Source organism: Aythya fuligula, chromosome 1 (genome assembly GCF_009819795.1).
Source record: "Aythya fuligula isolate bAytFul2 chromosome 1, bAytFul2.pri, whole genome shotgun sequence".
Taxonomy (NCBI): domain Eukaryota; kingdom Metazoa; phylum Chordata; class Aves; order Anseriformes; family Anatidae; genus Aythya; species Aythya fuligula.
The window spans coordinates 11579088-11651176 of NC_045559.1; the positions used below are offsets into that span (position 1 = coordinate 11579088).

General features: G+C 37.5%; 1 protein-coding gene and 1 long non-coding RNA gene across 3 annotated transcripts; both read right to left on the reverse strand.

Moving 5' to 3' along the window:
• Positions 1–21053: 21053 nt before the first annotated feature.
• On the reverse strand, positions 21054–55568 carry LOC116495054 (guanine nucleotide-binding protein G(i) subunit alpha-1). 2 transcript variants are annotated; one of them, XM_032197255.1, is made up of 9 exons: positions 55408–55568; positions 35620–35662; positions 35370–35511; positions 31166–31323; positions 30007–30135; positions 24056–24185; positions 22624–22777; positions 21497–21711; positions 21054–21396 (listed from the first exon to the last, which is right to left on the reverse strand). In XM_032197255.1, the coding sequence occupies exons 1-8, from the start codon at positions 55523–55525 to the stop codon at positions 21521–21523; spliced, it is 1065 nt and encodes a 354-aa protein (XP_032053146.1). In that variant the 5' UTR covers positions 55526–55568; the 3' UTR covers positions 21054–21396; positions 21497–21520. The 2 variants fall into 2 exon arrangements, with proteins under 2 accessions (XP_032053146.1, XP_032053138.1); XM_032197247.1 differs by having other exon boundaries at positions 21054–21711.
• On the reverse strand, positions 24925–25888 carry LOC116495068. Its single transcript, XR_004253923.1, has 3 exons — positions 25777–25888; positions 25489–25490; positions 24925–25179 (listed from the first exon to the last, which is right to left on the reverse strand). It is a non-coding gene; the product is annotated as an uncharacterized LOC116495068 (long non-coding RNA).
• Positions 55569–72089: the final 16521 nt, after the last annotated feature.

Genomic DNA, 72089 nt, shown 5'->3' on the forward strand with positions numbered 1-72089 from the left:
AATTAAGCCAATGAAACCATGCTGATGTACTAAAAAAAAAATCCTGTTGGGTTTGTATTATCCTGAACTGCTGCTCCATATTTAATTACAAAAATCTTAAAGCAACACAAAAGCCTGCAGCAACAAAGTCAGTGCCTGCTGTGCACCAGCTGTCTGCAGTGATATAGCATGACGGATAGCCCCAGCCTCTGGTGGGGTCTGCAGACTAGAGCAGTCACTGAGCAACCAAAAATATCGCTGTCTTCACGCATTACAATCTTTGTTGCAAGAGTACTGTCCCACTGTGCCCACTTCCATCGCTGGGAAATAATTATCGTGGTCAGGACTTTGATCAACTCCAGTGGGAGGAAAAACAGGTTGCACACCATGAGAAAGATGCGATGGGGCTTGAATTTTAATCCTAATGCATCTCTGGGAAAAGCTGAAAAGCAAACTCCTCCAAGCTTCCAAGCGCTCTCCCTCTGGTGGGCAGTGCCTTGCATCCTGGCCCTAGATCTCTGTCACTGATCACAACGCTCAGCACAGATGTTGAAAGAACAAATGCGTACAACAGGCAGAAATCCTTCTTTTTTTCTTATTTCTTTTTTTTTTTTTATCTTCTCAAAATAATAATAATATTTAAAAAGCAGGACAAGGATCTAGTGTAAATGCAAGAGCTCACTGCTGCGGCAGCTGACTAGGGAGGGAGGCTGGTCTGTATTTCTCCCTAGACTCAGATTCACTCCTGAATTCTTGTTTCAGGGGCACAGAAAAAAAAAAAAAAAAAAAAAAAAAAAATTTAGAATGCTCTTTTTTGTCTCTTTCTGGACAAACTCAGTGAGTTTATTTCAGCAAGTTACTGTCATTAAATACATCTGAAAGCAGCTGTAAGTAGGGGAAAAAACAAAGAAAGTCATGCACAGAAGCATGCTGCAAGCACTTTGGCAGCAGTAGTTAATATTTTAGAGGAAGATGAAAGAAACGTATAATAATGCCAAATTATGAAATAACCAAGTCAGGAGAGATTTCTCTTGCTGCCTTCCACTGCTGAAGATGAATTCCTCAAACATAAGTCCCAAAGCATTATCCCTCCCTTTCTCCGTCACCATTCCCCATCCCACCCCTACCCACCCACCAAAAAAAAAATAATTTTCTGTGCATAAAGAGTCTGAGTACAAAGGAGATGAAGAGGGGGGTCCAGCACTGAATATCAGAATATCACTCGGAACTTGTCCATTTTATTTCCAGCCTCCCCTTCAGCTGTTTATCATATTTTCCATCTGTTTCAAGAGAGGCTCTCTCTGATTTTGGAAAATCAGACGTGTTAAAATCATGCTAAAAATATTTCAATTGCAAAATATGATGCTTCATAAAATACCAGAAGGCCAGAAATAATTCACAGGGAAGCTTTTGAAATGCTTCAAGAACACTTTTGTATAAAATTGCATGCTGAATCATAAAAACCCTAGGACAGAGAGGACTCCCCAAAGACATTTAAAGCTAACTGAAACTTTTTATACCTTAACATTTAGAAATCTGGAGAAAAAGACATTTTAAAATATGCTTTCCTAATGCACAGACTCCTGAGTGGATGTTTGTATATCCCATTCATATATTTTATTTCCTGCAGTTTTCAGGTAAAAGCAAGAAATTTCAGGGAATTTTTAAGGAACTTGTGCTGCCAGAGCAAACAGGCATGCTGCTGTGTCACCATGTGCCTGCTGAGCAAGGTGAAAGGACTCTGCTATGGCAGTGCTGATGCAAAGTGAAGCATGTTGAATGCAAACACCTCGGTGGCTTGTGCGACATCTCCACCTGGGTCATCACCCAGCTGGGCTGCTGGTGGCATCTCCTGCTGGCACCACCACTGCGCTGGCTGCATGTAGATGTGTGAAAGGGCACTTTCTGGTCTGCCTCTGCCAACCTGACTCATTGCTGTTTTGTAAAAATGCCCACCCCTTGTGTTTGTGACTAATTCACTAAATTGTAATTTTACAATATGCTTTAACGTGTTAATTCCTCCATGTCTTTGGAGAGGCTGCATTTTTCAGTAGATTTTAGTTGTCATATTTTGCAGCATCATTTCTTAAAGACAGGAAGAGGTCTGGTGCTCCTTCTCCCAAAACAGGGAGGGCAGTGAAGGGATATTACAAATGAGCTTGTAACACTTCAGTGTTTTATGCTTAAACCACTTCAGTGCCAGCTCTGACAGATACTGCAAAACCAAGAAAATCATGTGCCAAAAAAAGATTTCTGGCAGGCAGGAAACCAAGAATCATTAAGACCACTATAGATTGTATTATTTTTGACTGTTTATTCATGACTCAGTGACAATGCCTCTCCATTGTCTCCCTTTCATTGCATGTTATTTTAAATGACAACACATGGACAATATTGTACTGCAAGACTCAGCATGATAAAGGATTTTCAGCCAAATTCTCAGACAACAGGACCCAATAAATGTGCAATTATTTTAATGCAACCAGACCAAATTACCTGAGTGAGCAACTTGTATTTCATAGACCCACAATAATGAGCATAAAGTTAAAACTTGTAGTTTTAATCCCTTGCTACAATATCCACCAGTAATTCTGCACAGTGGTACGCACCATCCCAGGATGGTCAGCATGCCAGCATCACAGCCGCATTTAAATAGAGAGCAAACTGGGTAAAACCAAACAGAAATATAATGACTCACTAGCCTTCACTACCTGCGTTAGTTAGGATTGTGGAACGACCTTTTCCTTTCAGCATGGGTTCCCATCCTAGGTGGGAACCTCCAATCTTTACACTACAAATTTTCTACATGTGGTCTGTAACCAATTCTACATTGCCAAGGAAAGGTACTGTGCCAAAAGTCTCCTTGGTGCTTGTTCCTGGTAATTGTGCTGCTGTCCATGCTGTTATTCATCTAGAGCAGCCACGCTAGCTTCCTGTAATTCATAACAAATTCTAACAATAATGGGATTGTCTATGGATAATCAGCTGTAAGAACCGCTGACAGAGCAGCAGGAAAGTAGGCTCTCTGTTGTGTCCAGTCCAGCTTGGAGGAGCCCAGAAGGAGGGGGCAGTGCAGACCCACAGCCCTGGGTGCTGGCAAAGCACCTCCATGTTCAAAGCCCTGACATGCCCAAGCGGGGACCCAGCAGGGTCAAAGGCAGCCTGTTGTCCTGTTACAGCAGCTCTGTGTGTTGGGGTCTCTCCATTTAAGAAACAGCCTAGATGTGAAGAGAGGGATGGATCCCATCCATGAGTCCACCAGACCCCCCCCCCCCACACACAAAATAGAGGAAGACAGCAGCAAATATTTCTTCTATAATGTCACCTATGTCACGGAAATGTTTGTTTGGCTTATTGCAATGGCCAGTGTTTTCCCAGAAGCATTGAGAAGAGCAGTGTGCTTAGACCTACAGGGCAACATCTGGTTCTTGTAATTCTTACACTAATTTTCAGGGCCATGTCTCTAGCCCCAGCAAAGAGAGCAGCTCCATATTCCACACTGCTGCCTTGAGGAATGTTTTAGAATACCCTTTGTTCTAAACGTGTCCAGAGTACTCAGAGCAGAAAGGAAGTCTGTCATGAAGAATTACAGAAAATAAGAGAAGAGGAAAAAAAAAATCATTTGTTGCACTGAGTGGTGCAGAAGTTGTGCTATCTTGCTTCTGCCACATATTTGTGGTTGTTGTGAAATAAAATATCGATTGGAGAAAGTACAAAGTAGAAGCATTTATAAAAGCCTGAAACGTCAAAATTGTTAAGTATGCCAATTTTCAGGAATGTCTGATCTAGAATACTCTCAAGAGCACTTAATCTTTTTTTTTTTTTTTTTCCCCCTCACCTACAGACATAAGCAACTGCAAATTTAGATTTAAAAAAAAAAAAAAAAAAAAAAAAAAAAAAAAAAAAAAAACATATATATATGCTTACCCTGTATGGGTAAAATGAAGTAAACCAGCAAGAACATACTAGTCAGTGTAGTCATAAAATCTGTCTCCACTCCAACAGACAATTTGCCCTCCTTAAAATGTTAAACTTTAAATGGAAAATGTGTCTCTTGGCTACTGATGAAATTTCCATCTTTACTATAACATTGAGGTATGTCTTTAAACTTGCATATTCTAGTAGTTGTTCATGTTTTCCAAAGGTCACTTATATCACATTTCCAAATCTGTTGATGATTGAGCTTAAACACTAGGGGAATCATTCCTGTAATGACTTTGTCTCTCCCCACTTCCAGAAGCAAATCAAATGGTGAGGAATATTTAAGTCTCTGGTCACATAAATGTTTCAAACATGGATTCTGTAGTTAGTTCTTAAAAAAAATAAAAAGGTTTCATCACCTCTGAATTACTGTTTTTGAGTGTTACATTCAAAGCATACCAAAGTCAATTCAAGTCTTCTGAATAATGTTAATAGGCATAAAAACAGGCCTTGAAATTGTTTATTGGAGAACAAGGGTGTGTCTGTATGTCTTGTTTTGTTTGTTTGTTTGCTTTGTTTTGTGGTGCAACTACTGAACTAGTATATTATCAATATTATTATTTAATCATTTAATCATTATTTATTTTCACCTTTACTTTCAACTCCAGAAAATAAAAGAAAATATACACTTCAGAAAGATCTTGGAAGGTTCTTTCCTCATCCATCCTCTCACCTCCCTTATTGCTACATAATGTAGCCCAAAAAGACTGTCAAGTTTATACACAGCTAACTTAGGAAGTACACACAAAATTTGGATGCTCGTCAGGTATTTTCTTTATAGCTCATAGCAGTTTCCCTGAGCTGTTAAGGGAACTGTCTATGCACTATCTCAGACTGAAAAGCATCAAAAAGATCTCAAACCTGCAATTTAATATACTCAGCTTTAAAACATGTAACAGCTCATGGAGTTCAATCACAATTAATGCAGTTTTGAGGTCGTTTATTTAGAATCCCTTTTTTGAAAGTTTTGCAACATTTTAAAAGGTTTTGGGGTTTTATTGCTCTTGAGATAGAAAACAAGCAAACAAACAAACAAAAAATTTTATTCTTGTCTAAACAGATAAGCTGTTTCTTATTGCTTTCAAGGCAGTGTTATCTTTACAGAAGGAACATTCAGAAGACGTACCAGCTTGCATTGTTCAAGCAACATAAATATATTGCTGGAAATTATTCTTGCTAGACTTCAGCTGTGATAACTAAATAATGCAATATCCCCTTGAACTTATCTGAAAACGGCAATGTAATATTTTCAAGACAGAATTGTAAGCAAGCCTACCTGGAAGAAGAAAGGATGCCTGGCAGTGAAGAGCACATGTATTTACATCAGCTTTCATTGTATCTAGATTAGGTTGAACCTAACAGTTCTTTGGCTGAGTACATTCAGAGGGGGGGAAGCGTGGGGGCTGAGGTGAGGGATTATTGGATCCTAAATACCAAATGTTAAATCAGTCTTGGTGACTTAACCAAAAGCACCCTACATTAATAGCAACTCAGATCCATCAGCACACAGCAGCTCTCCCTGAACACTCATTATTCTACTAAGACTTAAACAGTGTAACCCTAGAAAATTCTTCCTCTCTCTCATTCCTGCAGTTTCTAAAAAAGTAAATCTTCATTTACTTTCAACACAGAGTCAATGTAGCTTATTAAACAAGAACAGAGCTGGTGTCAGACATGCAGGAACCGTGAGGGTCCTTGTGCTAGGCAGAACAAAGACAGAGCTTCAATGTCTACTACTTTTCAAGACAGAAAGGAAATAATATTACATATACTGAGATCTGACCATATTTGACACGACAAGATACAGACATCTTGAATTGCAGTATCTGACATACAAAAGACAAATATAGCTCATCCTAAGGAGGGAATCACACAGATACAGGGAACCTCAGGTTTTGGCTTTTTGTCTGCAAATTTTCAATAATCAACAAGATTTTTGTCTTTAGAGTAGTACAGTGACAGTGCTTAATATTTTAACATGTTATTTTTGCCTGTGGGTGCTGGACTTGTCCTGTATGGTAGGTACACATACCACCTATATGGATGGTATAGGATACATTGAAACAGGACAATCTTTCTGATTTTAACAGTGATATGTCAGCCTAGTGACACTTTTCAGTCTTCAGTTTCTCACTCATAGAAAGGGAATAACTTTTTTTAATAAAGCACTTTGAAAATATAAATTAATTATGTAACAAAAAAAAACTTGTAATGTTTATTTATAGAGAATATAAGGATGCCATTCCTATGAATCTTGATGGAATACTTGCACTAAGCTAAAATACCTGAGGTGAAAAGCATAATGTAAAAACATGGCTGAAGATTATTAATGCAATGAGGATGATCCCTCCTCTTATTGCCTCCTCTTAGATGTACTTATTGTCAAAGTAAATATGAACATCACTTTTCAGACAGAAAAAAAAAATATATATATATATATATATATATGTATAATTCAGTCGAAAGGAAAGTAAACAAGAAAAAAACATGGGATTCTTTAGTGATTAAATTTAATCTCTTCTATTAGGAGTCTAGTGTGTAGGCATCGACATACTTAAACAGACTTAAACAAGAAAGCAGAAAAAGTAAGAAAACACTGAAAATTGTAATATAGGTTAGAATTGCAAATCCTTCTATTATAAAAAAAATATCATTGGCTGCTAAAGTAGCCACTTAAATTGTCTCTGGGTTACAAGTTTCACTTGAAACCAGTACCTTTAGCTTGAGTCATGGCACTTGAAAGGAAAAAGTTTTCAACTGCTAAAACCATTATCATTGTTTTCTAAAAAGCAGGATCCTGAGTACCTCAAATTGAACAGACCCTGAATTTCCTTTATCAGGACAATAGAGTAATTTGCTCCCTCCTTCTCTCCCTCTCTGCTATTCTTACACAGAATTCTGACAGCCCAATTCAAATACTGACAAGTCACTCATATTATCAGGTGATTTTATTAAACTAACTGGGAAAATAAGGACCTGCAAAAGCACAGTTTTATTAGCTGTATTGGTAAAAGAAACACAACGTTAAATGTATGTGTTTCATCATTGGTTTTATCACTTGAGGAAAAAATGTATATGAATGCACATGCTTTTTTTCCAAGATGACAGTAGCTGCCCCAGAAGAAAGCTCAGACAACCCTGCCTTCCTATTCCTAACTGCTCAGCCCAATAGCTAAATGGAAATCATCTCATTCAAGTATAGGATTGTGGAGCAAAGAAAATGACTACCTTCATTCTTGGGACCTAATCCATCTTTTAGAAAGATGACATTATTACCAACTGCTTGTCAACAACTACGGCTGAAGTGATTTCCTGTTACTTATTACACTTCCCTTAAAGCTGCATTTTTGCAGTCCATATTCACAGCCTTGCAGGAAGAGGATGCATATTTTAGCAACACCCTTGAATGTTTCTGTCAGGGAGCAGAAGAAAACAGTGCAATTGCTAAATCCCATTGGTCTACCTGGTTATTTGCTACTGAAGAACAAAGTTAAACTAAAATGGTGGATTTATGTAAAGCAATTAAACACCAAAGACTGAAAAGAGCAATATAATCATGTATTTTTTTTTCTTTTTCTTTTTTTTTTTTTAATAGTGTTTTATTAAAAAAAAAAAAAAAAAAAAATTGGGGTCACAGCTTATTTATTTTATTTTAAACAGCATGTTTCACATTGGGAGTTATGAAAGCACAGCAAAATTCAGGATGTGCAATCATGTCCTGTAGCAGACATATAGACCTGCTTCACAAGGCTTGACTTCAGAAAGCTCCAGCAGGAAACCTGCCCTTTTCATTTTCTTCACACGTCTACAGCTTTTGTTCTGCCATATTATCCCCCATAAAATTCTTGACAGGATGTATGCACTATTTCACTGGCTTTTTCTTCACCCCAATCAGTTCCAAATATATATATACATATATATATATATATATATGTATATTTCTTCAATCAAGACAAGGGCAGAAATTGCAGATTTATTTGCAGATACTGCAATTCAAGATGTTTATAGCTCTTTGGCATGCCAAAATACCATAATCCACGTCTCCATGGTAGTTCCCCTTGGGTTTGGGAAATCCTAAATCTTCTATATTTTATGACTGCTCACTCTGAGAGTGCTAAGGCCATAGAGAGAAGTCCTTAAATACCACTGCATCACTCCTCATTCTGCCTCAGTCATAAACAGTTCATCCCCACATCCTTTATGGTAGGACAAAATGCAGGAACTAAGCCCTACTGCATGCCTTGCTTTGATTGTGCTCGCTTGGGGCAGGAGGAAATGTCAATATAGGCTACACATAAAGGACAGATCATATAGGACAGTCAGAAACTGTTAGCACCTAAACGGTGAGCATCCATCACAGGCTTAGGCCACAAACAGATCTACAGCCTCTTTACTTTAAGCTGATCCCTCACTGACCAGTGCAAGTGAAGGATTTCCAAATCCTGCAGAGGACAATGGTAAACCTCTCTAGAAGGAATAAAAAACCTTCCTCTAAACAGAATGAGTTCTCAGGAGATCATATGCTCCTTCAGCAGAGGTAAGAGCTCTGGGCATGGTAATTGCAGACCATGGGCATGCCTACCAGGCATAGGTAATTTTAGCAGGTTGATGCCTGCTGCTGTGCCAGCGATACACTGTGGCTGAGCAGCATGCACACCCTCTTACCTAGAGTGGATAGTGTAAGATGTGTCTACATTAAGAGTTTTGCTGTGGATCAAGAACGTGCTTCCAAAGCAAATTTCCCAGTCATACTTTCCCGTTCCCACCATGGACAAGTCCCACAAATTCTGAACCAGGAGTGCACCTACCATGTTCCAGCTGCTAAGGGGCACTTGATCCAAAAGAGCAGATCAGAGCTAGAAATCCCTTGAAACACACAGAACTTAGGCAATGCATCCTTAGCACCAGGGATTTTACCCCCCAAAAATCTGATCACTAGCTGACATAGCCACATAGACAAATGACCTAGGAACATAGGGAACATCAGAGACCTTCCAGAAGAAACAACAGTTCATGATGTCATCGATCCATGGTACAGCGCAGGCAAGCCACTGTGGAACACATAAAGTGAGGATAGTATGGTCACAGGGTAATCTACAGCACCTGGGGGAAGGATTTAAAGTGATGATGCCTATAAACAATAGCATAGACACAGCCTTGCTCAGCTGCTTCCTATATTTAAGGTGTATTTGGGGTGTTCTCTTCTGTTTTTCTCTAAGGCATATAAAATCATTCCAGGCTGGAATGGGTCTGGCAATTTCAGTTTCAGCTACAAACTCTTTTGGTATTAGCTTTTATGAATCCTTGAAAAGAGGTTCAGTTTTACTTTAATAGGATTACTGTCAGGTCGTATTGTAAGCAGTGTGAGTGCATAAGGTTTACCAACTTACCAGTGGACTGAAGAACCTAAATGTGAAGAGAAGCTATGGAATATATTTCTGAGAAATTAATCTGAAGTCAGCTATCTTTTGTGTCAGGGACGATAGGATAAAACAGATTAACATAAGATAAAGTTTAGGTGGACTTGCTTTCTAAATGGGCATATACATTTTCTGAGAAAAAGGTTATATACGTAATTTTCAAAGCAGTCCAAATCTGTGTCCTTGGAATGTTTGGACTACTTTTCTATTCTACGCCTCTACAAAGAAAGGCTCAGTACCATTCCAAGCCATATGAATTATTAAGCACTAAATACATTGTCTATATTACAGGTCAGAGAAACAGACATTAGAAATGACTGAGGAATAATAGTGCAATTTTGAAGACATCCTAAAGAGTAAGGCTGAAAGATTATCTCATATTCACTTGTTCTGCCACGGACTTTACAAGCAAGTTCTTATAATGAATTAGATATGCCAGAAAACGGTCTTTGAGAGATTCTATTGAAATCTGTTTCAGTCTTTGTTTTCAGTTATAGAATAATCACCCTATGTCGTTTCCATTAGCAGAGCAGAACTTTCATTTCTTTCTTCCAGAAAAATACCCTAGACACAAGACACCAAATTGCAATGCTGAGGGATGAAGTGTGATGAATGCTCTGATGTTTGTGTGCTTCTCTAAAGAGGTTTCCTATCCCGATCCAGACCAGGCTAACCCCTCAGATTCATTTACTGCAGGAAAGTCCTATTTGAGTGGGAAATCATGATGTCACCAAAAGAACTGCACATGTCCCAGCTACCCTAGCTGTGATTCTCATTGTGGAATGACTTCTTACACATAGTAATTAGCTGTGGATCTGGATCTTACCCATGTCTTGTCTCTATGAAACGCTATTCCAGATAGTTCACCTCAAATAATCATCTATGGAAACAAAGCCAAAAGGATTTTATATTCTTGGTTAGAGCAAGTAATCGGTCTAGGAAATGAGGCAACTCCAATTCAGGATGTTTGCTTGCTTTAAGCTAAAAGATTTACAAACAGGCTGATTTTGGCAGTCCTCTAAATCATCTCAAATCAGCTTGGTTTTCTATTTCACAGTCCACTGCCTTGGATCAGCTGTGACTACCACCATTAAACCGTCAGCAGAGAATTGAGAGGTGCCTTTCTCCATCAGCAGGGCCATGGTGACTGAGAACTGCACTTTTATAATTGCCAGGACTATGAAACCACATGATAGAGTTGATAGTTGTGCGCAAAACACTTAAAAATGCAACCTAGCAAGTACTCAAAAACACATGCCAAAACTTTCTTTGATCATACATGCAGCAAGGAGCTCAGGAGTTGCATGGAGGACAGCCAGAGGCTGCCCGTATGTCCATATGATCAGCATAGTGAGACCGTTACAGAAGAGAGATTTACAAGTAAGGATTATATATTGCTTTAAAAGGGTTCATTGTTTTCTTTCTGTGTTCCACAGAATCGTCAGTCTCTTTCCATCTGCTTCCTCTCCAGAGCATTAAAAATAGCATTCACAACAGAGACGTTCAAATCTTATTTTTCAGCTACAACAAATCCCACAGCCACTGGCATGCCCAGCTGCTTCCTCTTCCCCAAGATCCATTCACTGCCTTTCCTGTTACCTACCTCTGTTAATAATAATAAAAACAACAACAACAAAACACTAAATCAAATGCATTACTTGGCAAGTGCATTTATTGCCACAGTACATAAATAACTAGAGGGGAAAAAAAAAAAAAAGCCTCTAAAGAAGTAGAAAACGTACACTGGTTCACAGTTTCATTAATCTACTCAGCTTTTACCAAAGTCTGTGTTTCATGAGCTAATAGCCCAAGATAGGCTACAGAGGCATTTCAGGCAGCCTGCATTTAAAAATAATCTGAAAAAGGCCCCAAATCCTTCAGTAGAGTCCCAAAACAGAAAAAGAAAACATGAATATTTCTAAACTCTGGAGAAAACATTTAATAATTGTGGTCCAAAATAATCATTGTATCACCAAGATTGTTTAGCATCCGTGCTTTAGTCTTCCCAATATTGTTGCCATGTATCATGTATATAGTGACACAGAAAACAGATCAACAACAAAGAAGAATTTGGAAGAAAAAAAAAGGGGGGGAGGGGAGGGAGGAAGAACTCCTGTTAATTTATCCCATAAAATGTTTAAACCTAGAATATGGCCATGAGGACATACCTGGGGATGGAAGGATATTTGAGACATTTACCATAAAGAAGATCACAAATCTGGAAGAGAGACAGAGTTAGGATAAAACACTTTGCAACATAGGATGTTTTTTTTATTATTATTATTATTTCTTTTTTATTTTTATTTCATTTTTTTTCCCCCAAAGCATTTCAAAATACCAAGGCTACAAAATTAACTATCTACCTATTGAGCTGAAGATCCTCTAGTAAGCAGCAGACAGCCACTGCTAGCTGAGATCTATAGCAAAGATCCATTAAGCAAACCACTCAAGTGCTCCAAAAAAGCACTAAGTTCAGTCATTTGGCTTTTACTGCTCCGTTATTCATACCTGAAAACCAAATGAATCTTTATGACTCAACTTGCACGTTGATTATGCTGTTGCATGATTATGTGGCTCTGTGGCATGCTCTCCATGCTGTCTGACAGCGGAAAGAAAATCAGATTTAAAAGACTAATGGATGTAGGAAGATAAATGATGGCAGTTAGCTTCTCACCATAGCTCTGTATCTCTTTCAAATAATTCAGTGCAGAGGGGCAGAATGATGCACCACTGGAGACCTACAGAGAACACAAGTGAAGAAGAGCTGGGCTGATACAATGGCTAACAACATACCTTATTTTGATATAATGATATGCTAGAAACCTGTTTGCTGTGTTTAAAGCACAGAATCCTGTACAGACACTAACTACAGTATTTTCCCTGCAGAATACTCTTCCTAAGAAATATCTGCAGCAAAAGTCCACTCCTCCTGGGCCACTGCCCACCTATGAAAGTGCCCTGAGGAGCAATGAGAATTAAAGCTGAAAGAAACCAATTTCCTAGGAATTACCTTCTGAACCAAGTAGTAGAAACTCATGCCTCTGGAACTGAATCCCAGTACAAATGGTTGACAGTTGAGCATTGGGCAAAGTAATGCATTAGTGAAGATCTTTAGTCAAAATCAGATCAGGCAAGAGACTTGTGGAGAAGCAGCATGCCTTTGCAGAAATGTACTGTTCCGCTCTCTAGATAAACTCCTCATATTGACGGTCTTTCCTTGATATGAACGAGTTCTTGTAAAATGAATGCTGCATTCTGATTTTTATTTATCTTTCCTTGGTCTCATAGCATGGGGTAGATGGGGTTTGGGGTATTTTGGCCTATGGTAATATGTTTTTCTGTTTTCAAAAAAAAAAAAAGTATAGAAAATTGTTTAGCAATGTACAGTCCTCTGCAGTAATATTTAAGCTTTGGGAATGGAAAATTTTGAAGCCTCGTTGAGATGATTCAAACTGATATTTTTTGGTAAAACACTCATTTTGTATTCTTCTCCCATTCATCTTACAAAAAGGAAAATTCAAAAAAAAATGCTTTCCACTTTTAAACCCTTTTCACTTATAAATAGCCTTGCAATTCAAGATACTCAAGGAGAATTGGAAACTGATACAGGAAAGAATTGCAAGAATTATTGAAGGACTAAAAAACATATGTTGTAAAGAAAGTCTCATAGGCTGAATCCATGCAGCTCAACAAAGGAGAACTAGATTAGTCTTCAAGCAAGCTCTGTATGTAACTTTTTCCTGCTTGCTGGTAGTTCCAAAAATAGTTCATAAATTAATTTCAAACTGAATTACATGTTGTAAGCTGCTGTAAATAAGGTGCCATCTGGGAGGGAAAAAAAAAAAAAAAGTATAAAAGGTTGATTTTAAAAGGTTTTTTGATTACCATTTAAAGGTGAAGTGAGAAGGCAGCTGTAATGTTATGCAGCATAACACAGCTGGCTAGGACAATTGTTCAAGACATCAGCAAATAAATTTGGCATCTGCTTCGATTCAGAGCAAGAATCTGAGCAAACGTCTAACTCTCTGAGAACTTCTATCACACTTATTTTACTTGCAATAAAAATTGTTGTGAAAGAAAGCATGATTACGATTGGTAAACGATACATATAGATTCTAACCCTTGTGGAAATAAGAGAACTATTTCAGAGTACTTACTAGCCCAGACATGAAGGCACTTCTTTAATTCATTCGCCTCAGAAATCAGATTGTGTTTGAACTTTGGTACCCCAGTTGCCAGCTGAATAACCTTGCAGCAGGATTACACGTAACACTATTAGTGCCATCATCTCCTCAATTCTTTGTATAGTGCTATCACCAAAAATCCAGCATAAATCTACCTCATAAATTAGTTTTTGAAATGCAGGCATAACACCGTCATGCACTTAATTGTTATTGGAAGCATGCAAACCTTTGTCACCTAATCTTCATAATTTTAATCTTACAAATTATTTCCTTTTTGATCATTCCTTTGTTTCTTCTTAGATGTACAAGTTTCACTGTGTTTTAAATATGCCAAACTGCCTTGCAATTGCCATAGGCTAATGGCACATACTCATTACCACACGCCAGCTGGTAGGTGACCACACATGCCAACACAGGGCCATGAAGATAATGAAGGGACGGGAGCATCTCTCCTATAAAGAAAAGGCTAAGAAAAGGCTGAGAAAGACTGTTCAGCTTGGGGTGATATTATTAGTGTGTATAAATACCTGAAGGAAGGGGTGTCCAGGAGGACAGAGCTGGTCTCTTTTCAGTGGTGCCCACTGACAGGACAAGAAGCAATGGACACAAAATGAAGCACAGGAGGCTCTATTTGAACATCAGGTAGCACCTGATTATTGTGAGGATGACTGAGCTCTGGTACAGGTTGCCCACAGAGACTATAGGGTCTCCTCCTTGGAGATCTTCAGAAAATACCTGGATGTGGTCCTGGGCAATTGTCTCAGAGTGTCCCATTTGAGCAGGGGTATTGGTACAGATGCTGTCCAGAGGCCTCTTCCAACTTCAACCATTCTACGGTTCTGAGATTTGGGAAACTACTTTAACTCAAGATGCTGAACATTAAAGTGAGACAAACATTGTCAACAATGGCTCATTGTTTCCTAAAATCCTTTTGAAAGTGATTAAACAACTGCTTTTACAGCTTCACTGAAAGTCAGTTTATGCACACAAACCTTCTACAGCATTATCACAGTTTGGCCTCAAAGGACTTTAACACTTGCACTCTGGTAGTTTATTTACTTATTTATTTATTTTAATGTGACCATTTTTATGTCTGTTGTCTTCATCAAAGATGTCAACCGTAACAGATAAAAACACCAGACCTACCAGGAAGCACTACCTGTTCTTCATTGCAATCCCATGGAAGACTAAAATGCTTCATTCTGCTTCCATTACAGACTGTGGAAACATTGTATTTCAGCACTGATCGCAAAAAGGCTCACACCGAGCACTTGAATGCTCCATTAATCTTCCTTTCACAGATTTACCAGGGGGAAAATGAAGTTAAAAGCAATAACTTGTCCCTATCTCCACATTTTAATATTTAAAACACTATAAAACTCATTTAACAGCCTCAGGATTCATCTTTTAGATCATCTTTGAAATTCTATATCACTAAAAATTCTGGTTGTGAAGAAAAACTCATTTAAGACTAGCACACTGCAGCTATATTATCATTTTATTCTTTCTGGCATGGCTTTTAACTAGAGGAAAACAGATCTTCTAGGGTTAAGAGTCTACGTATGACAACGTGTTTCAGGATTCAGTGTACAACACACCAACTTTCCCCTGGTGCCATCACCTCTTCTAAAATTATACTAAATCTGAGAGCATTCAAATACAATATTAAGAAAGATCAGAGTAGCAGCTGCCCCCCACAACCTCTGTTCTGTCCTATGGTTCTCTCCTTTCTCTCCCCACCTCCTCAGCAGAATCTGGGGGCCTCTTCTGTATGGCTTTTTGCCAGGTTGCTTTTTATTCCTGCTTATGAAGTTCTGGCAGGCTGGAGTGAAGCCCTAAACGAGTATAATTGCCACCAGTGACATGTCCCTTACACGTAGCAGGCAGCTCCAAAGTTTTCAGGCTCAAAAATACCCCATGCGGAAAGGAGCACAGCTATTTTCCTCAGTATTTATAAGATCAGGCCTTCTGGGCTTTAAATACACATGCATCTCACAGCCTCATCTGGGAAACAGGTATGCAGCTGAGACTGTATGTACCTCAGTGTGCCTCCTCCCACTTGGAGCTCCACACAACAAAAACAGATGCAAGCACATACAGAAGACTTTATGCCACATCACTCTCCAAGAGCTGCTTTCTTTCAAATATTGGACACAGCTGTCAAGTTCATCACAGAGTATTCTCTTTAAAGCTTTCCCAGAACATCAATCTCATACGCCTCACTGACTACAAACATCTTGAAAATGTTTTTAGTCTCAGTAGATGATATAGTTTATGACTTTCTCTGATCCCTTCCTTAAACAGACTCAGAAGGCCAAGGACTGACAATTTCATACGGAATTAAGTTGTAAGTAGAAAAACAAGGCAAATTAATGATATTTAAGCTGAAGCAATGTAACTTGGCTAGGAAAGATACTGGCAGAATCTACAAGCAACAACTTCAGAATTTAACAAAATGTACTCACATTTCCATGAGCAGTATCTGACAAATTGGGCTTTTTTTTTTTTAAGTAACATTTTGTAATTATGAAGGAATAAAACTGTATTTTTGTTAAAGATTAAAAATACTGGAAAGATCACCAGAAGTTGGATGTGATGAACTACTCCTGTTATCTTACTCCAGATATCTTAAGATATCAAAAACAGGACAAATAATCACATCTTAAACACAAGTTAAAATATGCTTGCTACAATAAAGTATAAAAATGAATATAATTTGTATATACCTTTTCTGGTTGTTGGTGTTCCATTTAGTATTCTATAGTATGCACTGTTGAACCTCAATTTCTTCTTAATAAATACACATATACACAAGTATATAGAAATTTAACCTTTGTCAATTCACATCGAGTAAAATTTAATATTATTCTTTGTGGAAAATTATCTTGGTTTTATTAATAATGCTTTTGACAAAAGTTAAATTATTTCAAGTTTGTGATCTATGTAATCAAAATGGAAATAATTGCACCTTTGTTTTAATCCCCACACACACACACAAATCTGGCATGCAAAACAAGTATAACTTAGTTTCATAGTGATTTTAGAATAGATTTTTGTTTTCTTCAACTGATTTCAAAATAATCAGTATGTTGAAACAGGAATAGTCTGAAATTGTGACTACACCTCAAAATATTTTTTCATAATAAGACATTACAGTTCAAGTTAAATAATTACACCTTTGAGTACAAATTAGCTTTGAGTGCAAAGCTAATGGATTATTTGTTTCAGTTTAGGCAACTGCTACTATATGCTGACACATGGCCTAGACCTTCTGAACATGAAGTGGTATGATTTGAAACGTCTGTCCCACTCAGCTATTTGTACATTACAGTCTCACAGTGCCTTCTGATTCTTGCAGAAACAAGGACACTTATCTTTAAAAGGTGTGAGATGTGCCCTGCGTCACTGTGATCAGACTCTGGAAACTAAACTACACCTGCTCAGGTTTCTGGTTTGCTACTTTTCTTCATGCTTTCCAAAATACATCTGTACAGTTTTAAGTACACTTACTAAATCAGCCTGTATATTCCTACATTACTGATACAGACATTTGCATGATGTCTGTAAGCGGAATTAAATATCAGTATATTCCACAAGACTCAAAGTAGCCATTCTTGCGATGTCCGCATGCAGGACAGCCCAACCATGAGTGGGAAAGCACACTGGCAACACCTCTTCCCAAAATTCTCTATTAGTGAAGAGACAGACAGAGGAGATGGGAGGATAAAAAAGTGAGCTGGGAACAGGAAATTCTGTGGGGCTGCGATGACTTCCGCTGACAGCATATTTGGTCTTAACCATCTTTTGTTCCACCTACTGTCAAAGCAGCTTCTTTGCAAGAACTCTAGAATCAGAGCTGGAAATGGTTTTCTTGCATCTATGCAACTTGAATCTTAAGATTCCTGTTTTTCAGAGACCACAATACCAACTTTTTTTTTTTTTTTTGCAAAAACTTCAGGTACACCCTGGTATAGATAAGGACTGGTAATTAAGACACTCACGTGTGCGTGATATGTTCCCGTCAAACTTCCACTTCCTGTTTTGCCATCTCATCTTCCTCGTGAGTATAATCTCTTACAAGCTATGAACTATTCAAGCACAAGTTCCTTACAGCCTCTTGTTGCACCTCCTACTTTTTTCAAAATGAAATAGTCAAAGAATTGAAGTTTGCAATCCTGGCATTACTCTTTGACCCACAGGCTATTAGTTATTAAGATGAGGTATAACAACTTGAAGAGACATCCACGCCGTAGGATAGCTAGCGTCTTGGTAGGGTTTCCTTTTTGCTTGATTTGAAACAGGAACTTATTTTCATTCTTCCCAATTCTAAATGCATACTTGTTATCATGCTGTTCAGCATGCTACAGATTGATTTATTTCCTCCCCCCTAAGGTTTCACGTAGAATTTAAATAATGAAGCTGCTAATTGTGTACATCAAAACAGGAGCTGAAATCCAGCAAACACTACTCTTCCTATGCTATGAACCTGGACTCTGTCATTGAATGTAGTAACTACTTCATAGACAAAGTAATCTTCTATCAAATAGGTAGCATCGTAAAGCCACATACCAGATGTTCCAAACCCCATTTCCTCACAACTGATCTTCTTAAAAATAACAATGCTTAATGATGGCTGTGTTTTAGTTAGAGATTTCAACCATGGACAATAAGCTCACAAGACCCTGGAGGCTCGAGAAGCCTCCATCGAGCTACAATTCCCTAAACATACTAAATTGTTAATAACTTAAAATAGTCTGAAGGAATATCTTGATAGTAGAAGGAGCTGCCTTGTTTAATGCTAGAAAAAAAAGCAGTTTGCCTGGATACTTTTTTGTGGAAAAAATTCAAGGAGTGAAGAACTGGAAGAGAACAGAGGCTCAGACTGGTGAGGCTCAAGACTGTCCTCAGACCAGCAAGATTTACTCCTTTGTTTCTTTCTTTTGGACTCTTCAGACTGAGAAGGAGCTCACTGATGGAACAGAGATAGAGTGAAGCCCTATTATAACTGCAGTGAAAACTAAGCATGTAGCTCCCACCATTGCATGTAAGTCCTCTTATAGCTTTTCCTAGACCGGCAGGTTAAGACGATAAACAGCTTTCATCTTAGGACAAAGAATGATCAACTCCATTATTCAAGATACTCAAACAGTTTTGCCCAAAGTAGTTAAGACAAGTCCACTGCAGCATGTACCAACATCAAAAAAAAAAAAAAAAAAAAAGTATGTAGTTAAAATTTATGAAGCTCAGGCAAGTTCATATGATCAGTCAAATGTAAGTAATATTCGTATTGGCATTATTCTGTATCATCTAATTACAACCTAAAAAGGAGAAAGGATTTATATCAACAGTCTGCTTAGTTATTATTAAGATCCGTTGGGCTGAAAGACAAAGCTAGACAAATTCAGAACAGAATCAAAGTATTTGCTTTCAGTACAGATAATTATTAGAATATGTCATACAAAAAAAATATATAACTTTTTATCATATCACTATTGTTAACATATACAGGAGTTCTCAAATTAAATTTAACAAATTAATTTCTACCAAAAACCTAATTTTGGAAAGTTCTTGATGGATGTGATCAATTATATACTTGGCCTTTAATATTTGAATATGAACAATTTTTGTACAGTCATTTTATAAAACTAGACAAAGAACCACTACAGAGAGAACATCCATAAGGAAACATACCAGCTGTCAGCTCAGTAAGTCAAAAAAGACAAGCTCATCCTCCTGGACTCAAAAACAAATGTATTTCAGAATTTTGTTCTGTCTTAAGACACAAATATTGCAGAAAATACCAATTAGGAAATTCCCAAAATTCTCAAATTGAAGCTGTTAGGAACAGTAGTTGTGGAAAAATATTTAGAAACTAAACTGAAAATGACAATTTTATGCTCATTATTGTTTTTGTTTCTTGCAAAAACTTTTGCCTTTGTATCTTCTCATTTTTACTACCTAGTTATCTCCATAGGATGGATGCAGAAATATTTCTACCAGCATCTTTAAGGAAGAACATTTCTTTCAAGCAAGGCACAAAATTTAGATTTATTTATGCAATTTGATTAATCCCAATTTTTGTTTACATCAAGTACAAAAACCAACTTGAACGTAGGTGTAAATACAATTTCCACAAAGTAGTTCAATGAGATTTAAAATCAGTTACATATCCAGAACTGTAAAGCACAATTAAAAGCAGCCCAGGATATACAGATTGTTTACAATAACTGCTGAAAGATTTCAATGTATGAATATATTTAACAACCTCCAGTAATAAATTAGAAATTCCTTTCTAACCTTTCATTTGAAACACATGTAATAATTCTGTACCTAAGAAAGGAAACATCAAAGCATAAGAAGTGCAGTTTTACTTAAGCTGAGGCCTAAATGAAACATATGCACAATTAAAAATTAAATAACAGAACAATGAGTTGAATATTTTGGTTGAACATTTCTAAGAACATATAAGCTACGATAATATAGAAAAATAGCAACAGATTCAAAGACTTATTCTTCAGTGTACTGTAGCTGCCTGGAATATTCTAAACAAGTATAGAAAATCATACTTCCATGTTTGGTATGTTTGTATTTTCTAGATGACATACATTTGAGACAACCATCCATGAACTTATTTACAAATAGAAGCTTATTCCTTTTAAAATAGGTATAAAAATCAGTTTTGGCACTAACCATAAGGCAATGGATGACAAATACCTAAGATTGCAAGTCACATAATGAAAGCACAACCAGAAGAAAATCATAATCTTTAACTTATTATTTAAAGAGAGTATGAGACTTTAAATATCACTAAATTAAAAAAAATCAGTATCTGCAAAATCACCGAATCACCTTACTCAACATAATGAAGATTCTTTTTTATATGCAACAAGAAATTGCTTTAATTCTTGAAAACGTTGTGCCATGTCTAGTTGGAGAACTTAATATTTCTGTGGTGATTAAATTATCAAAATCGTTTTAGTTTTATTACCAGAAGATAGCAAAGAGTTAAAGGAGAACACAATTTTAATTCTCAATAATAATAATAATAAAAAAAATCATATTACTCTGAAGTCCTGCCTTTGTTAATGGCATTTTTTAAAGACCATTCACTCCAGTGAGTAAAGACCACAGTTTCTTTTTTTTTTTTTTTATTTCTACAAGTGTATTTGTGTATTTTTAACTTCCTTTTTGCATTTCCATGAGTTTCAATAATAGCTGAACCTTAAAATTCAATTTCTCAGTGTTGCCACGTTTGTGCTGCAATGACTGTAAACCCAGATTTCATAAGCTGTGAATTTAAGTTTTAAAAATATTTTTTTCATTTACCCTAAATTTATAAAAACGTTTTTTTCAAAACTTAAGGCAAAAAAACAAGTTTTATTGGTTAAGCTTCTTTAAATGTGAGCAGGTGTATGAGACTGTTTAAATATCAAAAAAGCTAACGCCATATACAGTATTACCAACAAAAGTAATAAGGCAGCATGCACCCTCAAGATGAAAAGAAAATTTAATTTTACAAGATGTTTAAATAATCCAAAGGCAAAAAGTGTCTGTCTCCTCTAACAGTATCTTCATAAACCATGGAAATTTTAGAGGACATCAAATTACTAAAATATTCCGTTCAACGTTTATACAAATACATTACTACAAGTTTACATACAGTCAAAAGACATCTCAGTGTTACCTAAGTAATTAAATTTACAAGACAAACATAAATAAAGCTGTTAAAACAGGCAAGTACAGTACTGATCTATCATTCAGCACAACATATTTTGTATTTCTTTCAACTTGAAACCAATCAGATTAGAATTGTGCGAAGTCATTCTTCAAACCTAAAAATAAAATAAAGAGAATTAAGTATATGTATGCAAGTTTCACACAACATTGGCATGTTCCAAATGCCTAAGTCCTTTTTTCAGGCATATAATTTACCATTTAACAACCTCTTCTCTGTTCTTAGAATAAGCCACAGTCTTTAAGGTTATTTTTAATAATGACATCAGTTACAGCATCGAAAACAAACTGCACATTTTTTGTATCTGTGGCACATGTGAAGTGAGTGTAGATTTCCTTTGTGTCTTTTCTCTTGTTAAGATCTTCAAACTGACATTGAATGTAAGCAGCTGCTTCTTCGTAAGTGTTTGATCCTAGAAGGAAAAAATTACTCAGGTTTCAAACAGGAAGAACAAGATGTATATTATATCTTTGAGGGAAGTTATTTCCAAAGCGTAACTTAAATAAATAGCTACTTAAACCTAAAAAGGAGTATGCTGATTTAAGTAACCTCACTTTACAACAAAGTGAGTAACCTGCTTTACAACAAAATGTATAGGAAACCCTCTGGACACATTTTTAATAATAATAGACTAAGGACTGCAGGAAGAGTATTTACTGCAGTGGTAGATGGAACAAATCATTACTGACTAAACGCTCTTCCCTAGACTAGGATATTTTATTTCCTTCACTTCCACTTTTTATATTTTTAACACGTTTGTTTATTTCCAGCCAACGTCCATTAAGTTACAAACAAATAGCATATATATTTCTCCTAAGCCTTTTTTTTTTTTTTTTTTTGACTCCAATCTAATATCTTCCGGACAATAGAACAGTCTGGAGTTACAATGAAAATGATACATAACTAGTCTAAGACTTATTAGATAAACTTTTGCTATGTATTTCCCGAACAAGCCAACTACTTCTAATATATACTCTCCCTCAAATAAACTCTGATGTATGCTTAGGGATTTCTGCTCAGTTAAAAAAAAAAAAGTACAACAGACAGGAGGACAACAGAATAAAAAATGGGCTAAATAGATTAGGTTGACAAGCACTGCAGCAGTAATGTAAATGTTACCAGTGGACCAGCATTATTTCATCTGGTTGAAAAGATTAATCATACTTCAGCACTATTTTATTTGTGATTCATAAAAAAAAAAAAAAAATCTACCAACTTAAACTGCATTTTACTGAAATAATTTAGACACCTAGAGTTATTAAATTCCTCCTAATCTGTGCATCAAAAATAAGGAAATTACTTGACATTTGCCCATTCCCAATACCTGCATATTCAGGGTAGCAAATAGTGAGAGGACTCCTCTTGATTTTTTCTTCAAAAAGATCTTTCTTGTTCAGGAAGAGAATAATAGAAGTGTCTGTGAACCATTTATTGTTGCAGATACTGTCAAACAACTTCATGCTTTCATGCATCCGATTCTGTAATTTGGAAAACAAAACACAAACAAACAAAAAAATCTTATTGTATTTTATCAGACTTCAGCAGTAAAAGCAGGATACATATGTTTTGTTAGCCACAAATTAACTAGGTAAGTTGTAAAACTAAATCTAAATTTCCAGCATGCAGAACCATATTTTACCAAGAGAAACACAGAAAGGCCAAAGAACACTTTCATGAACCTAACGATTTTTATTTTTTTTTCCAACATAAATGATTCCATGATACAATGAAGGTTTAAGCAACTGCTTTTTGATTTTTCTTTTCTCATTTCCAGGCTTAAGTTTTTTCTAATTTGATAGGAATTTTTAGTGTGGTTTGACATTTTGCAGTAAGGATATTATAGAAAGGTTTCCAAGTAACCTGAATTTGCCTTACACTTATTAGAGCTTTTGAAAATTGAAAATTAAATTCTGCATGTAGTCAAGATTCCAGCATAAGGAAAGGAGTAGTTCCAAAGAAGTAGAGAATTAAAAGAGCAGGTTGGTGGATTTAAAAATAAATAAATAAATAAAATAACTCTGTAGAAAAATTATCTAACGTAAGTAATTTGGCAATGCTTCCAGCCATTTACGTTGCAGGATAGCAGATATGACCTATTTTAACAACATTTGACTTGCTGTTTTTTTTTTCTTTTTTTTTTTTTTTCTTTTCTTTCCTCCTCCAACAGCATTTTGCAAGAAGCTACAGAACCCGAGGACTCTGTTAATGATTTACACACAACAGACTAGCATCACTTTCAACTACCCAGATAATAAAAAGCATACACTCTGTGCACATTCGAGATGTGACTCCTCCCACATCAAAGAAGAGAAAGCATAGAAAAGGAAAAAGAAAAAGAAAGATTTCTACAACTAAGGAAAAAGAACTGAGTAAAACATTTGGGAAGAAGAAAAACATGAAGACTGAAGAAATGAAACAAAACAGGAAAGTAGAAAGAGAAAAAGCCATCTCTTATTATATATTGCTAGCACCTTTAAAAATGCTAGGATATGTACTCCTGACATCCTCATTAATTTTTGCATCCTTTGAAATATGAAAAAATGCAACTGAAAGAATACTTGTCTTAATGTACGCCTGAGAATATGAGGAAGTATTTTTGAAACTTGAAAGCACAAACTATCATCATTTCTCTAAAACCTTTCACACAAAGACTATGTATTATAAAGGAGTACTACTGTAAGAGATACTGAGCTTTCCTTTCAAATTTATTCAGTTTCTATATAGCAACTACACTACTTCAACACCAAGGTACTTGCCATTTCCTCATCTTCAGCCAAAACCAAGTCATAATCACTTAACGCCACACAAAAAATAATTGCCGTAACACCCTCAAAACAATGAATCCACTTCTTCCGCTCTGATCTTTGGCCTCCAACATCAAACATTCTGTAAAACAGAAGTACAAAGCAGGAAATGAACTTTGGAATTTCCAGCTTTCTGAATGTTACGTGATAAACTCTGAAATCATCAGCTGTGCAAGCTTGATCAAGGAATTTTGAAAAACAGCATAAAATCTGCAACATTTATTTCAATTTAACATCTCAGCATAAAAACAACCTTAAAAAACACTTCGAAGTTTTACTATACATTTCCCAAAACGTAAGAGAGTGAGTTGAAAGGTATATAAAACTGCTTATTTATAAATAAATTGTACAATTACAAATAACTTTATTAATGAAATTAATTGTAATCTGTAGAAAAAAATACACAATGTTAGCTTAAAAAAGTGCAAACTATATGAAAGTTTTTCAATCTTTCTCCCAAATGAATGAAAAGTCTTAAGTAATAAAAGGTCAAGAATATAAAATTCTTTACAACTAAGGGCAGAGCTGCCTGTTTCAGTACTCAGGAGAAAAATGCTATACTAAGAAAGTTGGACACAAACAACACTTTATTATTGTTGTTATCTCAGTATTCTGAATCCAAATCTAAATGTAAAATATATTTCTCAGTTTTTCATATTTAACTTGGAATCTCTAAAAACTGATGATTTTCAACTCATCTCTACTAAAATCTATTACAACTTGATTTTTTCAGCTGACCATGTTTAAACAGGTTTTTTATTTTTTTATGAGACACTAAACATTATTTTAAAATTCTCTTCTTAAAAGACAAAATAGGCATCAAATAATAAGGAATAATGATAATTTCCCCTCAAATAAAGACACTTTTTGGAAATGCAGTTAGGTGGAAAAAATAAGATATAAAGGTGTTTTGTTTGTTTGTTTGGCTTTTAAGTTCTCAGCTTTACTGAAATAGAGTAAAAGGAAAAGACCACACTCCAGAAGTTAGCAGCAGATGATCAACAAATTACTACTCTATAACACTATTTGCTTTTCTCTGCCATCTACGTACTTTACTGGCCATTTCCTAACTGTTCCTGGTTTCAGTTAGAACAGAATTAATTTTCTTCCTAGTAGCTGGTGGAATGCTGTGTTTTGGCTTAGGATGAGAAGAGTGCTGATAACACCCCGATGTTTTAATTGTTGCAGAGCAGTGCTTATACCAAGCCAAGGACATCTCAGCCTTTTGCTCTGTCCTGCCAACAGGCAGGCTGGGGGTGCAGTAAGAGCTGGGAGGGGACAGACCCAGGACAGGTGACCCAAACTAGCCAAAGGGGTATTCCATACCATCTGACGTCATGCTAAACAATATATAGGGGTGGCTAGCCGGGGGGAGGGGGCCGGACTGCTCGGGGTTAAGCTGGGCATCGGTCAGCGGGTGGTGAGCAATTGCATTGTGCATCACTTGTTTGTACATATTATTATTACTTTCCTATTATCACCATTGTAACATTATTGTTATTATTGTTATTATTATTTTGTTATTATTATTTTCCTGTCCTGTCTTATTAAACTGTCTTTATCTCAACTCACGGGCTTCACTTTCCATTTCTCTCCCCCGTCCCAGAGAGGGAGGGGGGAGGGTGAGCGAACGGCTGCGTGGTGTTTAGCTGCCAGCCGGGTTAAACCACGACAGCTAGAGTGACTGAACTTCTCATATCATTATGTACTTCAAGTATTTTGGAGGCCAGATATAATGAACTAAACCAATAAAATAAATAACTTCATCAAAAAGAGGGTAACAGTGCTATCCTGAAACAAATGTACATAGATGAATCTTCTCAGTAGGACAGAGCACTGACTTTTTCACCTGTCTCTTTCCTGTCACAGAACAAGAAGTCTTGTTTAAAATTCTTGTGATTACTTACAGTTTCAAAACAATGTGAAAAGGTCACCATATGACTTCCCTGGCTTGCTTAACAAATACTCTATCATGCAAAAATTGAATTTTTCCTCCTAGTTACAAGGAAATGCAATTATTCCTTTTAAAAGAGACCTGACTTTTAATGTCCTCAGTTGATTTTTTCAAGTAATTTTAACTTCCTTCTAAGTTATCATGAAGAAGCAGAGAATTCAGTAGGTATAAAAATGTTAATATGGGAGGGAGAAGACAGAAGAGGAAGAACAGGACAGACCATTTCCTACAACTCCATCCAGTCTGCTCTAAGTAGAAAAATAGCCAGCATCTGAAAGGAAGTTGTCAGGAGCAGGGGGTCAGCCTCTTCTTGCAGGTAACTAATGACAGGACCAGAGGGAATGGCTTCAAGTTGGGCCAGGGGAGGTTCAGGTTGGAAATTAGGAGAAATTTCTTCTCAGAAAAAGCAGTCAGGGACTGGGACGGCTTGCCTGGTACAGGTGGAGTCCCTGTCCCTGGGGGTATTCAAGGAAAGGTTGGATGTGGTGCTTGGGGACATGGTTTAATGGGTGACATTGGTGGTAGTGGGATGGTTGGACCGAATGATCTTGGAGGGCTTTTCCAACCTTAATGATTCTATGAAAGCCTTATTTGGTTATAGAATGACATATGACCAGGGAAAGAAATCTAAAGTAATAACTGTTAAGATGCATAATTATAACTCCTGTAAAGGTATTCCAGCATGGACTGAATCATTTAGTATTATACCAGTAATAAGGCTACCACACTGAGGTCTTTTGGTAGTCAGCATGGCATGTAGGCTTGAACAACAACATATCTCATTGTTCATAGAACATACCAGAATATAAATAAGAAAGTAACTAAGAAATTAAGAAAATTGTTCCTTGTACATTTTCTGTGGATACTAGCTTTTAAGGAACATGATAAATTAGAAGCTTTATACCAATGGCAGAACTGTAATATCAAACTGCATGGATCTCAACTGGATTAAGCATATCACAAGGCACCACTCAATGCAAAAATATTATTACTAAGATGATAACTGAGATGTGTAAGGAAACATGGCACAAAATTGCACATGAATAAAGAACCGTGTTGAAAAAAAAACTCTTTCAAAGAACTGCAAAAATATGACATCCTCATGCACATCCTCGTGCATTTGGTGCTCTTACGGTATTTCATGGTCCTTATGCCAACCATCATTTTGACTTGTGCAGACTACATTGCCAGGATAGATTCTGGGAAGTGAGGGAAAATGCATAAGACTGAAGACTTTCAGAAGATAGAAGAAAGTGTAATTTTCAATTTATAAGAGCAGATGCTGATTTTCACCAGAAATCTTTGTTTCAATTCAGAATAGACTCTCCACCAGTGGCATTATTTTACCAATGATGCCTGGTTTTGGGTTTGTCTTTCTAACAGTGCACTGAAATGTCCAGTACTTTACAAAAAACACCTTTTCGCACTCATCTTTGATTTTTTTTTTACATGCTAAAACTTAGTGCTAGGTGAAGTTTTGGCACCAGCTGGACAGAACATCTCAACAGAAAGTAGTAAGAGCCTGATGGTTTGGCTTTTGTCATGAGGGTTCTTTTACATATTATATCAGTACAGAGAAAGACAGGCACAGAAGAATAATTTGGCACACAAAATTCTTCCAAAAAAAAAAAAAAAAAAAAAGATAAGGTAGCAGTATCTTTCCAAATAATTAGCCATTTCAGAGTGGTCTCAAAGCTCCTAAGCCATGCATCTACCCCATTCGAAGCCTGTATATATAGCCTGTTAGGTCACAGTCCCAGCACACAAACACTGACAGCAGCTGCCTAACCTGCAGACAAATTTAAAAGTTTTAAAGAATGAGAAGCTTAAATGCTTTACGTATTTCTCCTCCCAATGTGTGAGTGTTTTGTGCAAGCCCATCCTTTGCCTCTGGTTCTAAAACTCATACTGCAGTCAATGGTTCAGCTACTCAAAAGAATCATGTATTGCTTATTCATGATAAATTTGTCTACAACGAACTACACGAAATACAATGCAGTGCTGGAAGAAAGTTTGTAACAGCCAAATCTACCTCCCTTATCTAAAGAATGATGTCATTAAAGAAATGCTTTATTGACTTTCCATTCCATTTACTTAAAGAAAGCAAACATTTCCAGTGAGATCGGTGGCTATGCCATATTAAGACAAATTCACTGAACTAAAGGTAAAGCACTAAAGATGCTTCTGCAGTCATCACCCTACTTATCTATGTTACTTAGCTATATAGGTAGCTCTCTCAAGGGTTTATCAGCAATTGTGCAAATTTAAGGATTTGTGCAACGTATTTCATTAGCACGTTGTTTTTTTGTAACTAGTGTTGCCAGATTTGACATGCTCTGCTTCTTTCAGGTTATTTAATCTAAGAATATGATTCCAGTACCCATACAAAATATGAAAAGTGTGACATAGGCCTAAAGAATACCAGTTATTTATTGTGATTTTTGAGTTTGTTAAGGTTATACGAGTCGTTTATTTTCTCCCTCCAAACCCCAACCTTGTAGAAGACTTATTATTTGACAAATATTTTAAGGTAGGGTGGGTGGTTACCAAAAAAAAAGGTGAGATAACTATCTGGAAAGTCTCACTTTTATTAAAACTGAAAGCATCTTTGATCATCTCACTTTTCTGTTTTCCCCAGGTTGTAAGAGGAGGTGTGGGGTACAAACTTAGATAGAAAACCAACTGATTTAGTGTACTACATAAGATTAATTGAACGCCCATCAGCTGCAACTTGTCATTTTTAGACATCTTAAATTGTTCTGAGTCACTAGATTTCTATTAAATATATATATATATATAGAGAGAGAGAGAGAGAGAGTGAGAGAGAGAAAGAGAGTAGAGAAGGAAACATTAAAAGAAAAAAAAAAAAAAAGGTTTGTCTTTCTGACCAAAATCTGTTGGAAATATTATAACCTCTAACAAAGTCTTCTGCTTAGGTATACTGTTATGCAAGCAATAATCCTCATTCTTATTGCCCATTTAATACGTTCCACAAAAACATTTTCATAAGCATTTTCAAAATCATTTCCAAGATTACTCCTTAAGAACTTAAAAAGAAAAAAGGATTCCTCAGAACACTTTAAGAGCTATTATTTCATGGAGGAAAAAAATGCGTACACTTAAACCCCTAAAATTAAGAAACAAAATATATTTTCCACAGTACTGGTGATGTTGAAACATCAATATTACAACACTTACTAAGCAATTACATAAAAAACAGAATTTTCCATGACAATTCTGAACAAATTTACTCTATAGATGTTCTGACAACTACGTCTACACAATCTAAAATGTACATACAATGCAATTTTTACTGAGATTTCTCTTCATTCTTGCTAATCAGGAGTAGTTACAATAGTATTACATTTATATTATTCTTTGCTTTCATCATGGATGTCTTAGGACATAAAATGGTCAGAATATTAATGTTATTTTGTAAACCTCACATCACAGGGAACATAAATCACAGTCCCTCATCACTAAATAAAGTACTACCTTAAAAAACTACCAATCAGTTTTGAATTCAGTTCTCCATGAAAATTGAGTTGTTGTTTCTTTAACAAGAGCAACAAGTGTTTACAAGCCTCCAGTTCTACAACAGAATTTAAATGGAAAAATCTGATAGCACAGCTACATATTAATGCAATACAATATTAAGTATTATGAGATTTGATTTACATAGAAAGTGTCTTTACAAAAAGCTTCCAATATAAACAAAGCATTTATTACTTAGTATCTCCATATTTATTATGAGTTATGATAGGATTTCAGATGACTCCCAGTTGCCTTCAGAAAATTGAGCCAAGCATGAAGAAGCTTTTCAGCTAAAAGAAAAATAATCAAAATTGTGGCTATACAAAATTTGCTAAATTGCATTACTGAAAGTGTACCTACAAGAACTTTACAGAAGCCATAACAGACAGATAAACATGCAATATAATTTACATACTTAAAGTGAAGATCTTTGAAAGTAAAGTGAGTTTCCACTATTCCTGTAGTTTTCACTCTAGTCCTGAGAACATCCTGTTGGGTTGGAATGTAGCTGGTTTGTGCTATTCTGTCCAAGTCATTCAAGTAACTGAAGATAAAAATAAACACTGCTTTCAGTTATTCCTAAAATAGTAGCCAGATAATTGCAAACAATCACAGAAGTCTTAGGTCTATTCATTACATTGTACCTGACTTTTATATGAACTCTCTGAGGTAAGACAGAAACGATAAGACACTGATTATTTTCCTGCTATTTTTTTTTTTTTTTTGAAGTTTTAGATACACTTTCATCCTAGAAGAAAACATACACAACTGACCCCAATAGAAAGAATTATCATCAAATTCCAGGATGTAAATTTCCACATTTACCAATTTCCACGTTTGTTCCACATTTACCAATTTTATTTGTATTAACTAGAAGACAACCTTAATTTTTGTAACCTCTCAGTGAACTACAATTTTCTTTGAACTATAAAGCAGAAACTAATTACTCTGGAACTGATAACAGGTGTGAGAAGGTCAACCCAGTATGTTGGCCAGAATTAATAAATATTTTTAGACAATGCTAAATATATGATCAATATAACTTTGTATTGAGAATTTCTAATTACACATTTTTTTACAATATTAAATTCCAGTCACTGATAATTAATATTAATATTGTGCTGCATACCAAGAAGCGTGAAGTTTCTCATAACAATACAAATCTTACTTGATATATTTTCTATCACTATGAAAAAAGCACAAGTTCTCTCTTTACTGTAACCAGAAGTTTGCAATTTTCAGGATAAAATAATATGATTAAAAGACCAACTTTCTTATGAAATTGGGGAAGAATTTTTCTTAAAAAACAAACAAACAAACAAACAAAAAAAAAACACTGAACAGAGGAGGTAAGTCATCCTCCAAATTATTTAAATTCAGTTATACCACACCTCTTCCTCTCCACTCACAAAAGTTATGTGCACCATTCTGACCCAAAGCAGACAAAATCTTCGTCTAGGTACTTCTAAATTTTCTATTTGTATGGGAACAGAACTGCTCAAATGTTAGCCTTTCCTTTTATTCCTTTAGCTACTACTTGAAAACAGAAGTACTGTTTGTCACATAGTACTTACTAGGCAGCAGAGTCATTAAGCTGGTATTCTCTAGATCTGTTGAAACAAGCTTGTACTCCACTGTCTTTCCACAGTCTTTTGATAACGCCAGCAAGCTCTGCAGTCATAAATCCTTCTTCTGCTGCTCCAGCTAACACAAAGAGTTGACGAGCATCATCCTTTAGTGTGCAAACAAAAAATGGAAAGAACAAACATTAAGAAATATAACAAAGGCTATATCCTTATCCTGTCACTCAGGATTAATAATTATATTCAGTAAAGGAGTAGGTTACTTAACCTAGTATACATTAATGTAACCAAACAAAAAATTAAAGAAAACGATTAGTTTTCTACACAGACTATGACTTCCCACCTTTTTTCAACAACATAAAAAGACAAGGCAACGCAGTTTCACATAAGATGACAAAACTTCTCATCAGTTTGTCACTTGAAATGAACTTCTATAAATGGAAGTAGTAACATATGTTAAAGTCTAACATTGACCTTATGTGCTTAGCATATGCCAGAAACTGAATAGAACAGTTACAATGCATATTAGAACCTTTGGATATGCAGATGTATATTGACTGCAGAATACACATTAATTGTGTAACATTCAAAAGGTTTGTTTGGAATTGACAAATATTCATTAGTAAAGAGAAATATACTTAAAACTTTTCCAGATAAATCAGTTACACATATCCATCAACTTAACTATTCTACATAGACCAAGGTTTCTTGGTAACTCCATGTCAAGAAATCAAGTGGGTTTTTTGTTTTTTGGTCACATATTTTGGTTTGTTTTTAAGAAAAACAGCAATTGGTGCATTCATATAATGACTGCCTCTGAAAATGAGGTTATTGTAGTACAGGACATCAATCCAGCAGTCTCCTTTAACAGAATTTGAATAGTTGTCTAACTTATCCAATTCTGACTGAGAAAAGAGACTAAAAATGTTAGATCTGTAAGATACTGGAGAAAAAAAAATGCAGCAGCTGGGTAGAGGAAAAACATATCCACATTAAAAATATCATGTGAGTAGCTGCCTGACTGTAGTTACAGTTTGTATGTGATCTATTGCCAAGGTGTGCCAGCCAGAAAAATCAGCATACTTGTGGCCTGTAACTACTACCCACAGCATGTACTGTTTGTCCAATAAATAAAAGAAAGAACAGATGAAAAGGGAAGAAGAACAAAGGTGAAAAGAGAGGGGTTTAGGTAAATTAGCTGGGAACTGAATTTCAAAAAAGAGAATTAAAAATGCAACACGTAAAGTTATTCTCACAGAATAGCAAGTATAGATACTGATGCAAATCTGTAGAAAAAAAAAAAACAGTTTCTATCACCTTTGCTGTTCAAACAATAAGCTGTGAGGAATAACATTTTCAGGATAAACATGGAAAGTAATGGTTATTCTAAAGAGATTGCCTGCTTTAGGCTTAAATAGTCAATGGTTTTATGACAACTAACAGGGAAATTGTTTGCAGATAAATTGAGTAACACTGATATTCACAGCCTGGAAACAAAAAGTCAACTCAAGGTAGACTTGAAGACATTTACACCTATCTGTGTGTATAAACAAGTAGTTATACATATAAACAACAGGTAACTAAGACATAGGTCTTGTGAAAGCTACAATTCTAAAAATGGACATTTGTCAAAAAAAAAGGATGAGAATGCTGATTATTTGTACGTCCACAAGAAAAATTACTAATAGGAGTTCAGTGGATTGCAATAATAGTTGCATAAAAAGAAAGAGCATTAAAGATCAAAGAGTAGGATAGTCAGATCTCACTGACTGTAGCTTGAACAATATGCCCGCATAAAAGAAACTTGAATAACAATTCTGGTTTTGAATGTTGTTTGTGGATGAAAATGTCAAGGATCTACAACTGATAGAAACCACAGGTCTTGAAGGATGAGCCAATATATTACAATACATGACAGAAACTGGAAATCGTCAGCCAGTCCTGTCATGAACTATTAAAATGTCATTTCACACCTACCATGGTCTGACTTTACATGCAAAACTTACTCTGTTTCAAATAACTCTGTAAGTTCTCTCTCTATATTCTCTAATATTGTGGGGCTTTTTTTTTTTTTTTTTTTTTTTTTTATTGCAAGGGTGGAAGAGGGAGCAAGAAGAGAATTAGTTTCTATTTTTAAAAGCCCAACTATTAAAATAAGAAGTGTTATTTGTTACCCCCATATACCTTTTTTAATCATGGCAAGTACTAGATACCATAAATGATATAGGACCGAATCACAGAATTTCTAGGTTGGAAGAGACTTCAAAATCATTGAGTCCAACCTCTGACCTAACACTAACAAGTCCTCCACTAAACCATATCACTAAGGATATAACAGCTGACTCCTGTTTTCATTATTAGCCAATGTTAGATAATTTCCTTTAATCACACTGCAACAAGGCTGCTTCCATTCAAGTCTAATACTGACTTTCAACAGCAGTGTTGCTCTCTAAAGAGACCACAGATCACCAAAACCTGCCTAGGTGCTAGGGGATAGGCAGTTATTTCACAACCATCCTCGACAAAAGTTTCCATTATCACTTATATTGTTCTCTGAAGTTGACAGATTATTTCAAGTTGATACCATACATAGAACAACTTTCAAAATCTTGCTAGTTACTTTAGCTGATCACACCTAAATTCACTCCTCACTCTCTTTTCTTTTCACATGTATTTAGTAACAGGCATCTACCACCTGTCTTTTCCAAACGTTAACTGCCAGACTCTAGGCAGGACTTCATCAAACAAATGCTGAACTAACATGCAGTAAGATACCACTCCTGCCCTGGCAAACTTTGGTCTCAAGATACAACACAAAACATGAGAACAATGCTAAAGAGGAATAACAAAACAACACAAAGCTTTTACTAGTTACATTTACAGTTAAGCAGGTTTCAGATGGAATTAACATATGTATATAAACTAAAAATGATGAAAGACTTAAAGGAAAATTGTCTAATAATTTACATGTGACTACCAAACCGACTTAAGATTTCACTTACAACTTCAATACCCACTTCACGTAACGTTTGTCTTTGTGACGCATACCCAATGCATCAAACAAGGTTATTGAGGTCACACTTTTTTAAGCCGTCAATAAGATTTTGAACAGAAGTCTTTATCAAGAATGAAACATTTGCATACTATTTCTTATTCTTCAAGACTCCCCCCCCAACTGTAATTCAATCTTAACACAATGAAAAGAACCTAATTATGACAGGATATCCTTCCAACTACCTTACATATTTATTTCAATACATGAAGAATGAAATTTCTTCCTCCAACCTTCCTGCAAGATAGCTGATATCTATACTAGTTGGCACCCCCTCTCACTAATGTCTATGCAAGGAAAATAAAGCCACAAATCCTGAATTAAATTACAGTGCTGTTCAGACTAGGAACTTTGGTGATATATATCAGCACTGCAGCACAGAGTGGACTCCTCCAAACAGTGCACAAGCAAAAACAATTAAGGAAGCATTTTATAGAGAGATTTCGAGCATCTATCCGCCTGACCAGACAGGGACACAAACAGATTCACCACAGGTAAGAGTACAGGGTTAGGATTTGAGAAGATAATAAGCAAAAAGGATCAGTTCTGAAGACTGTATCTAATAAGTGGATGAAATCGGATTCAAAATGTACAGGAAAGCCTAGAAAAGATCTCTGATTTCTTGGGAAAAATCCCTAATCCATGTGGTATGATGAAAAGAATGGATAGCAGCAGCAGGTATCCAGCCTGTGACTTAGAGTACAATAAAGTTATCCACACTGGAAATCAGTATGTAATGGGATCCAGTCCAGAGGTGGGAATGTTTTAGGCACTACTGTGCCTACAAGTCGATAGAGAAGTGCAGAGAACAGATAGATGCCTACCTGCCTACTAATAAGTATCACTACACAGCTTGTTGTTTTTTCAAAAAAGCCCTAAGACTCAGGTGTTTAGTTCTCCAAATTTAGATACACTTTGGAGAATTGTATCTAAACCAAATAGGTGTTCTGAATCAATGAAGAGCTGATTGCTCTGTAGAGCATTGTGCAGTGATAGAAAACTAAATGACATTCATCTTTATCAAACCATCTAACCTACAAAGATTTTTAGATAGAAGAGATTTTTTTCCAGGAAATAACAATGGACAAAAAATGAAAATGAATTTTATGAACTTTATATGTGCATGTGTACTTCAATACTCACAGCCCTGGTTGGATCACCAAAGTCTATCTTCAACCTCCCCATTGCTCTAATGATAGCAATAATGGACTGAATGGTGTTACTGTAGACAACAGCTTTGTACTGTTTACATTCTTCTTCTGAATAACCAGCTTCATGGATAATCCTACGTAAAGAAAATAAATAAATTCTCTATTCAAGTAAAAAACAAACAAAAAAAACAAACAAACAAACAAAAAAACATTTCTCTATAAATACATTTTACCGTACTTACTTCATTTGTTTGACGATTGTGCTTTTCCCTGATTCACCAGCTCCTGCAAAATAAATGTGAGAAAATTCATTAATTAGACTTCTACTCATCTTTGACAAGGCATTTAAAGTAAGTTTCTACGTTTCAAGTACCTAACCAATGTAAAGAACTTCGGTAGTTCAAAATGTGCTTCCAGCTGGAAGCTTCAAAATCAAGACATTTTAACATTTTAACACTCAACTCTGAAAAGTTTTTGTAATGCAAACAGATCACCAATTGTCCAATTTCAATATGACCAAAGGAATTTCTAACACCTTTAAAGTTCACTGTGACCAAAGGAAATCACTAGTAAAGGCAAGAAAAAAAAAGAAAAAGGATAAAAGGGAAATCTGAGAAACTATAAAGCCAGTCAGCCTCACCTTGTTCCTCAGACTAATGATAGAGCAAATATTCCCATAAGTCACTTCCAGGTCTGCAGAGGACATTAAGTTGTCTGGGAAACACTAGGAAAGATTTATCAAAGGCAAACTGCGAGCAACTACCTTGATAACTTTTTTTATTAGGAAACAGCTGGTTCTGTGGAAGTAGAACACCAAAGGATGTTATTTACTTTGTCTCCAGTAGGGATTCCAATGCCATCTACCATAGTATCCTTGAAATAAATTGCATAAATATTGATGTCAAGGTGTCTGAAAACCTGTATAGACAGCCAAACTTAAAGGCTAGTGATCAATCACTTAAAATCTAAAATTTAAAATCTAATCAGTTACAAAAGAGAATCTTCGGGTGCTGATATTGGGTTAATACTATTTAAAATGTTCATCAATGACCTTAAAACCAGGATGGAATGCTCCTGCATTAAGTCTGCAGACATCAGGCTTAGATATCAGGAAGTAGTCAAAGTGTTGGGAGAACAAAAGTGTTATTCAGAGGGTCCTCAACAAACTAGAGCAGACAGGAACCTCGAGAAACTGAAATAAAGCTGAACTGAAACAAAGTCCTGCACATGGCACAGAATAACCCATGCAATAATATAGGCATTAGATTAATGGGTTAGGGAACTGCCTTACACAAAATGACTGCTGGATCAATGACCTGAACAGTCAGCAGTGAGCTCTTGATGAAATGAAAGTAAGCCACATTCTGAGCTGCTGTACTGGGTCTGTCTGGAATAGAGACATAGCAGCCCAGATAGTGCTGTATTTTAGATTTGCGGTTAAAACAGTGTTTCTAGCACACCAGCATTTTAACTATTGCTGGAAAGTGCATGCACAGCATCAAGGCTTCCTCACTCTGACCCTGCCACTAGGCTGAGGTTACAGAATCATAGAATGGTTTGGGTTGGAAAGGAACTTTAAAAAACATCTAGTCCAACCTTTCTGCCATGGGCAGGGACACCTCCCACCAGACCAGGTTGCCCAAAGCCCTATCCAACCTGACACTGAACACTTCAAGGGATGGGGCATCCACAGCTTCTCTGGGCAACCTGGTCCAATGACTCACCACTCTCATCGTAAAGAATTTCCTCCTTATATCTAATCTAAATATTCCCTCTTTTAGTTTAAAACCATTCCCCATTGCCCTATCACTACACAAACTTCTGATGTCCATGTAAAAGGCTTGCTTTTGACAAACATACTTCATAGAGTAGCAACAGTTCTCAGATTCTGAACAGTCACAGAAGTTCAGTACCAGGATATTAATGTAAACAGAAAACAGCACTTTACAGAAATATAAAGATGAACACTAACCTCAACAAGTTCCTGATAAATACCACACATTTTGACAACAAGACAGATTCAGGAACAATAGTTTTACTGTAGAAGGCAAAATCGATGCATACCTTCCAAGAACCAGGGGGCATCATGACAACATCAACACTTGTAATGGCTACCAACTAGAAGACAAGGCCTCTTAATCAACATTACACTTGCAAAAATACAATTATGGAAGTTATTCATTACTGTGACACCTGAAGCATTTATAAACTAAATACTTCATCTATAAATAATTGTGTGCCTCAGCACAAATAGGTGTCAATGGTTTAATTTCATGAATAAAACTGATCTTTATTTTGCTTTGGTTTAATATCTTTATTCAGATCACGTGAAGAAAACAAATGGAGGTTTTTTTGTTTGTTTGTTTTTTTAAAGCTTCATGCTAAATTGCCTGCAGTTTGACTAACAACTTTTATAAAATATGTCAGAAAATGACATATTTTATTCACTGTCCCATACTGAAAGGAGATTTGCTATTTTTGCATTCCAGAAAGCAGAGCTCAGCCAGGCTTTCAGATAGACGCAGAGCTGCACTGATATAAAATATCATTTCCTTTATCTCAGTGTGTTCTGTACAGCAAAATGAGAACTGTTGTAGGAAGTATTACACGGGAGCAAGCAGAATTAAATATTTCATGTGACAGCTGCACATAAAATGTCAGAGACGGCCATACTGTCACTACGAAACCCTATCCAAATTTAGACAGACTTGAATGTACGTTCCTCAATCATCTAGTAAAGGATACTATTTATCACTTCTGGTACTGGCATATTTGATTTCAGCTTCACTACTGCCAATAAATTTAACACTGGGAGCCTTATTGGTTCAGACAGTAATATAAAAATATTATTAGAATAGTAATAATATAAGAGAAAATGATTGATAAAAGGAGATGGCAGTGCTGCTCTGACTAGAAAAGCAGCAGTCTTTCAGTTCCAAACTTGAAAGAATGGTGGGGAATTTTTGTTTGCTTGGTTTTGAATGAAAGTAAGTTAACTGTCAGGTCATCTCCACAGGACAAAAGGCGGCTTTAGGAACTGATGAGTATTTTCATCCCTCCTGCGTACTTGGTGTCCTTTGTAATACATCATAGGAGCTCCTCAGTAAGACAAGTCAGAGGGCAACATATCCTATGAGAATCCCATTTAAAACAGAGTTGTCTTCAAAGCTTTTATTGACATAATCCAGTACATCACCTACGTCTAGTACTCTTATTATACCTGTTTGCCAGAAGGCAGATAGATCTTTATGCTTCATTATGCAAACTGACAGTGTGAAAAAAAGTATGTCCACCTTCATCAGCACAACTGAACACAGGAAACAGAACCATGTTTCCTGCATAAACCCTACTATATAGACACTAAATTGTCATTTTTCTTTTGAAGCCAACTTTCAGCTTTGGAAACAGAAGGGAGAGGAAAACAAAATGAGGCTTCTTTGTGTGGAAATAGCTTAAAAAAAAAATAAAATTAACAGACCAACTGTATAAATAGCATTCTGAATAAACTGAGTAGGGCTACCAACACTCAAATCTAAGAAACAGCTAAACAAATGTTTGGCTCTCCAAGCTTCTATCAGGCCAATTACACAGTAGACTTACACAAAATATTAAGACAACTACATGAAACTTTAGCAAACATCATTATAAGCAGGTTTAATACTCATTTACTTTCTAAATGGAGCATGTCTGTATTAAAAAAATAATTTTAAAAAGTATTTTTGTAATTTGACTATAAATAACAGGTCGGCAAAAAATGTTACTTTAAACTACTCTCAGTATCTCATGATTTATTATCCCCCACACTGCCCACATAATAAGTATTCCCAAACTACAGATTTCACAAACAAATGTTTTATGAACTCAAGCATAGAAACTGATGGTTTTAAGCTCTAAGATCTTGACAGTAACATTTCCAACTTGTGAAGGACTTGATAATTGCTTACTGAAGAAGCTACTCATATACCAAAATAAATAGCAGTCCAAACTATTTCAAGTACATAGTATCCCTCTTTAGAAGAAACCAACTATTAAGTGCAACCATTTCTAATAGTACAAAGATATTCCTGGCAACGTAACACAAAAATAAATGTGGATTAAATTTGAGTGAAAGAAATACTTGGTAGAGTTAGATAAAAACTGATGAGTAGAACAAGGCTGGCTTTGAACTATCAAATCAATCTGAAAAAGTACAGAACCTACAAACAAGTAGAATAGTCTTGTATGTTTCCAGAGAAGAGCTCAAGTCTGGACAAGAGTAATTAATGTAAAACTTTCAATGCGTGCTTGTTAGCTCTTCAGACTGTAAAGAAGAAGACTTGCACCAGACCAGCTTAAATAGACAGGCAAAGTTTATACTAAATAATTAAATTGTTGGATTAATCCACCGTAACACCCTTTCCCCACAACTCTCCTACCCGGTCTTCCACCAGATATTACCACTTTACAGTAGCAGATACAAGGTGAATGGTGCCTGCTCCTCAGCTATCCCTGAGGACGGCACAAGCAGAATGCCCAGTGATTTCTGCTGCTTCTGCTATGGGGACAATAACCTCTTACAACATCACAGAATTGCCAGACAGCTCGCAAATATCACCTCTTAAATTTATCACTTCATGAAACGTTACCAGAAATGAGACTTCTATTAGAACTCGAGCTGTTAATCATTGTTACTATATTCAAAAACACCTACGTGCCAGCTAGTACAAGAAAAACAGTGAAAACTTTGTTTCTACATATCTACTAGACAGGCTGACCACTAACTGAAACATTCGCCCACACCAGCCTCTACACAAATATATTGGTCTCCGGTCTCTCTACACTCCTCACAGAGTTTATTTTTGTCTTGTGCTTCCCCCTTCACCCTTTCTGAAACCACATTGACAGTTATGCTTCTTAATCATAGAATGGTTTGCGTTAGAAGGGACCGTAAAGATCACCCAGTTCCAACTCCCCGTCATGAATTTCTTCCTAATCTAAATCTAGTTTAAAGCCCCTTGTCCTATCATTACACCCCCTGACAAAGAGTCCCTCCCCAGATTTCCTGTAGGCCCCCTTAGGTACTGCAAGGCCGCTGGAAGGTCTCCCCAGAGCCTTCTCTTCTCCAGGCTCAACAACCCCAACTTCCTCAGCCTGTCTCCATAAAAGAGGTGCTGCAGCCCTCTGATCATCCTCTTGTCCCTCCTCTGGGCTCATTCTAATATGTCCATGTCCTTCATGTGCTGGGGGGCCCAGAGCTGAATGCAGGGCCTCAGGAGGAGTCATATGAGAGCACAGCAGAGGAGGACAATCACTTCCCTCACCCTGCTGGCCACACTTCTGTTGATGCAGCTCAGGATGTGGCTGGCTTTCTGGGCTGCAAGCACACATTGCTGACTCATGTTGAGCTTCTCATGAGCCAACACCTCCAGGTCCATGTGCCTTACCATAGTTTCCAGGAGGATCTGCTCCATGATCTCGCTGAGCACAGAGGTGAGACTGACTGGGCTGTTGGTCCCCAGGTCTTCTTTTTTTTTTTCCCCCTTTTTAAAAATAGGGTTGTTTCCCCTCCTCCAATCAGCAGAAACTTCACTGGACTGCCACGACTTCCCAAATATGATGGATAGTGGCTTAGCAACTACATCCACCAGTTCCCTTAGGACTAGTGATGTATCTCATCAGGTCCCATGGACTTGTGCACCTTCAGGTTCCTTAGCTGGTCTCAAACTTATCTTCTCCTACAGTGGGCAGTTCATCGTTCTCCCAGTCCCTGCCTTTGCCTTCTGGGGCCCTGGCTATGTGGCTGGAGCTCTTGCCAGTAGACTGAGACAAAAAAGTCATTTAGTACCTCAGCCTTCTCCATAACCCCGGTGACCAGGTCTCCTATTTCCTTTTGGAAAGGGCCCACAGTTTTCTTAGCCTTCCTTTTATCACTGAGGTAACTATAGACGCCTTTCTTGTCCGTGACATCTCTGGCCAATTTTAATTCTAACAGGCTTTCCTGCCCTGATCCCTGGCTGCCCAGACAATGTCTCTGTTCCCATGCTCTCTGTTCTTACTTACACTCTCTGTAGGCCTCCTTTTTCTGTTTTGAGTTTGTCCAGGAGCTCCTTGTTCATCCATGCAGGACTCCTGGCATTTTTGCCTGACTTCTTTGTTGGGATGCATTGTTGAATATTAACCAGCTTTCTTGGGCACCTCTTCTCTCTAGTGCTTTGCCCCATGGTACTCTACCAAGCTGAAGAGGACAAAGTCAGCTCTCACAAAGTTCAGGGTAGTGAGCTTGCTGTGCCCCCTCCTTCCTGCCCTCAGGATCCTAAACTGCACCATTTCATGGTCACTACAGCCAAGACTGCCCTTGAGCTTCACATTCCCCACTGGCCCCTCCTTGTTGGTAAGAATGAGCTCTTGCACAGCGCATCTCCTCGCTGGCTCTTCTATCACTTGGAGAACAAAGTTATCGTTAATGCATTCTAGCCCTGCTGTGAGGTCCTTCCAACAGATAACTGGGTGGTTGAGGAGCAGAGCTTGTGAACATTAGGCTGCTTCTGTCTGTCTGTTGAAATCCTCATCTGCTTGGTCTTCCTGATCAGGTGGCTTGTAGCAGATCACCACTATAATGTCACTCGTCCCTGCCCTACCTCTAATCCTGACCCATCAGCTCTCTGTCAGCTCCTCATCCATCCCCAGGCAGAGCGCCATGCCCTCCAGCTGCTCACTGATACAGAGGGCAATGCCCCCTCCTTGTCTCCCCTGTCTGTCCTTCCTAGAGCTTGTATCCTTCCATTCCAATGCTCCAGGCATGGGAGCCATCCCCCCACATCTTCATCATGTCAATGAGGTCATACCCCTGCAGATGTACATATATCTCTAGCTCCCCTTGTTTATTCCCCATGCTACGTGTGTTTAGCATAGAGAGATTTGAGTGTTGAAACAGTTCTGTAAGGGCATCTTAGGCTTTGGAGAAAGACTCTCCCTCCTGCTGGTCCTTGTTACCAGCTTCTTATCCACTACCATCTTGCTTTCTTCTAATTCTGTGGCAGCTATAACTGCTAACAGCTTGTGCTCCTTTTCCCCCCAACTGTGTTTGTGGAGCCAACCAAAGGTTTTCTCTTAAAGGGTACTCATTACTTATGAAGTGGCATTAGTCTGGGAATTTCTGCAGCTACTGGAATTTGAATATGTCAGCAGATTTTGAATGAATTAAGAATGAAGCTGTGTGAGTGTTATCTGGAAGAAAATATTTCAGTAACTTAACAATGCAGTAATGGAGTGTGAATCCCAGATTACATCACTGGTTGAAGCCACAGGAGTGACAGATTCTAAAATTGTGACACTGACTCAGATGAAAGAACTGAAAAAATTCTCAAAGTTTCAGTAGCCACATGCTGGTTTATTTCTAGAGCAGAATAACTATTTAAACCTACAATCTCTTGAAAGAAAACAGAAACATTGCCTTAGATGAGCAACAGTGTCATCATAATTTAAAATCTGAAGTATTTTCTTCAATTAATATGTTAATTCATATGCATAGCTTCACACAAATGGCAAGAAATGTCCAAACCATCAGAACCATGACAAGCTGAGATTCAAAGGTTTTGAAATAAGCCTCTTACTTGATTATGCCAAAAATCAAGGGAATGGATAAATTCTTAGAGATGAAAACTACAGTTGTCAAAGAGCATACATGATCGCTAAATGCCACACCGCCAACAGGTAAAAGACTTGCGGCGCCAAGTTTATTTAACATGGCAATGCCAAGAGCAGCTTGATAAGGCTATCATTTAACTACTTAAATGCAAAGCTATGCTACTATCTTCTAAAAGAAATGGCAATCTCCTAAAAATTCAAAGCCCAGACATTTGGTGTTTTTAATGGAAGAGCAAATAACCGACCTACTCTTCAAAATTAAGGACTTTTATTTGTTTGTTAGTTAAAAAGTGTAAGTAAAAGTGGTTATCTTTGGAGGGTACATATTGGTACGCTCAGAAACAATAATCACTATATAGTTTGAAGTCATGTTATGAAAGGATGTGATTAAAGATATTCTAGAGTGTGAGTTTGAGTGGGTATTGTATGACCCTACTACATGCCAAGTGCTCCAACAGAAATAACCACCCTCTTTGGTTTACTTTAATCAAGATGGCTACCATCAAATTCAGCCATCAGAGTACAACATGCCTAATATCATTAAACATGTAGAAGTCCACCCTGCCCTTTTTTCTTGACAGCGTGGTTGGCCTTCATGGTCTTTTACAGTTCACTATAAACAGTAAATACAGTTCAGCTATAAACACGTTGTGCAAAGATGGAAAGTTCAGTGACTGAGATACCAGACAGAATGTCTGCTATTAAGCAGACAATCATTAGTCACAACCAAAGAAACTTTACAAAGAAGTTACAACTGCTACATAGGTATACATTATGCCAGTTATGCTGGTGGAGACATGTAACAAAAGAACATGGAATTCACATCTCATGCTCCACTTGCGATTCAGAACAACACTATTGTAATACCTACAGTTGTGACAGTTCCAATTGTCCCTGCTACCTCAGATTACTGTGTAATGATACAAACAGTTGGGAAAAATCAGAAAGCAAGGTGGTTACATTCATAACAAAACAGAAGGAGATCTCTTGTGTAAATATGAACTGTTTGTTGTTTTTTTAAAGCTCTATTTGTCTTTTGACACCAAGGCATCATTTGCAAATGAGACAAATGGGTATTGTCAAAGTTTATAGAAGGGCAAATGCAGTTATACTAAAGGTCAACCCATTATTTTAAAAGTAGCGTAATAAATCTTAGTTCACACAAATTTTTAGTCTTCACTCATGTCTAGAGAGGTTTTCATCTTGTACAGCTTGAGGACTATGAGATCCATAAAGATGAGGATAATAAACACATAGATTGTCAACTGAAATTCACTACCAAAAGGTCTCTACCTCTACCAAAAAGTTGTAGGGACTTACAAGCAACACAGAATGGAATATTAAATGAAAAGGTCTAGCTATCCACACCGATCTTTTTCAAAAACACATTCAGAACTCTTATTTGTATTTGAATCAGAAGAAATAAAGATTGCATGCACATGTATTTTTCACACAAAGCTCCCTACAAGCAGAATATTATTTTTGGTTAACACTACTGAAAGAGTGTTAAATCTATTTTTTAAAATGGATTTTGAATTAAACAACTGGTCTCAAATAAAGCTGAGAAAGCTTTGCAGTTCATCAAATTTCAACCCATTTGAACAAGCAGTCACAACCAGCAAGACCAGAAGTGAGAAATAAAGATACCTATATAAATAGCAGTTTGTTAGCCTCAAACAAGTATTTTGTCAAGGTTAAATCTATTCTAACACCAAAAGGCCCTACAATTCAGAACAGCAGACAGAAAATAATCTAAGTAGCTTCTCATCTAGGAAATAAAATGACATCGTTTGCTAGCAAACACTGAGGCACTAAAGCATATTAGAAGGAATCCTTGTTAATGTCTTTAAGAGCTTTAGAAGGCATATAATGGTTTTGCTAAGAGTCTACCGGATTTAATAAGGATCAGTAACTGAATCAGCATACAGCTGAGAAATCCTCTTTCAAAATGCTTAAAGAAATATTTAATACATCAAAAATGCAGACAATACTTAAACAAGACTTAGCAGCCTACTTGCAGTCAGTCTCGTACTGTACATCACTGGTAGATTCTGAAGTGAATGGGAATTCAAAATTACATTTAATTGACCAGAATCTGTAAGTAATCCAGACAGTTGTCTCTTTTACTCCCAGTTCTGTTATTGCAAGCCATTTTACCTCCAACCATAGACGATTTTAAAATTACATTTCAATACTCCAATCACATTGTACCCAGTTTATAATGTTGGTATGACTTCACTGTTTTAACTGGAGACTACTATCTCCATTCTTCTGTGTACTCTACTGTTTGGACACGGAGCTGGTAAAATTATGGTTCTTAGCCACTACCATCTGGCTTCTGCACGAAGCACTGGGCAGAAAAGGACTCTTCCTAATAAAGACTACAACCTCTAAGTTAGAACAGCATTCAGAAGAATAAGGAAACATAGGTTTCACTCTCCTTAGACTTGGAAGGAAACCAAAATTCACACCTCCATTTTCCAGTGAAGTGCTCTTATCAACACACTTCTTGAAAAAGCCTGGCACTATCTCCTACTCCAGCAATGTTTTAAAATAAAAGTGGGTTTTGAATGAGCTCAACACGTCCACCGTCTGGACCTGGCAGGTGAACACAATTTCACATGATTGTTAATTGAATTGTACAGTAAACTGTGACAGAGAAACACAGAAACTGAAAGAATCTCATTCGGTATCCATTTGCCCTTACAACCACTGCTGCTCATTTCCAGTGCTCCATTTGCATCAGGCAGATACCTCTGCTGTTCATTCTGCAGTTACCGATCCAGGTGCCCAGCAGCAGACCATTATGTTATTATCATCAGTTAAATTGACCACTCCAGCAGCAAACTAAGTCAAAACAGAATAGCCAATTTAACTATTAAACCAGCACAAAACTGAATTAAACACTCAGAAGTGCCAGGGAAAGGGTAGAACCATTCAGCCAGATGCTCTAAGAGCTCTCTCCTGTTAGCAATACTGAGTTTTTACACTGGTGCAACTGCTTATGTCACTACATTATTATACAACATACCCTGCTTATTTCCAGCATTCCAGTATGGATTTAGAAACCAGGCAGAAACATTATTAGTTTCCCTGGAATCTATTAAAAACACAGAGATTCAGAATTTCCTCCCCACCAAGATGCACAATTCATGTTATGAGCAAAACAAATTTTATCAGCTTCATCTACATAAGAAAATTATATAGATAGATGCATGAGAGAAATTTTTAAAACTTTACAAAAGAATGATGGGGTACAGGTTGCCATTTAACTCCAACAGCTGTGCCTCTAATCAGTGTTTTCATGTCAAAACCCAGACCATATTAAGTTCTAAAAGATACTGAGAATTATAAACCTGCTGCACAGTTTCAACAGGAATTTTCATTACAGTACATTGATTTCTTCTTTAAAAGCAATCAGTTTAGAGCAATGATTGTAGGGACTTCCTGTCCACTTTGGTTGCCTAGATACAGTTACATTTCACCAAAAAATGCAATCAGGTACCTTGCTAAGCGTATTATATATGTTTCAAATGCAATAATACATTTCTAAAAAGCACATATGAAAAAGTAATGCTGTACAGTTTATTGCATAGACTGAAGCACTATATATGCAAATGTTCATTCCTTTAAATAAGTAGTTATATGAAACGTATTTTCTAATTTCAGTATCAATTTTTATAGGTATATCAAATACTGCAGGTTACATGCATCTCTCAGTACAAATGCATAACTCTCATATCAACATACGGATGTACATCAACACCTCTAGTTGATTTATCAAGTTACTACCTAAATAGAGAAGAAATGGGGTTACTCAGAGGTTCAATGGTCCTTCAATTACTAAAGCCAGGAAAGGAAGGCAATTCATGTGCTTTAAGGTATGTTTAACATAAACACTTGTTAACAAGTCTCTAAAGAATTGTTTCTTAATATGCTGTAAGTGAAGTACCCCAATGGTTCAGATCCTGAAAGAATGATATTATGAACAATTAAAAAAAAAACAGCCTCCCTGGGCAGCCTGTGCCAGTGCTCAGTCACCCACACAGCACAGAAGCACTCCTGGTGTTCAAGTGGAACCTCCTGTGCTCCATTTTTGTCCATTGCTTCTTGTCCTGTCAGTGGGCACCACTGAAAAGAACCCAGCTCCATTTTCTTTGCCCCCTCCCTTCAGATATTTATCCACATTGATGAGATCCCCCTGAGATTCCTCTTCTGAGGCTGAATGGTCACAGCTCTCAGCCTCTCCTCACAGGAGAGATGCCCTAGTCCCTTGGTCATCTTTGTAGCCCTTTGTTGGGCCCTTTCCAGCATGCCTATGTCTCTCCTGTACTGGGGGCCCAGAACTGGACACAGCACTCCAGGCATGGCCTCACCAATGCTGAGTAGAGAGGAGGGGTTACCTCTCTCAACCTGCAAGGAATAATCCATTTGGGTATCTGTGACACTAGCTAATCTTTAGGTCATTTCACTGGGATAGCATACACAGACACATAACACTTTACCTCTTGTAACATATTCACGCTATGGACAGTTCCAGAGATCTTCAACTGGCTCTGCAGCTTTGCTAATTCGAACAGCAAAGTCACAATACTGTGAAAGATCTTTTAAATTCCTAACTAATACTTCTACACTGTGAAAGGGTTATGAGCAGACAGGTGCAAACAGAGCATGACATTTCATTATTCCTCCATTTCCCATTCTGATTCTCATTTATTTTGTCCTGCCTGCGCCTACCAAACCAACTCAATGGACAAGGAGAACAAAGCATATTTAAGAAGAGGTAAGTCTTTTTACAGGCCAGTCAGCCTCACCTCAAGAGGACAAAGCCAGGCTCTTTTCAGTGGTGCCCACTGACAGGACAAGAAGCAATGGACAAAAATGGAGCACAGGAGGTGCTGCCTGAACACCAGGAGCACTTCTGCACTGTGTTGGTTACTGAGCACTGGCACAGGTTGCCCACAGAGACTGTGGGGTCTCCTCCTTGGAGATCTTCAGAAGCCTCCTGGACGTGGTCCTGGACAGGCTGCTCTGGGTGTCCCACTTGAGCAGGGGCTGGGCCAGATGGACCCAGAGGGCCCTGCCAGCCTCGGCCTACTTATTGCACAAGCACACATTCCTAATAGGCAAAACTGTCTAAGCAAAAAAGCATTTGCTATTTTGTCTCTGTTTTCTAATATATTGCAGTATCTTCACTATCCTTCAGCTCAGAAATGCCTCTAAGTTGAGCCACTCCAAAAACTCTCCATTTTTCCCATAGTACTTCCTGCTCTCACAAGTTTGAAGTCTCAAGTTTTCAAACTACCCTTTATATACATTATGAGCTTAAATATTTCTTTTTTTTGCCTACAGAATCTCTCAGGCGAAGCCAACCAAACTCCATTTAGAGAATAACAAAACAGTAATTTACACAAAGCCTGAGACAACAGTAGGACACTGAACAAACAAGAGCAATAAATAGAACAGCTGAGCTCAGTAAAGCTGGTCAATGACTAAGAGTCAGCCTCAGAATAGCAAGTTTTCCATCAATACAGGCTCTCCTATACACATTTTGGAAAAAGCCTTATAATAGCTAATTATCAAGTCAGTTCCAATCTTTATGGCAGCGTTTCCATGGCAGAAAAAATCTTCACACTTAACAGAACATCTTAAATCTCTCTTCTCTACTTCCAGTTTTCTACCTTGACATTTGCCAGAAAGCACATTACAGGAAACACTGCAGACATCCATCAAACCCAGCAGCAAAACTCACTTCAGAATTTCATGCCCTCTGAAGCAGACCGATGGCTGGGTTTCAATATATTTGGCCAGATTTTAGGATATGCCCGTTTCTTCCTTCTGAGAGTACCGAGACAACTACAGACAAATACAGCAGCAACAGAACAAGGTACTTCAGGGATACAGTTACATAAATCAGCATGGCCTAACTCTACAGGACAAAGCTTGAGTTCAAGTTGTCCCAACAAAACTATGTAAGGAGCATTACTGTAACCCGCAGTTAGTTAAAAATGGCTCTTCATGAAAGGGGGTGAGCTTCAATAATAAAATCTATAGGACTGAAGTAAGCTGTCATATCAGCACGATGGTACAATTAACTGTGCTGCTAGAGAAGGTAAAAAGAAACCAATTAAGGTAGTGTAATACAGAATTTGTGTTGTCTTGAGGCAGCGTTGATGCTGGGAGTGAACTGTATTACTAAAAAAAAAAATACCTTACTGGAGCTTTTTTGGTTTCAGATTCAAGAGGGGGAAAAACATCAAGAAAAAAAAAAAAAAAAAAAAAGCACTGTGTTGCTTTTAAAAGACAACTAAAGGGAAAATAATCTTAAGCATAGACACTGGAAATATTTGTTGGGTAACTCTTGAATTCCCCCTCAAGAAACGTCTAATGGTTGATACAAAAGTTAAACTAATTTTTATGTATATCCATAAACTACACCTTTTAATCAAGAGAGGAAAAAGGACAGCCCCCACTGCAGGTATCATGGCACAGTACAAAATACACAGTTTCTCTTTAGCCATTTCTAAAATCATTTCTTTCAGGGTATGTTGTACTGAAGTGAATTTTTCATCAGGATGTTAAAGAATTAAAATCACAATGCAATCATAAATGGCGACTTCATACAGAAACTTTCACAGTGAAAATAATTTGCATCGTAGCAAAGAAGTCTATATGCACATCAAAGACCAATATTATGATGTTGCAAATTATTACACCAGCATTAAAATAGAAAAAGACAAGCATAAAAACCCAAACTGCAATTATACATAGCTGTGCTTTCTGCGCATGCATGAGCCTCCTTACACAAAAACAAGGCGAATTATTACACTATGAGAAATCTAGTAATTTTGATTTTATCCTTTGAAAGTGTTATATTCAGTACTAAGGCTTGAGGATTACATCAATTTAATTACAAGTCAAATATAGAAGTCCACATAAATAACATCCTGATGCCAAAGTCCAGCTGTATCACATTAAAATTCAAGAGAGCTGCTGTTTCAGAGCTTCTCCTAAAAAGCACCTAAATCTAAGCAGATTAGATAGCAGAAAGTCTGCAAAACAAAACAAAACCAAAAAAAAATGGGGGGGGGGGGGAAGCACAAACTATTAGCTTAACTTCAGTACCTGGGAAAGTTATGGAGAAGATTGTCCTGGAGGATGTTGAATGGCCCTTAAAGAACAAAGCTATTATCTGGCATAGTTAACATCAGGTCATGAAGGGAAAGTCCTGCTTTAGTAATTTGGTCTCCTTCTATGACAAGGCCACCCACTTAGTGGCTGAAGGGAAGGCAGCGGATATAATCTTTCTGGATTTCAGTAAGGCCTTTGATACCATCCCTCACAGCATCCTTCTGGACAAACCGTTTAACTGTGAGATAAACAGGGTGATACTATGCTGGGTGATGAACTGGTTGTACAGCAGACCTCAAAGGGCTGTAGAGGGGCTACAGCTGGCTGGTGAACCATTCAGCACTAGCAGTGCTCCCCAGGGCTTGGTTCTAGGGCCAGTCCTGTTGAACTTTGTTATCAATGATGTGGATGTAGGAATGGAGCGCATTCTTTGCAAAACTGCTGATGATGCCAATCTGGGACTTGCTGTTGACTCCCTGGAGCGACAAGAGGCCTTAGAAAGAGCTCTAGATCGGAGCACTGAGCAATCAGCAACCGCATGAAATTCGTCAAAGGTAAATGCCAGTCAAAAATAAGTGATTCTCCCACTATATATTCTCCCAAAGCTGGTAAAAGGGCAAGAAGGCACATGCTTTGAGGAAAGGCTGAGGACACTTGGGTTGTCTCGCCTATAGAAAAGGAGGCTGTGAGGTAACCTCTTTGGTTTCTGCAATGCCATGAGGAAGAAAAAAAGGAGAAGCCAATCTCTCCTTCATGATAAGCAATGATAAGACACACAGGAATGGCACAAAGCTGGGCCAGGGGAGCTACAGGTTAGATACCAGGAAATGCTTTTTTACTGAGAGTGTGATAAAACACCGGAACAGGCTTCCTAGAGAGGTGGCTGATGCCTTATGCCTGCCAGCATTCAAGAGGTATTTGGATTAACAATACGCTTTAATGTTTGAGAGGTTTTGATCAGACAGCTGGACTTGATGATCTTTGTAGGCCCCTACCAACTGAAATATTCCATTCTAAACAAAAAGTAATATTAACCACTTCTTTTAGGTATCATTTGTAAATATCTGATAGATAGTTGCCTTTGAAGATCAGACAGGAGATATTGTCAAGAATGTTTTAGGCCAGTACAATCAAAGTTGGCATAACTTAATAAAGATGCGGTCAACACCTCTGAAAGGTGCAATATATGTTTGTAAGAATAAGGCTTGAGAACTTCTGTAAATTGAGACTTCTAAATTCTTGTAGGTTTTCAAGCATGGAGAAAGAATACACTGGAGGAAAGGCAAGAAAATGAATGATACAAAAAGCACTTTTTTCTTCCCCATGGTGCAGCGAGGTCTGAAGGAAAGTAAAGATTATGAGGATGCTGCTGCTGGAAAGATGAGTATGCAGTGGGAGTCAATTGACTAAGCAGAGATATGTAGGTCTGGAACAAAAGAAAAGCAGCTAGAGAAAATGCTTGAGATGTGAAGGTTTAGAACTGAATGTAATTCTAGTTAATGCCTTAAGCATCAGGGAGGACTGCAGTGAAAAAGATTAAGAGCAGTACTCTGCCTTAAACTGAAAAATAGGTTAAGAACATGACAACATTGTTCCAGTGTGAATCACGAGCATCTGTTCAGGAATGGAGAAGTAGCTATACTGGTCACCAGTACAGAAGTATCTGGTGAACTAAAATCTGGACACATGATTATCTAGAAAGATGATGCAGAACTGCAGTTGTCAAATGTGATCCGTGGCTTCCTGGTCCCCAGGATCCACTCCTAAAGAATGTGAAAGAAATACCTTCCTGAATGCCTTGTTCAATGAGCCTGAACACTTGATTTGCTGTATTAGGCAAGAAATGTGATAATCCACAAATCAAATGTGCTAATCCTATAAACTCATACTGCCAGTTTGAATGTATTCATAAAACTTGATGAGTTAACCTCATACCAGAAGGCTTTCTTCTAAATGAGGTACTGCCTGTTCTCCTGCAGTTGGCATAAATTCAGTCTTATGTGCTCTGGCTAATTCAACAGAAAGGCACTTGCAAATCCACACCTGATCTGGATCACATGTATATTAATGCAGCACACAGACCAGCCACGGAGAGCCACCATCTCCTAACATGAGTAGAATTACATTTGTTCTGCAAGCATCATTGTAGGCTTTTTTTTTTCTTCTGAATATCAAGAGTTAGAAAGATGGGGAATCAGAAGACAGGAAGAACGTGGTTCAATTGCCTCTATTCCTTGGAAGCCAGCCAAGATAGAAGATATACCTGGTCTGAACTACTTCTTTGAAAAGCAGTATATACGAGTTTATCTGTAAGAAACTGCAACAACAAAAAACATAATAAAACAAAATATTACTTCAATCAGGAAACAGGTATACGAATGATCAACTTGATACAAATGTTAAGTGCTTAAGAAAAAGTGCTTTGTGTATTAAATTTTTTTAGCAGTGAACAACGTATTAGACTGCCCTTAAATATCATGGAAAGTCAAAAAATGTTTCTTCATCACAAATAGGAGATTCATTTAAATTCATTTTGGATCAATGTAACAAGCTCATTTATTTAATGATTTTAAAGTAAAATAAAATCACCAAGCTCCACATACAAACACATTTGCCAGCTGGCTTACAAATTATGTGCTCATGTTCAGCTTCTAATAACGAGGATGACTCTCAAATTTTACAGAAAAGGTTCTCCTGCTGTTAGCATATCACATTAAAGCTCACGGAATTACAAAGTTACAATATTATTTTACATGGATAGTGTTTCAAAATCAGTATTCTTGGTACCAAATTGGTACCAAATGAGGTACCAATTTATAGACGTTATGAAATAAGTTAAATAACCCAAGCAATACTACTTTGAACAGAGTAAGTCTGGCCGCTTCTTCCTAGAGACAAGACAACAAAATATAAATCTAACATCGATCAGTGATATTATTCACAAACTCATGGTTTCTGCACAGCAGTCATACCTCTCTCAAATCATTGAAATTCTAGAGAAACCTTTAGAAAAGCTTCTAAATTTAGTTTTATTCCATTATATGCCAGAAATAGACTGATTATAATTATAACCATATCTTCCAGTTGAACATACTAATTCAAATCTCAGTAGGATTCTCTAAGCACCATACAAAAATACAGCTTTTACAGATGCTGGTGTAATACCTCTCCTTGGGCCAATAGGTTTATAGCTACACACTTTTTCTACATAAGCAAGGTATTTTAGATGCTTCTCACACCACATATTTTCCTGCCAGCAGACCACAACTTGTACTTTTCCTTTTATTCTGGTATCTTTTCAGCAGAACAAGCCCATAAATAGATGCAGGAATACAACCGAGTTGATGATCAACTATGACATATGGGCAGAGCAAGCAATTCGGAAAGTGAGTGGTGAGAAGAGACTGACTCTAGTGGAAGTAACTTAAAATAGTTTTGCCATCACATAAAGCATTTGCATAACATTTAAGACATCTGACACAGTTGCAAGGAAATTTAACAGGAAAACTTTAATTCCAAGAAAACTGAAACACCCAGACGTATCCATGGGTGTATACACAAAACCTCATTTGGAGTTCAGTAAACATTTATGGAATTTTGTGTTTAAAAAAATGATTTGAATGCTGGTCCTAGAAGAAGTTAACCTGTTAGTTTTCACACCTCATTTTAATAGGGGAGGGGGAAACACTATACCAACTGAGCTGTATTATGAGGAAATGCATGCATCTGACTCACATCCTATGATTTTCTGAGATTCCGGAAAAGAAAGAGAAAAAAAAAACTTCCTCAAAAACTTTTCTGTATCAGAAAGATTTTAGAAAACAAAACCATAACTTTATACACCAGAGCATCAAACTACTAAAAACAGTTACAAAATTAATTCTCAAATTTAAAGCATCTTCCTATAAAAAGAGACTTTATCCATATCCAAAGAATATTTTAATGACTACCAAACTACATGTACTTAATGTTCTAAACAGAACAGTGAAAATCTGAAAAATGTTTTAAATGCCTTGCCAGAGCACATAAAAATAATTACTTTGGCACCTTCACGACATTTTCTGCAGTACTACTACTGATCAAATAGAGCACAACCTCTCCATGCAACAGTCTGAGGCTTCCAAAGTTGCACAGGCACAGTACCAACCAACAGCCTAACCCTGGAAAGCAAACTGGAGAGAAAAGCTTTGTTTCCCTCATAAGCAAGATTTTAAAACTATACGTACATTTTAGGACGCTTGCTTTTCCCAGACTAGGCTTGCCTCAGCTCTGCATGCACACATGAAAGTGCTTCAGTTTCCTGTACCTGTCTGGGGCTATTTTAGAAGTTTGCAGAAGAACAAAGTTACTTAAAAACTGTAAACGGTACATGGCATTGGTAGTAAATAGACCACTGTTGATGAACACTGTAGGAAAATAAGTTTCAAGAGGAGTGAGAAATTGAGTAGCACTTTAAGAAAATTAGCTTCAGGAGGAAAAGGGCACCATAAAAAACAAACTCCACAGCTTTTTAGCTCCAGGCTAGAACAACCCAGTCTGGTTAACCATAAAGCACATCACGCAGGATTCCTTATAACATCAGTACAATACAAGTCTTGTAACACCCAGACATCCACAAGTTGTACAACAGTTTGGGTACTGCACAAAGATATTTCTAATTAAACCTTGCTTCTTTGTTTCTTTTACAGCAATTTTAAGAAGTAATCCTACTTCTGGCTCTCCACATCACCATACCAGTCAAAACACATAAACAAGTAGCTCCAAGTACAGACAAGCAAAACCCAAAACACACGATGCTATATAACGCAATTTGCTACTTTACACGTTTTATAACCCCCCATCAAGGCTTTACTTTACGTTGTCGGGTTCCAGCAACATAAGCAACTCCGAGAAGGATGCGAGAAGTTGCAGGGCGCCTTGCCTTCCTCCCCCTTGACACTAGGTAAGGTCTACAACAAGCGTTCAGACCAAGCGCCCCCCACCCCACAGCCTTCTGAACCCCTCCCAGCTGATGCACACGGAGCCCCCGGCCCGAATTTAAGCAGTTTGCCCCTTTGTGACGGATTTAAGGCCTCCTCTGAGCAAACAATAAGCCCTGAACCCTTTCCCCTCACCCCAAAGCGCCCCCGGGGGCATCCCTCGGAGGGGAAGGGGGGGTGCCTCGACGGATCCTCGCCAACCTCAGGTCCACGGGGGGGTCCCCAAAGGGGTGCCCCCAGCCCACAAACCATATAACAAAGAAGGGGGGGGGCTGCTCCCCGCCCTGCCCTTACCCAGGAGGAGCAGCTTCACCTCCCGGGCCGCCTTCTCGCCGTCCTCCCGCAGGTTCCTGTCGATCATCTTGCTCCTCTCCACCGCCGCCTTGTCCTCGGCGCTCAGCGTGCAGCCCATTTTGGGATGGGGGCTGCTGCTGCTGCTCGATTTCGACCGGGAAGGGAAATTAAAAAAAAAAAAAAAAAAAGAAGAAAAAGAAAAAAGGGGGGAGGGGGGCGATGTCTACCTCCTTCCCCCCCTCCCTCGCTAGAGCGCACGGAAGCGTTCACCTGGCACGTTTAAGAGTAGGAACGGGAAAAAAAAAATAAATATATATATATAAAATAAATAAAATAAATAAGGATTAAAAATAAAGGAAAAAAGATTAAAAAAATAAAGAAAAAAAAAAAAGAAAAATATAAAAAATAGAGAAAAAAATCAGTTAAAAAAAAAAAAAAAGCACACAAACACAACGAGGGGCTGGGGTGGGCTTCCCCGAAGCCGTTTCCTGGGGAAACGCGGAGATGGCAGCAGGGCTCCCGGAGGCTGGAGGCCGGGTACCGGGCACCGCCGGGTCCCTCCTTCCTTCCCTCCCTCCCTCCCCGCCGCGGAGCTGCCGCGCCCTCGCCCCCGCCCCTCCGGAGGCGCCCAGCCGCGCGCGCCACCCACACGGCGATGGGGAGGGGGGGCGCGCGCGTGCACGCGGAGGAGGGGCGGGGCGAGCGCGGCAGGGCGCGGCGCTGATTGGTGGGGAGAGGTATGAGTGACGGGTCGGGGAGGAGAGGCCGCGTCGTGCCGCGCCTCTGTGGCGTCACCGCGCGGCCCCGCTCACCTGCCTACAGCGGCGGAGGGGGGGGGGGGGGGGGGGGTGAAGCGGTTGAGGGTGGGGATGTGGTGGTACCGAGCGGGAGGTTCCATTGTGCTCAAAGGGGAGGGGGGGATTGGATCGTGCCACCGCCTGACGGAGCGGCCCCAGAGGATGAGGATCGCCTTGTGGCGGGGAGGCCGTTGTGATCCGGCACGGCCTCGGTCGGCGATGTCCCACCCTGCGATATGTCGCCTCACGACGCTTCGGCACGCGGCACGCGGGACCAGCCCCCCCCCACCCCACCCCCCGCGCAGGGGCGGCCTCGAAGCCGTTCCCCCGCGGCCTGTGGAGAGGCCCCTGGTGGAGCAGGCTGTGCCCCTGCAGCCCGTGGGTCCCACACGGAGCAGATCTCCACGCTGCAGCCCGGTGGAGGAGCCCCGGTGGGGCAGGGGGATGTGGCCTGGAGGAGGCTGCTCTAGTATCTTGGCAACGTGCAATAAATTATGTTAATCTTCTTTAACGTTGGGTCTTTTTTTTTTTTTGCCCATGATAGTAATCAGTGAGTGATGTCTTTATCTCAGCACGCAAGGGTTTTTTTTCATCATATTTTTCCCCTGCTTTTGTTGAAGAGGGGGAGGGAGAAGCAGTGTGCTGGTGCTGGGGCCACCAGTCTTTTGATGTCTCATCTTTGGCTACCAGTGGTCCCTTTCAGAGCTGGCTGGAATTGGCTCCTAGAATCATAGAATCATTACAGTTGGAAAAGTACTCAAGATCATCTGGTCCAACCATCATCCTGCCACCAATGTCACCCACTAAAATATGTCCCATGACTCCACCACCTCACTGGGCAAACCGTCCCGATGCCCGACTGCTTTCTGAGAAGAAATGTCTCCTCATTTTCAACCTGAACCTGACCTGGCACAACTTGAAGCCATTCACTCTGGTCCTGTCACTGGTTATCTGTGAGAAGAGGCCAACCCCCAGCTCTCCCCACCTTCCTTTCATGTAGTTGCAGAGAGCAATAAGGTCTCCCCTGAGCCTCCTCTTCTCTAGACTAAACAACCCCAGTGCCCTCAGCCGATCCTCACAGGACTTGTGCACCAGCCCCTTCACAAGCTCTGTAGCCCTTCTCTGGGCCTGCTCCAGGGCCTCAATGTCCTTGTACTGAGGGGCCCAAAGCTGAACACAGTACTTGAGGTGCAGCCTCATACTGATAACATACAAGTAACGTACTCAAGACTCATAACATACAAGTCTATAAAACAAGCATGTTAAATTAAGGTTCGTCTTCTCCAGTGAGTCTTTAGGTTTGTTTCTTTCTTTCTATAGGATTTCAACACTTTCTGCTCACAGAATGGGCTTAAAAAGGAAATAATTTTGACAGCGCAGGTGGTGTTTTACCAGGAGAATGCTAAGTTAGGCTTACCTTTTAGTACACTAGTTAAACTAATTTTTTCCCCTATAATGCTTAGCCTTGATGAAAATATGTATCAAGTATGCAATTGTTACTGGCTGTGTTGGATTTTTTTCTTTATACGGGTCTTTGAATGTTAGCACTGGTTATACCGTAAGTAATGACACAAAATGAAGTACATAAATCTCATCAGCTAAACTTTGAATTAAATATTTTTAACATTTTCTTGTTACAAGCATGCATGCAACCCTTTCTTAAAGAAACTCTGAACAACATTAATTATTATGACTTCATAAGACCTCTGAAACATTTTATCTGGTTGTTCTTGGTTGTGCTACCTCTCTGAGGAGTGTCTGGGCAGCAAAGAGGTGTATTTTCTCTGCCACCAATCATTTGCCCTCCTGAATGGTTCATGCATGCAACAGAACAGTCAGGCACAGCTAAAAGGCAGCAGCAGTGTGTAGGAACACCTCCTGCACTAATGAGTAGACTGAAATGCTGGTTAGCGGTCTGTCTGCTAAGACAAAATATGATGTAAAAGGGGGGGGGGGGGGGGGGGGGGGGGGGGGGGGGGGGGGGGGGGGGAGTGACATGAGAATGGAAAAAATAGTAAGGTAATGAAATTATATTTATGCCAAGAAGAAGGGAGAAAGGATATAGAAAAGTATAAGGCTGCCTGTATCAAAGGAGTTCATAAAATTGCATTTACCAGGGCCTACAGCCTTGGTCATAGCAAAGTACTTCCTAAAGACAGGTAAGCTGTTGGCAGACTCACTTTCAGACAGACTCACATCAGACAGTGGTAGCTGCTGGGCAAAGCAAAAATCTGCCTGCTACAGCCCATTTTGTGTTCTGCTCTGCTGTGCAAATTTTCACAGTGTTACCATGAGGTAAGGGTTTTCATATAACAGTTCAGCTCATAAATGTTATATATGATAACCTAGTCTTGGCTTAGGGTTCCTCGTGTGATAAAGTGACAGATGTAAACTGCTAGTCAGGAAATAATTAAGTTAGGAAAATTAATAAGCTCGGAGGTAGTTTCCTGATTTAGGAATAAAGGATAAAGAATTATTTCTGAAATAAACAACACGTGGTTGGGATACTGGCAAGTGAAAGCAGGCAGATTAAGGGATTAAAAAAAAAAAAAAAAAAGTAGTGAGCAAAGACTTTGGTAAATATAAATACGTGACAATGAGAGAAGCAGATGTTATAAGGATGGAGATACTACAAGTAGGATACCCCAACTTCGCATGGATTTTTATTTCATTTAATCGTGCCTAGTGCATGTATTTTTATATTTTTTTACTATGAGCATCTGTTACAGATCTTTCTATGCCCTTCTTGCCCTTTTAACACTCACTACACCCATAGGTGTACAAAGTGAAACAGGCCCAAGTTCATCTTCCTTTTATCACCCGTTAGCAAGAAAACAGAACTGTATGGTATCTACTTTTTTTACACTCTTAACTAGTCTTAAATATAAACAGACTTAATTCATTTTTTGGCCCTATTGATTTTAAAAACATTGTATTTCATAACTGGGGACTTTTCCTACAACAATCCCATGGATAGGATGTACCTTTTTGTTTATTAACATTCCCAAAATCAGAAAATCAGAGCTACTGCTGAAGGTCTGCTTGCATATGTTCTCTCTGACATGTGTGTTACTAGTGTTGAAATTTGCAGCCAATTTGTACTGATTTTTAATTTTACAGGAACAGAAGTAATAGTCATTACAGCCTACGTATGATTCACAAATATTATTTCTTAATAAAAGATAAAAGAAAGATCAGAAAAAAAAAGATCTTTTCAGCCATGTTCACCAATCTCAGTTTTTAGTTCTAGTTATGAAGTCGTGCTTCAACTGATACCCGTTTACATTCCAGAGCTGCTTTGCATCAAAAGAAACTCTCAGGATCATGGAATAATACATACTCTTTTTGGAGAACCCAAGAAAGTTGAAGAGTAATTGTACTGTTTTGGCCAATATTCAGAATAAAGTTTGTTAGTGCAATACTTTCCACAAATAACATCTTATGTAATGCTGACTTGTAGGGCAGTGCAGGCCTGAATCTACATCTGGAGCTAGCATAAGTCTTTATTTAGTGGCAGAGGCTCACTTCTGGTGATTTTGAAGTATTTTATTTTAATCTAAAATATTCTGCAGTATAGTAAAAGAAACTGTAGTTAAATATAGTCTGTATTTGGGCAATACACCATCTATCAGTTTTATTTGAAAATGTCAGGAAACTGTTTGCTCTAGCACATTGATTAGAGTTGTTTCACAACAGTACAGTTACATGAAATTGTGTATGTCATTCCTATATTTAGAACTATACAGCTTTTTTCCCTTCATCTGGCAAGTTGGTAGAATACTCAGAAGCCACATTTGTTTTGCAGCCTCATTCCTGAGAGAGGATTATTTCAAGAGATTTTGTTGTTTTGCTTGCAAATAGCTGTGGTTTGTTATGACCTCCTTTTGAGTCCCCATCACCTGCTCTTAGGCTCATTTTTTCTGTAAGATTATCTTCAGCTGCTACTGCATGTGCTTAATAGATAGAATTTCTTGTGATTGGTAGAGTGTATATGTTGTGTTGTGGAGATAATCATTCAGAAGCCTTCAGGCTTCTATTTTGCTGTTTTTCAGATTTTAATTTAAATCATCTGATTTGGCCACCTTACACCTTTTAGTTCTCTCGTCTTTACCCAGACAGAATACGCAAAATCCCATCTGAGAAATTAAATACAGTTATTATAGAAGAAATAGAAGAAAATCGGCAAGAATCTGAATTGTTATCTTTAGAAAAGTGAAAAGACCAAATTAAGATTATTTCTGGGGGAAAAAAAAAAAAAAAAAAAAAAAAAGTATATGTTTAATTAAAACTCAATGCATATTATTACTATTATTTTAATCTTACTTATTTCTAAGAAAACAAAATATTACCAACATTAAGTGCAAGCTATCCTCTTCCGTACTACTACGTCACCTTAAATGTTTATATTGCAGTTTTGGTTTTAGCCAATTTCTTGACTTTACATTTAAAGTTCTACTAACGACCATTTTTTTCCAGGTTACTAGGGGTATCCCATGAAATGATGTGATCCCACGGGGCACCATATTCTAATCAGAGGAGGCCTTATTGCTGTTTACAACTGCCTGAAAGGAAGGTGTGGGGAGCTGGGGGTCAGCCTCTTCTCACAGATAACCAGTGACAGGACCAGGGGGAATGGTCTCAAGTTGCACCAGGGGAGGTTCAGGCTGGAAAAGAGGAGACATTTCTTCTCAGAAAGAGCAGTCAGGCACTGGGACGGGTTGCCCAGGGAGGTGGTGGAGTCACCGTCCCTGGGGGTGTTTAAGGAAAGGTAGGACGTGGTGCTTAGGGACATGGCTTAGTAGGTGACATTGGTGGTAGGGGGATGGTTGGACCAGATGAATGCTGTAGCTGAACAATGCTGAACTGATTAAGCAAGAACTCATTAGTATGCTAACACCAATACTGCTCGTTAATATGGAGGCAATGGATGCAAGTAATTACTGCCAGTACCTTGGGAGACTGCAAGAAAATTCTAAGGTGCTTTTTTTGTGCCACAGTGGTGCTGCTGGAATGGAGAGGAAACGTATGTCATGTAGGGTAGTAGATACTATGCATGACCCAGTACTCACAGCTGCGCTGAAATACACAGGACTCCTGTTAATTTTAATGAAGTCAAGGCTAATTATACTAATGTGCAAGGAGAATCAGCTTTGTGTATGCACACAGTGTAATCCAGAGGTCTTTGAAGGTGGACTTGCATGTATTTTGCCAGGAGAAGACTCAGCAATAAGGCAGAGGGGCATTTGACATTTAATTCATGTTATGTTAACCTTTCCAACAGATCAGGTTTCCAACTAGTTGTGTGTTACCTGTAAGTTGATGATTTTAATATTCAAAATACTATAATTAAGTCCTTTACAAGTGTGAAAGCCAGGAAAAAATGTTTAATTAGATGGATTTCTTTTTGTGCCATCTGCATGCTTTTGAAAGATCATCTTGTTAGATATAATTCTGAATATTTCTGGCTCAAGAAGCTACATGAGCTACTGTCCAAACTCTGAGCTGCAAATTAAGTAATCAAGATATAGACTTCATAGTATAAACAAACAAAAGAACCCATTGAACAATTGAGCATATTAATAATAAATGCTTGTAAAAGAGAGATAGACGGACATACAGATACACATTTGATTCTGTACTACTGAGGCCTGCACAAAAATTCTGTAGTAGTTTAGAACATTGTCTTTAGCATACTTGTAGGAGAAACAAACCATACATCAAAAAAAATAATAATAATAAAATAAAAATCAGCTAAACAAATAATACTATGAAATATGTGCCTTTCTGGGATGTTGACTGGGTCGTTATATTATTCTTTGCTTCTTTATAGGTCTGGAAAACTTTAAATTTGTTTACAGCAAGTATGAAACAGCACTTTGAACCACTAAATGTGTTTATAAATGCTATTTCATGTGAGCAAGAATTAGATGCATGCCTTACACATGAATGTGTATATCCAAGTGTAGTTGTTGCGTCAGCAAAAATTACACAGTAGATAACAATCTATTTGTGTAAATCTATAGTAAATCTTTTTTGGAGTGACTGTTCTGATTTTTGAATCATAGGAAGCAAACCAGTCTTAATGCAAAAATATTAGTATAATGTTTATTCTTATAATCCTAGTTCATAAAATGGTGCATTTTTTAATGACTTTAAGATATCTTTATTCAAGATCTGTGAGAATATATTGAGTGAAACAACTATGTGAGATGTTATAGTAGTGTTCATTCAGGAAGATTGCTGCAGTAATGTTTCATTTTTCTCTCATACAAGCACAGAGTAACTACACAAAAATAAAACAGCTTTTTGGCTGAGGTATTTAATGTCTCCACATGTACTATAGCAGACTGCTCTTATGAGTAGGTAGCTTGAATAATCTGTCTCCTTTTACTGCATTTGAAAATTGCATATGAACATCACTTATTGTGATAAATAGATTCTATAAAATATTAATACAAGGTTTTAGTTCCTAGCTAAAAATATAGTATAAATGCAGCAGCCATTTTGGCGATGAAGCATGTAAACAACAAAATAAAGAATAGGAATGATAACCTAGGGAGTTTAAGTGACTTTTTCAATAATTGCAAATAAATAGCTGGTAAAGCTTATTGATCAAACAGAGTGTATTTCGAAAATCTGCCTGGATGCCATCCTGAGCAATGTGCTCTAGGTGATCCTGTTTGGCAGGGGGGCTGGGCTAGATGATCTTCAGAGGTCCCTTCCGGCCTCGACCATTCTGTGATTTCTTGCACATGAAAGGTACATGACATTTGCATGTAAATAATATTTTTATTTTAATTTTTTTAGTAAGTGGTCCTCTTTTTTTGCAAACACTTTAAGTGCAGGTTATGGCAGTAGTCTTTCCACGTAAATACCAGGTAAAATAACTTTGGAATATATATAAAAATGGGTTTGTCCTGCTCTTCTCCAGGCGTGATAACATAAAGCTCAATACTAGAACTTGGCATTCTGTAACTATGTTTACAAAAACTCTTGATTACAAAAGATGGAGAAGTAACAAAGTCATAAAACTGCCTATCACTTCAGTAAGTTTTACTGAACACTAATACCAAGCAAATCAGAAGGAAGGCCTTTTGCCATAGTTTTGTGCTTACATATATGCTGAATCTTCAAAATGTTCATGCTGTTTGTGCTCATACAACGTCCCAGATTCAATCCAAATTTGGATCCGTGCTTACTTTTACTCCTGTACTTAGCTTTGAAATCTGCTGCTTCTGAAGAAGGACTTGTGAGCCCTAGAGCTTGTCATATTTTTTTCTCAGATACACCAGTTGATATAAAAAAAGATATTACTGCTACCAACAAACTTCTGTTTTAAGCAGTTTAATAGTAGTAACGTGGTTCAAATCCTGGTTACACTGAAGTCAATGGAAATTTTATGTACTATTAATTTATCAGTACTGTCCATCAGTACAGCCAGGCTTTCTCCTTTGCATTCTCAAATGCTTCAAGTTATACATGTATCTAAGTGCATTCCTGATCTACAGCCAGGGTGCTTGACATCTTGCAAAATGGAGTCTTGCATATCTAAACAGATTATGCTGACGCTCACTATATTATTTTTACTGCAAAAACATTGATTTTACTATATAAATGAAGAAAGGCATTATAACTTTTTTGTTAAATATCTGCTTCTAAACAGCTTCAGAGGAAAGAGAGATTCTCTGAGTTTAGGACTTGACATCAGAACACCTAACTTAAATTCCATCTTTATTTAAAATTCAATGTTTCTGTTGACTGAGTAATCTTCTCACTTCCGTTTCTCTTTGAGTGGCCTAAAACCAAAACAAACAAACAAACAAACAACAACAACAACAACAAAACATACTTCCCATCATGACAGAGATGCAAATAAGTATGCAGGACATTCTGTGGCAAGAGGCAATATAGGTTGCATTTTGTTGATTCATATGAAATTATTGCCCAGAGCAAAACAGATACTAGCCTCATTAGAGGAAATAAAGGTTTCTAATATTTTTTCCTTCACCTTCTGAGCAGTAACAATCAAACTCACCCCTTAGTGGGTTACATTTCAGTTTTCCTTTGTTTGCCTTGGCAGTTGCTCCACTTTTGTGTTAATATCATATTAGTCCAAGTTGTGTGGATTATGCTATTAATTATTTTGTTTGTTTACATGTTTAATGTCCTTAAACCTGATAGTAATAATGAACTGCTACTTCTTTTCAAGTAACTGGTTTGTTTTTTTTTCAATATGTGCAGAATACAGAAAATCAATGGCTGCAAAGTTATTAATTTTTAATTTTCATCATGAATTGAACACCATTATGGTGTTTAGCTGAATAATACATTGTATCTAATGGTGTCTGGTATTATAAATTATATTTTGAATGTAATCATCCCTCTGAAAGCTAAGAGCTAAGAATGCTCTAAGAAGAGCATTCTGTTGATCTGTTGTCTTTTCCATCATTTAAATTTCACACACAAAAACAAAACAAAATACAGTAGGTTTCTGGCAAAGTTTTTTTGTTTTTTTTTTTTCAAGAGTAAAATTTGCAGAATCAAGTGTGTTAACAGAGTGAAATCAAATAACACAAACATAAAAAATGTAACATTGAAAGAGGAATAAAATCTATTTCCAAAATTAGAAAATATTTTAGTAATATTTTGTTTTTAAAAATGCTATAGCTAGCGGTGGACATAATATATTAACATATATTACACAAACACTGTCAACATTATTAATAATTCCAAATCCTGGATTCACTCTAGTGAAAGAAGAATGTTGTCATCAATATAGGTAAAATTTGGTTTCTAACTTTGTTTTCCACAGTGTTGAAGAAAGTGTTAAAAGAATCTAGAAATAAAGGCCTTGCTTAGCAGAATAAAGTCTTCCCTTCCCCATATGCAAAAATAATTCTTCCTCATCTGTGACATGAGATCACTTGATGGAATAATCTGACAAACCATTCTACGCAGTTTATTCTGTCATATTGACTTTGGGCCAGTATCTAGGCTTTATTTGCAGGAAAATGGGTGCTGTTTTCGGCTTCTCTCATGAGAGGCATTTGGAAGACCCAGATACTTCCCTAATTGAAGCAGAACTATAAAACTGAGTTGTGAGCCTCTGCTGAAAGAATTTGAGGCACCCAAATTAAGAAGACTACGTATTGATAGAAGTATCTAAGGGAACAAAAACAGGAAATATTTTTATATGAGAAAGAACTATTAGGAATTTAAACAGGAAGGACTGAGAACTGTTTGTTACTGCAGGACGCGCAGGCTGTGTGCAGGATGACCATTGCCCTACTGATCAGCCCTGGAACGAAAGTCAGCCCAGGGTCAGACAGGCCAGCAGCAGCATAAAGTGGTCCACAAGGCACTTAGCGGGTTAAAAAAGCAGAAACTTGAACAAGGGAGTCAGAACTCAAACTATCCCCTAAATCAGGAGGACCAAATTGCAAACAGGAATTAGGGGCGGAAGATCTAGATGGCTGTAAAAATGGCAAAGGGTCTGAGAGGCAGGAGGCAAGCTGTGAGACCTGAGCGAGCAGTGAGCTGCAGCTGGAGCAGGCTGCAGGAGCTGGTCCCTAGGGGAGGCCCAAGCAAGCATGTTCCAGCAGCAGAGTGGGTCATCAGCTGCAGAACTGAAAGCCTTGGAAAAAAAAAAAAAAAAAAAAAAAAAAAAGGAAGATGCAACAACAGGAGGTTTAAATGCTGCCGAGATAGTATTCTCTATGGTGTGACTGAGCAGCTGCCCTTCCCAGGGGCAGTGCAGGGATGTGGCTTGCTGGGGCTTTGGGCTTATCGGGCTTGCAGGGCTCACAGCTCAAAGGATTTCAGGAAATAAATCATTACAATTCTTAGCAACTCTTTGGCTAATGGATAAGAATTGCTATCTCAGTGAATAGCTGCAAATGTCAGTTTGGCAATTCACAAGTTTCCACCTCCGGAGCCACTCAACACATCCTGGTCTCCCAGGGCTGGGCTGTAGCCTGGGGCTCTGCTTTCAGAGCAGGCTTGCCAGCAATGGGCAACGTTCCCCTGAATTTTGTCTGGGACTTGAAACCAGATACACAGTGTGCAAAAAGGTTTGGAATCTGCAAAATGTATTTTTACACATGTGCGCACCCCAAAACAAAAACAAACAAGCAAAGCCTTGTTCTCATAATTTTAAGTTCTAAACTGACCCATTTGGTGGGTTTCCTTCAGCACAAGGAAGCCTCCTCTATCACTTATCTAAGCTTCCTTTGTATATTGGAGCAAACTAAGAGTAAGTCCCATCACAACACTTGATTTGATAGATAAAATAGGCATGTGTTTAGGCTATAGTTTGCTTCTGTACTTCAGGAGAGTTTCTGAACCACGTTGAATTAATGTATGAATTAATGTATGAACAGTACATCTCTACAAATTTCTGTTCCTACAGAACTGAATCTGATGCTATTGCACTATATATTAGTACAATATATAGTACTAGTAAGTACTTATTAGTAGTACCTTTTTAGTTATACTAAAAAGTAGCAATTATTTCATACGTAAGGAAATATAATAAATAAATCTGATATTAACACTAAAATAGTAGGGCCTAACTAGCTGTTGCCATTTTCTAATTTGAGAACATTAAATACCAATGTCAGCACCTGAGGCTATGTGCTGTGCTTTTCTCATCATTTCCCAACATACTCAAACCCACTATCAGCTATTTATGAAACAGTGGCAGCTCATGAATGTCTGAGATATCAGCTCAGTAGGGCCAGGATAGCCCCAGTGTTGTAAGCTAGTTAGCCTGGGAATATCCTGGACAAAATAACAGAAGACATACATAATTTACTTTCTTATGAACAAAGAAGTAGGAATAAAACCAATTGCAATCAACATTTTATTGCATTTTATTTCCAAAAATAAATCTTTTTTTTTTTTTTTTTTTAAATCCATAAGGTTTTTGAGGAAGTATTCCATGGCATTCAAATTGAAATTGCAGCAATATGCCTTATCCATGATTTAGACCTTAGAGATATTTAGAAGTGAGCTGACAGATTTTTAAAATGTATATATATATATATATGATATAATCTTTATATAGATAAGTATTTTTGTCATCCATGACATTTATATAAATATTATGTCCAGATTCTTACTGATGTATAGGATTTGTAGAAGGGTTCTGTAGAAAACAGCACTAATTTCTCTTCTGTTCAACAGTGTGCTTGATAGCTTTCAATTCAGTATCATACCATATCTGATAAAGCTTGCCACATGACACACAGACTGGCAAAACATTAACTAATAATGAGTCTAGGGCAGCTGTATAGAATGACCTAATAATCATAATGCTGGACCAGTTGTGAGAAAATAAGCTTTAATCCAGCCATACACAAAACTTTATGTTTAAGAATATAAAGTAGGATTCATTGTGTTGTGGTATGTTATGAGTCCAAGAAAGACTGGGTTCAGAGTAGATCAGAAACTAATGAAAAGTATGCAGCTGAGTGAGAAGAAAAAAAAAAAAAAAAAAAAAAAAAAGTGTATTTATTTATATATATATGATATTTACGTGACTAAACAATGAGTTTATGAACAGGTGTTTAACCTCTTCTTGAAGTTTTGGTTGGACTGACAATGAAATACTGAGTAAAGAGCTAGTGAGGACCTACCAAAAAAGGAATCTGAAAATCTAGTCAGTGTAAAAATAGTCAAACGTAAAAATAGTCATAAAAATGACTGGGGAGAATTCTCTAATAAAAAGGGTAAGGAATTTGAGAGGCAACAGAAGGAGCTGGCTGCTCTGTGCCTCGCTATGCCTTGGACAGTCCCTTCAGAAGGCATCGCCCAGCTGTATTTTACAGCTCGGATTCAGAGCACTCCTCTCATACCAGGCGATGCACTGAGGAGGCCATTGAAACTTAGTTATCCCAAATGACAAGTGTTTAATTTAAGGGTAAGTGATATATGGAACATCAAACTAGGTACTCTGTGTTTTTGTTTTTGTGTTTTTTTTTTTTTTTTTAATTATTATTTTTTTAATGACCCCTTAGTGTAAGCATGTCCATGATAAAATAGTTCAAAAATGAGCTGTAGCAGATATTATAATTAGAGACTACAAATCGCCTCAATGTGATCTTGTGAAAGATCCCATAAGGGAAGCTGACTTTGTGTACAGCACAATGGTCCCTTAGTTAAACTAAAGCTGTGTGACTTGCTACAGATAGCTGTGATACAGAAATCTGCAATTTCAATAAAAAGGACTTTTTTATTCATTATGAAACATGGCGGAGGTACCCAGCAACTTTCATCTTTCCTTTGAGCTCCTCCTGAGCTCGTTACTAGCTTAACAGCTGCTGGGTCTTACAGTTATAGTTCAAAGCCTGATTTACACTATTGGTTAAAAGCCACCTAAAAGCAGTTGAAAAAGAGAAGTATGGGTGTGTGAGCACACAATACAGGGCTGTTTACCAAGCCTTTTACCGGATCTGGCTCCTGAATTTTGATTCTTACTGAAGTTTCAAATGTCAGTGACTGACAGAGAACAGAGGCTGGCATTGATATTAAAAATTATTGCAGTTATATTGTTGTGCAGAGTAGGCCAACTCTTCAGTCTGTGATCTGATGTCCAAAGTGCACATAACTGATAAATATGACAGTGAGAACTGGGGAGACAATAACTGGGCAATATTGGAGCCTACAACAGGGCGCTTTCCAGTTTTGGCATGATGTGTGAATACCTGATGCAAATCTGTGGAGATTACAGAGATAAACGACACGATTACCAGCACTACTGGTGCTTTGATTTTATGCAGGGAAAGCCCACAGTGTTCAGTGGTCAAAAGCATGGAAATACCTGGGTTGACAGAGCCATGGAAAAAAATTGTTGCATTACTGTGCTTCAAGGAGGGCTTGTGAGCAGTGCCATACTTAGATTGCAGAATTGGCTAACTGGCTCCTCAGCACAGTTTGAAAGGTCTGTGTCTTAGTATCCGCCTCTAATAGTGTACACACTTTGAAAAACTTATAAACATTCATAGTCTACTATGCCCTACATAAGACCATAAGAAGAGACCAAACAGCCTAGATTTCAGGGATGAGGAACAGCAAAGATATCATGCAAAGATTTCAGTTTTCTTAGGAATAGGCATTGCAGTACTGCCACACCAGCCTAGACTACCGGAATATAAATGTTATTTTTTATACTGTACTTTTTCATATTAACTTCCTCTTTATATATGTGTATATATAATGTTTATTCACAAGAATGTTACAGTTTCTAGTGGGTTGAAGCAGGCAGTGGGGTATCTCTATTCATATATTTTTGCTTTTTAATAGGGTCTATTCAAAGTGATACAAAAGCCTGATTGAATGCTGGGAGAAATTTTGTATCATAGAGACATTTAAATGTGGACTAGGACATTTTCTGAAAATTACATAAAAATGGCAACTGACCCACTGTACAATAGTTGCTTTCAACAAGATCCAAGACCAAGACAGGCTTTTGACAGTTATATAATGCAGATGGCTCATGATCAGCCAACACAGAAATGTTCAGCATTGTGCAAAATGAGAATCATATTTAGCTGAGTTGAAGCAAAAAAACAAAAACAAAAACAACAAAAAAAATCTTTTATTTCCAGTATGCTGATCAATTTTCTAATTCATCTACTTTTCTAATATTCAAATTTAGAAATCTTTATTTCAGTCTGGATGCTAAATACTAGTAAGAAAATTGCATTAGGCTGAAGTATGAATCTGGGAGTTCCTCAAACTTTGACACCTGTTTGTTTAAAAAAACGGCAATTCACTGTAAATGTTTTATGAAATGGCAGATTGGTGATAATATATGATATTAATCTGTATGGAATAAGCATATTTTTACTGAAAAAATATTTTACTTTGCCTCTAAAATAGCTATAGAGTAACTTAGGTACAGAACTGAATTGCAGAATTCACTAATCCAAATTATTTAGCTCTGTGCTAGCATGCTGCCACCTCTGCTTTTCTTTCTTTTTTTTTTTTTTTTTTCTGCTTTTTCAACTGCAAAATTGTTGCTTAGTACTTTATGTTAATGCTTATTTGTTCTTCTTTAAGCTAAAGCAGTAATTTCACTGAAAAACATCAACAATCTATCTGAAAAAGGACACTTTCATCAGTAAACACCACATCACAGCAGTGTGAATTTTCTCTACTCCAAATGGTAATAAGATCTTAAACTACGTGTGGCATTTCACTGAACTGAATTTATACTGTAAAAGGCAAAGGCTTTACAAATAGATACATTTTTTTTAATCTGCTACAGGGGAGCTGTATCACAAGCCTGCTTGCTAACTTTGCTATTATTTTTCACTGTCTTTCTTTACATTCACTCTTTCCCTTCCAAGATAAGAACAAGAATGTTAATTGCTGACATACCATCATTTCAGATGAATGATCCTTTTATGGTATCCCTCCTTTGAAAATAATAGGCCCCTTATATTCCCTAATAAATATTAACAAATATTGTTGTGGACAGTCATGTTAAAACACATCAATAAGGAAACTTATTTTTAGTAACTGAGGCTAGTAAATGGTTCATTTATACAAATCAGTGTTGCAAATATTAGTATCTTGATTTTGTGTGACTTAAGACAGTATTATTCACTCTGATTTTTTCCTTAAACATTTCTATATCCACAAATGGTAGTGTTATTAAGAAATTATAAGTTGTGTTAAGAATAAGATTTTCCTGCCCTCCTGCCTTCAGGTTCCTGTATTTAATATATATAAACTGAATTATAGTGGTTAATTTTATCATGAAGATTTTTTTTTTTTTTTTTTTAATACTTGAATCATGAAAAAGGCAGTCATGCAGTCTGTTCTGCTTTGAGAATAGCTAGTTTGGGTTACTCTTTCTTTTTGCCAAGATTTATGCTGTCAATCTGTGGAACAAGTATACAGAAAACAATCTGAGAAAAGTAAAATTAAATTTGTTTCAAAACAATACTGAATATTAAACAGGTATTGCTTAATAAGAAATGCTTTTAATAACTTAAATTTTCCACCAGTGTCTTTTACCATCATGGTTTTCCTGAATTTGATACTCGTTGATCTCTAGAGGCTGTTGTTTTTCTTTTGTTGTTGTTGTTGTTGTTGTTTTTCTAAGCCTAATAAAACTAAGCTGAGATTTATACCAAATACTTCTATCTTTTAACACAGCAAGTACACAGGAGATTTAAGCTTTATATGGAGCCTTTCTTACTGTTAAATAACAGCAAAGATAAATTATAGTTAAATCTGCTTGTTAAAGGTGGCTTGCTTCCAAATGTTCTGCTTTTCCAGGTGCATTCCCTCCTCTTGGGCTCTTGTATGGAGAAACTGCTAGGGCGAGAACATAAATAAATGAGCTACATCTTCTTTCAGAACCCTGGTATGTGGTCCTTAGTTGAAGAAGCTTATCATCTCCTCATATAAGTGCAGAGTTGTGGAGTGGTGGGTCCCTGTAGTAGGAAATGTGTTTGTTATGTAAGTGTTATTGAATCAGTTCATTGCCAAAAACAGACAAAGAAGTCATAAAGCAATCAACAACTGTTTGACAGTAAATAATCAGACAGGATCCTGACAGATTAATAATTTCTTAAGCTTGTTTAATATACTCATTGATTAATAAAGACCTCTTCAACCACAATATAGCAAAAACACATAAAAATTGGTAGAACCTGCAGAAGAATAAACTGAAAGATAGAGGAAAAAAGGCAAGGCTTCCCCTAAACTTTAGTACTTTTCAACAGAGAGGATAAAAAGATCTTATTTGGACCATTATTGGACCACTGAATTTATAATGAGCATTTAAAGAATTTCAGTGAAATTCAGTGAACGCTCTAGCTACAGAATATCTAATAATGGGCTTTATTTACCTCAAATCAAAGAAAATAAGAG

Excerpts from the sequence above, each read along its gene's own strand:
- LOC116495054 (XM_032197255.1), bottom strand. The coding sequence starts at position 55,525 with ATGGGCTGCACGCTGAGCGCCGAGGACAAGGCGGCGGTGGAGAGGAGC. Across the intron at positions 24,186-30,006 it reads TTCAAAGATCTTCACTTTAA|AATGTTTGATGTTGGAGGCC; the intron begins GTATGTAAATTA and ends TCTGTTTTACAG. Across the intron at positions 21,712-22,623 it reads TTGCTACCCTGAATATGCAG|GATCAAACACTTACGAAGAA; the intron begins GTATTGGGAATG and ends TTTTCCTTCTAG.